This window comes from Heterocephalus glaber, unplaced genomic scaffold (genome assembly GCF_053883595.1).
Source record: "Heterocephalus glaber isolate CG9 unplaced genomic scaffold, H.glaber_assembly_v1.0 deba00001504, whole genome shotgun sequence".
In the NCBI taxonomy this organism is placed as follows: domain Eukaryota; kingdom Metazoa; phylum Chordata; class Mammalia; order Rodentia; family Bathyergidae; genus Heterocephalus; species Heterocephalus glaber.
This window is the reverse complement of record NW_028258324.1, coordinates 65186060-65258148: the sequence shown is the minus strand read 5'-3', so window position 1 is coordinate 65258148 and position 72089 is coordinate 65186060. Positions and strand designations below refer to the sequence as shown.

General features: G+C 37.1%; 1 long non-coding RNA gene across 1 annotated transcript; it reads right to left on the bottom strand.

Moving 5' to 3' along the window:
• Positions 1-44659: 44659 nt before the first annotated feature.
• On the bottom strand, positions 44660-60419 carry LOC110349392 (uncharacterized). Its single transcript, XR_015441030.1, has 2 exons — positions 59924-60419; positions 44660-45027 (listed from the first exon to the last, which is right to left on the bottom strand). It is a non-coding gene; the product is annotated as an uncharacterized LOC110349392 (long non-coding RNA).
• Positions 60420-72089: the final 11670 nt, after the last annotated feature.

Genomic DNA, 72089 nt, shown 5'->3' with positions numbered 1-72089 from the left:
CACTAAGTCAGTAGGAGCTTTTAGGCATATTCTGCTTCTGATTGTTATGATATCTTCCTGCGTGTGAAGTGGTGTGAGAAAAGTAGAAACTATCTATCCATAATTACCTCCAGCATGTGGTCGCTGCTATATAAATGTGAACACTGTTAGTTTATTCTGACTTCGTGGACATGGAGAGATGCCCTGAATTCCCTGAAGTTGAGTTCCAGCCTTGGTTCTTACTTATGTGACCTGGATCTCTTTAGCTTCTATTTGCTCATGTGGAATATGGGGATAATAACACCACTAGGAAATCTTTCTGCAACAAGTATTCAGCATGAAATGTGCTACTATGGAACTGGAAAAAAAAAAAAAGCTCAATGTATAATTAATTGAGTGAATGAATAACATTTTTAATAAATTCCCTTTTTAGATCTGTCAAATTTCAGTACCTAAGGAATTTAAAAATCTTCAGAAAAATGATGCTAAATTTATCCACCCAGTCCCCATCAATTAAATATATGTATTTTGTTTATTCTTTTAAATTAAAAAGTTAACTTTAAAAGATGATTTCAATTCTTGAGAGTTAAAACCCCCTTCTACTCTTTTTTAAAAAACAAATATCTCTATGAGATGCCACGATTTTTTCTGAAAAAAAATCTAAAAACAATTTTGGTTAGATAAACAAGGCATGCTTCAATTAAAAATTTCAATTCAATTAAGAAAATAAAATTTTGGAATGAACAGAAATAAACACTAATTTCTTGGTGAGTTCTATTTTTTAAAGATCAAATACATATTTTTAACATATTACCTAAGACACATATTTCAAAAATGGACAAAACCCCAAATAAATAAAAAATACTTTGGAGGAAATAAACAGCTAATGGAATATCTGCATCCTCCATGAATGCAAAGATTAAATATTTATTAAACTCAAGTACCGGTGAGATTTGGAGGAGCCCCTATAGATTCCACCATGTGATTGCTCGGAGGAGAGGTGCAGTTTCTCATTAATACTTCAAATGTGCCCTTTGATTAGGAGCTAACAATTACATTTTCTTGTCTGTCCATCAGCGCCCCAGAGCCTGAGAACCCAGGGTGGGTAGCATGTGATGCATGTGTGCGGCACAGCTCAGGCCACCCCCAGGGTTCTTCCTAAGTCTCTTGTTGATGTTTAACATGAGAACAAACCATTAACAGATGCTGTGTCTTAGCTTTGCCTGCTGTCTCACTGTCTTCCCTGGTGGGTCCCTCTTGGCCAATAATCATCTGACTGTAACTTTGGAAAGCTGCCTAGTAGAATAAAGAGAGGCAGGGAGGGAGGCAGAGAGAAAGAAAAAGTAGAAGGGGGTAGGGAGGAAGGGAGGGAAGAGACAGAGAAAGGAGGTAGAGAGAGAGAGGGAGAGACAGAGAGAGGGAAAGAAAAATATCTGATGTAATGGTGGGAATTGAGACATTTGGAACTTAGTTCCATAGCAACTACAAACTTGCAGGGGTGATCTGGACAAGTTACTCACTCTGTGCCTCAGTTTGTTCATTGGTACAATGAAGCCATAGGACTACTGGCCCTAAAATCCCTCTAGGACTAACTTTTGTATGGATTCTTAAATTGTAGTTTTTAATTCCAACCCAGCCTGCACAATTATAACCTTAGTGAAACAATAACATCTCTATTAACAAGACCCATCTAAGCATTTGGAAATTTGATTATACCATCAAATGATGTAGAGAAGGAAACTAATAATATGCTTAATACCTGTCACACATTTTTACACAGTTCATATTTTACAAGATGACAGATTACTTAGGTGGTCTGCTCCCATTTTAGAGAAGAGTAAAACTAAGTACCAGAGTGAAATAACTTGACAAGGGTAAGGATATTAATTAGCAAAATCAAGATTTAATTCCTTCAATTTAGTTGTTCCTTCCTTCAATAAATATTTTTGAGCTTCATACCAAGTATTGAATTAGGTATAGGGATTAGTAGCAAAGTGTCCCCAAAGATCATATTTTTCAACTATGTCGAAGGTATATTCTTTCCAGGATATCTTGTGAATGTCAACAACAAGGTTAATTCAATTTTCCACAATACATCAAGTATTTTGGAAAACAGATTCTAGCTCACTGGTAGTTTTCTGAAATCCATGGTTTGATTCTGCCCTGTTTTCATTGGAAGCATGAGCTTCATAATGGGAACAATGGATTTAAATAATTTCTTCTCTATAGAAACAAAACAAATAGATATTTTGTCATTTTTTAAAGGCACAACATCAATCCCTTACAATTTCTACTATAAAATGATAGAAAGTGAACAAAATTTTAAGAAAAATAAATTACATTATGTTTATAAAAGGCGAAGTACTTGAGGATACTATAATAATTAGAGAACATTAAGATCATAAATTTGTCATAGGTAAATAAAAATTGAGTGAAAGTTGCTAGGCAGTTTCCCTTGATGTCTTTAAAATTGTTCCCACTGTTAAAAACAATTGACATGTATTGGATTTCTACTATTTGCTTGACAGGGCCTTAAGCACTTGAAATTATTAAAGCATTAATCTAATGACTGTCAGTATTACTGTAATTGCCATTCTTGTATGAGGTAGTCTGAGAATTGTTAACAGTGAATAATTTGCACAAAAACCCAAAGAGAAATGGTGAAGCTGGTGTTCAAAGTCAGATCATTCCAAAAACAAACTTGATACTCCAACATCTAGGTATTACTCATTTTGAGATTTAAATACTAATCAATAGACAGATGGGGGCAACCAACTTTCCAGTTCCCCTTCTGTCTCTTAGGCAGAAGCTTTCTTTTTCGCAATACATTTTTCCTACTCTTAACCTCTGTTGTTCCTAGAATTCATTCTTCAGTTTTAGAGGACACAAACTTGAGTTGCGGATATCTAATAGGTTTGAGAGTTACATCTCTTCCCCCTATATCATTTTAGAGGTCACGCTGAGATTACTGGTCAGAGGTAAGAGTTTTCTCTCATAGGTTCTAACTTTGGTCTTTTTGCTTCACAGATTCTAATTCTCCTTCATAGGGTCTTGGCATTTGTTTCATAAATTCTGGCCTTTGTTTCAGCTTTTGTTTCAAAAGTGTCTTAATTTTAAGCTGTGTGTTTTACATGCTTGCAAATTTCTTGCTTTTTTATGCATTGTCTTTTGTTAAAATTGTTTTATTCTTGTTTTGTATATGTTACATTTGGACTTAGATGCTTAAAAATGCTGTAAAATGTGTCTCTTATGAAATGGTCTCAGATAAAGATAGTTCAGGCTTTTATCTGTCCCTTATAGAATGCCAAATAGTGGTTATTCAGCTAGCTAGTAATTGCCTTTAGGGCATCTGCCACTCTCAAAGCAGAGGACAGGTTTCTCCAGTTGCCCTCTGGTGAATCCCCACTCCTATTGACACCAATGGTGGGTGGAACGTTGACCAGATAGGCATTGGGTTTCTTTGGGAAACAGATCTCTGATTGCATGGAACTAGCAGAAACTGAGGTGACAACTGAGGGGTCATGTCCAGAGCTACCCTCTGGCAGATACCCAAAGGTCCCTCTGAAGAAACTAGCTCCCAACAGCCCATCTGGGTAATCAGCAGAAAATTACATCTTGTCCCTATCTGGACTCCTCAGTGAGGTGAAAGGGGAACTCTGTCAATGATCGTCAGATAGCCTCTGTCTCAGAGTGATCTGAAATGATGCTGTCAGAGCCCTTTCTTAAGCCTCCATTAAGAGTTGAGCTACAGCTTTGGACTGCTTTCTCTGCTACTAGTAAGACAGATCTCTAGATAAATAAAAACAAAAACTTTGATAGATTAAAAGCCACCTACCCCCACCCCCGCAAGGCATGGTCTTCATCATTTATGTGGGTAAGGGTAAAAAATGTCTTTGCTGATAGGTTATGGACTTTGAAACATTAACTGTGGACTTATAAAATGCTATACGGTGATTGTTGGATGTTTAACCAGGTTGAGCTTTATTTGGACTTTTTCTCTCTGCTAGTGAGTTAAAAACTCCCCCTTAAGCTTTTCTCCGCCTTGTTGGGAGTTCATTTCAGAATCCCTAGTAGTCAGACCAAGACAAATTCACAGTAACTTTTGTCTTACACTGGGGAAAATAACAATCAGTAACTTGTAGTTGTGTTTTACATGCTAAACAGAATATGGGACTATTTGGGTCAGCCTTCCTCTTCCTTCATGCATGTGCTTAGGAAGTTGATAAAGGTGCCTTTACTATATAGATGGTGGCCACTAGAATGACCTGAGTTTTAAATATTTACTGAATTAAAAATAGACCTTAAAGAAGTAGCCTTATCTTGCTAATGAAAATTGCCTAAATGACTGGATAGACAACAGAAATTTCTTAGAAAATTCTCTGCCCTAGAGCCCAGGGCAGAATCTCTGACCTACCATGTCTGGAGGTGATCTCTTTTGCAGGAAAAGTTCCCTAATTTGACCATTGAACTATTTTCTCCTCTCTCTTTCAAGGAACTAGAGAGCAATGGTTTAAATCTCTTGGCTTGCTGGCAATACTACCTTCTCTAAACATGATTGTTGTGGCTGAAGTCAATTGCAACTTGTGCATAGAGAGTACCTACTGGAGTAAGGATAGGAGTTCCCTGAGGAAGATAAGATTGTGCACTGGTAAGGGGTAGATAGTCCAGTCCAGTTTTATTTTCTGGTTCTCTCTCCAGACTGTAGCTACCACCCTGGAGTGGTATAAACCATGGGGGACACCCTGGGGATGCCCTAGGGGGCACAGGAATCAAGCAGAGACTTATGGGATGCCATATTTGTTTCTCTTGTTTCAGTTTAGGAGCTCCATATCTGAACCTCTTACTCCTTTGAAATGTATTAAGAAACAATTTAGTTTTTCTCTACACCCATGCGTGATATGCCTACCTCCTAAAGCCAAGTACAAAGAGAAAAGTGCTATGATGCTATCTCACAATTAGAATTATAATTTTGTTTATTTTTTTGGTATCAAGGATAGAACTCAGGTCCTTGAGTTTACAAGGCAGGTGGCAGAACCACTGAGCTAAATTCCCAGCCCACACAATTAGAATTGTAGCATAAGAGAGAAAAAAATGGTCAAATCATCTTATGTTGAGGTTTCCTTTACATTCAGAAGTAATCCTTACTTGTGTTCAAATGTAAATGTGGGCCACAGAAAAATGAGAGACCCCCTCACCCTTAAGACATTCAGTAACTCTAAGCCTGAGGCTACTCCTCGCCCTAACCACCAGTTACTGAGGGTGGAGTTTCTAGGCCAGTTATAAATAATCTCCATGAGCCTATATCCATCCTTAGCTAAGTTGTTGAGGTCCTTCCAAGACCATATCCCTCACAGGAAATAAATGGCGAATATGGGACTGCCTGTGTTCACGTGTCTTTTTCCCTCAGTAATCTTAGACAGATCAAAGGAGACTTAAAAGTTTTCAGATGACCCTGATATGTACATTGAGGCCTTTGGAGGACTTACTCAGGCCTATGGACTAGATTAGGAAGATGTAATGTTGCTCTTAAATCAAACATTGATTTCTAATGAGAGACAAGTAGTGTTACAAGCTGCTACCACATATAGAGACAGATATTTTAATTTTGGAAGCTCAAAAAGACAGTCAGCCAAGGGAACAACTGGTTTCTACTAGAACACAAGCAGTTCCTATACAAGACCCCCACTGGCCTGCCAATCAGATAGGAGATTAAATAGAAGACATTTTCAGGCATGTATTCTTTTTTTTTTTCCTCAGGCATGTATTCTTGAAGGTCTAAGAAACATGAGAACTAACTCCTTCAATTATTTTAAATTGTCAACTATTTATCAGGAAAAATAGGACATCCCTACATCCTGATTTGATAAAAGAAAGTACTATAGTTTTTCCCAAGTCACAGTCTTGCAATATGTAGATGGTATGCTATTATGTGCCCCCTCAGAAGAGCTTTCTAGCCAAGACATCTGCTCTGCTGAATTTTCTAACAGACAGGGGTTATAATATTTCCAGATCTAAGGCACAACTTTGCATCCTTGAGGTAAAATATTTAGGCCTTATTATATCTAAGGGAACCCAAAGACTAGGGGAAGAAAAAATTAAACCAATTCTTTCCTTTCCACAGCCCAAGACTCTAAAAGAGCTAAGGAGATTCCTGGAAATGACAGGCTTTTGTGGACTTCAGGTAGCAGGATATAGTGAGATTGCATGACCCCTCTGTTAGTTTATAGAAAAACCCAAGAGACAGACACCTGGGGACCTCATTCCCAGACTGCACTCTAGAAGTTCAAACAAGCACTTCTAAGTGCCTAACTACAGGACACTGTTTCAGTTTGTATATTAGTAAAAGGTGAGTCATGGCTTTGGGAGTGTTTCTACAACATCAGGGAGCTACTCAACAGCCTGTAGGGTATTTCAATCATAAATTAGACATTATAGATCAGAGTAATTCATTAAAAGGATAAACCCTAAACAATATAGTTAGAACACTCATTCTCTTTCAAGAGGCAAAAAGCAGCTATTCAGGTTCTTTGATTATTGGTTTGATTTTCTACTTGGCAGTTCAGTTGGAGTCAATCATAGCTTTTGCCTCTGGGAACATGTTTTGCTAAAAATCACAGATCCACTCTGGAAAAGCTCCTGATCTTAATTGTCCTTCTACACCTGAGATGGTTAAGATTTAGTTCTTGTGCCATGCTTAAAGGAACTCTTCTGTCCCTTCTCCACTGTCCTGCTCCTGAAAAATAATGAAGTTTGATTCAAGGTACTTTGCTTTTCTGTGGCTGCTGGATTTCAAGACAAAGCTTCCAGAATGGTGAGTTTCCCCTCCCTGGAATCCTTCCAGAGTAAAGCTGACCTTCAATTATGTCTGGGCCATAAAGAAAACTGGCCTAGGTTTAATCCTGAAACTCAAAAAGTCAATGTAAAAGGTTTAGTCCAGATTTATCAGTCTTTCAGCCCTCAGGCAAAATTAGAAAATGGTAAGAACAGCTAACCTGGCTCTGGCCACTTCCTTGCACCTCTAGTCTGTCGCCACTGGGACTGGATGAGATAGTCTAAGGGACACCTTAGACTGGGCACAGAACAAGAGAGATCGACAGGGATGCCTTATTTTCCCTTCAAAATGGGAAAAACTGACATAGGTAGACATCTGCAGCACAGCAGGTTGGATCCTTGGCAGGCCTTCTTCCCTCACTGCTTGGAATTCATACTTAGCTCCAAAGAGTGTCACCTAGTCTCTTCTACATGCAAACCTGGCCTGAGCAGAGCCCCACTGGAGATAGTTAAAGTTACCTTTAACGGTCTGTCCCTTTACAGGGAACAATTACATGTGGCTATCAAACAACTATGGTTATCAAAGCAACCAGGAGAAGCCTGTGTAGCTGGGTATTCCAGTCAGACAAACTGTCAGCTTAGGGCCCATTTTAAAACTGTATTTGCTTTCACAGGTGTAGAAGATTTTTATTCCTTTTGATTTTTATTGCAAGAGATCTCTGTTAATTGATCTACAAAGTTCTGACTAGTCTCTTTTATAATTATAAACCTAAAAATTATAAAAGTTATAATTCAACTTGGCCAAATACATCTGAGTGCACTCGAGTTTATAAACAAGTTGTCTTATGTGTCTGTCTGTTCAATTTCTTGCAACACATACAGCTGCTATGTTTGAGCTTTTTTCTTTTGGCATTTTGGATTTTTTAAGATGTTTGCCTGTAACTCAAGTTGGCTTACAGATAAATATAATTGAAGACATGTGTCCCCCAGGTTGCCAGATTATCCAAATAATGTCAAATGGTTTTACAAAAACAGTACATATTATTGTCTATATATAATATCTCAGGAATCTTTCATTGGTCAAAATGAATAATGTGTTAACTGCTGTGATCTGGCTCTCATAGGTCATCTAAAGATTTGTTAAGATAATTAAATAGGGCTGGGGATTTAGCTCAGTGGTTCCGCATCCTGCCTCCCAAGTGCAAAGACCTGAGTTCAATCCCCAGTACCAAAAAAAAAAAAAAAAAAAGTTAATTAAATAAAGACTCTTGGTCTTAGGAAAACTACAGGACAGGACTCCCCTTGGTAAATAAATGAGCAGCTGCCTGGAAAAAATTTATTCCAGCCTTTGTTCACAAAGGGGACCCCAATAATTTCCATAGCCTTGTGGGAAATACATTGCTAAACATATTATTGTGTATACATTGGTAATGGTGTAAGTTTTCTGTGGGAAAACAATGTTTTATTTAAAATGTTCTTGGTACCAAACAAAATTAAGGGACTAAGGGTTTCATGTAACTGATACTCATTGTTATTTCATGGTATATATATTCATGCCTTCTGGGTGTACAAGGCTTCTAGGATATTGTTTATAGTAATGATCTTTTTTTGACTCAGGTATCTGCCTCTCTTGCACTCCAGCTACTTGTGGTAAGAGGTACATGTCAAGGCAGCATGAAAAAACCAGTGAAATAATAGTCTTCTTAAAAACTTATGTGATGTATGATATATGTGTCACCACACTTAGGGATGTTCAGTCACCAGACAGTTGAAATAATGTCACACACTAAAATTAGAGGCTAGACATTATAAACTCCTAAGGTACATTTATAGGCAAATATGTATGTTCTCTTTAGATGGCATTCTACTAAAGGATAACAAATAAGAGTTTTCTTTATGTCATTTGATGTCTTGTGATCAGATGAAGGTGTTTGACTGAAAGACTATTCCATACTAAGATGGAGATGTGTTACAAAGAAAATGTCATCATGATTGTCATGCTAAAATATTATGTGTGGCTCTTGACCTTAAGTTTTTCTATATAATGTATAACTGTTGTCTGTTAACATTCTGCAGGGATTCAACCACTAAAATGACCATGGTTGATAAAATATATTTCAAAAGTGCTTGGTGTTTTAACTATTATAATAGTTAAGCTCACTGCTCCTACTGAAATGCTTAGGTCACTGATCTTCCCTTCTGGGTGTTCAACAAGTAAAGTTTGGAGACCAAAACTAGAAAGGTAGTTGGGTTATGAGGACAGCCAATACTTTGGCTCTGGTGCCTCAAGGTCAACAAAGAATCAAGGACATGAGGGAACCTTTTCTACAGGATCCTACATCTTTGGTAAGTAACTCAACCTCCTGAGCAGGGAGATTGCTGATCACCAGAGGACAAAAGTACTGTGTGGCAAAGAGGGTCACAAAAAAGGAAAAATCTCCCATGCTTTCACTAAAAGCAACATGGTCAAGCAAGGCCATGACCCATCCTGATAGCTGACACAGACAAAGGAGCTGAGAGGCTCTATGCATGGTTCCAAAGTAATGCCTGAGGAGACTCAACTGACATTGATAGATAGCAAGAAGTTCATACTGATTGACACAGGTCTCACTTTAACTTGGTCTTAAACACCCAGAAGAAAAGAATAACCAAAAGAGGTATAAAATAATGCCACAGCAATAAAGTTAGATGTAAAAGGGTGCTCCAGTCTCTGACCTCTTTTGGCAGTTTCTAACTGCACCAGTAGCTGACGACAGTCATGTATCATTAGGAGAAAACTATGGCAGAATCTATAAAAGCCAGCAGGTTACAATCACTATTTAAATTTCTAAGTGTGACTTTCTCCCCAACCTGCCCTTTCATTCTAGTGTGCTCATCCTTAGATTATGCTCTAATTTCTTAAAAGTTTTGTTTATTCTTGCCTAACTTGTGCAAGCAGTCATACAAATGGGACCAATGACAAATGTGCTAGTCTTCTTTTACTGGAATTCACCAGATCGACCTTGTGAACAACTCGTAACTGCTAAACTATACAGTACAACTTCTATGTTGGATTCTGAAGACCCCTGGACCTTCTCCTTATGCTCTTTGTGGGAGGCTGTTACTAGTTCCTCCCGGTGGAGACCCTTGTTGGCTCTATTCATAGCAATCCTGCTCACCTTATAATTTGGCCCATGCATTAACTGTCTCTTTGGCTTTGTCTCCTCTAGACTCAAAGCTATACAGCTACCAAGATGGCAGTGACTGGCATCCATCAAAGGCCTTTAGATAGACCCTCTGTAGAGTAACTCTAACTGCTGATCACATCTACGACCCTCTTCAGCAGGAAGTAGCCAGACCTGTCTTTGCCCCTCACAGCAGTTAGGGTTACTTCTTCAGAGCGGGGAATATTGCAGATAAGTAAGTTAATAAGATATCTTGTAAGCAGTTAGACAGGGCTAGCCCACAAGGAGCCAACATGGAGGAGAGTGAAGACACATTCACTGAAGGTGATAAATTAGTACACCCATGTAAGATGAAGAGCAGTGATTGATATTCTAAACAGGTATCAATCACCTGGGTGGGGGCCCAAAGTCTTAACCCAGCCTCTCCAGGAAATAATCCTGACCCACCCTTACTGAAAATCCTTGTATGCTTGCTACGTGACTTGCTTCCCCATTTGATCCCCATTTAATCAATGTTACCTGGGTGACTGTACTTGTAATCTTATTGGTTGGTCATGATTTTCTCCCACCTCATGTCCACCTTGTAAATTTCCATTGGGTCTTACAGTTTTGTTCCACTTTGTACCTGGTTCATCACATGGCCTTGCTGTATAAAACATCTTTGAAAAGTGGGGTGGGTGGGCAACCCACTTTTCCGTCTCCTTTCTGTCTCTCTTAGGCAGAAGCTTTCTTTCTCCCAATAAATTTTTCCTACTCTTAAAAAAAAAGTAGACAGATGATAATATTACTAAAATAAAGATCAAGATCTGAAATGATTTCAGACAAAAAAAGATGAGTTACATTTCAGTGTTCCCTTCTAAGTGACACTAAGACATGTGAGTCGACATCAGTGGGATTTCACTAATTTCATCAGTGAGATTTTACGAAAAGTCAGGGAAAGATATGTCCAGAGCAGTGCTTAGGGGACAATATGCAGGAAACAGGAAGCTAAATATGATAGAAGCAGTGGAAGAATTTGAGACACCTAAACGCCTCTGTAAAGGCTAGTACATCTAAGACCACAGGGAACTTCTAGGTAGACTTTTGGGATCCCAACCCTGGAAGCAGAGAAAGAGCTGATCATTTATGCAAAAACTCAGTGTATGTCATATGCAGCTCCGTGGTGTATTTCAGAAGTGAGTGCTTGTGATCCTCCCTTATACTAGTTGAGAGATTCTAGCAGGTTTCTCCTTTCTTCTTTGAGCTTTTTCAAAACATGATCCACAATAAGACATGTTATTTTTTTTTATCACAAACTGTATACATACTCATATTGATGCTTCTATTTATTTATCTGACCTACATAAATTTAACAGTACTGCATCCTGATACTTTTCTACCACTTCATTTTTCATTTTTTATATCATTGAATGCAACTAACTAAAATGATTTCATGACCCAGTAAAGGAACAAAATTTGCTGTTTGCAAACTATTAGCCAAGAGGATACTGGAGGAGATAAATTCTGGTAATTGATGTGCTCTAGAGGAAGAGAAGGACTCTCCCAGCCTGTAAGACATCTTGGTCTGTTATTAAAAATCTGAGACTTAAGGATAAACATGCATCTAAGGCCATGAATGAAGTTTTGACATCCTGGAGTGGATAAGTTATTTGGAAAGAGAAAAGCAAATTAACAGCATTAATCAGAAGGTTAAAAACCAAAGTCTACAGAATACCCACAGTTCTGCAGAGGAGTAAGGAAGAGGAATTCGAGAAAAAAATGAATAATATATTCATATGAGGAATTTAATGAAATATAATAATTCATGGCAATTGCTTTCTAGTCATGATCATTGATCTGTTTTATATTGATTTTTAAAGACCAATACCACTGCTAATGTATCCTAGTGTGCTGGGAACTATAAAATGATTTGTTTTTCTCAGTGAGGTTATGAATCTATTACTTGTCAAAAATGTTTGTTCAAGACCAGGAAAGGGAACTTATTCTGCCATCTAGTGGTCTATTTTATTATGCTATCAACTTCAAATTAAGGACTCACAGGGCTGGGAAAGAACAAAACCAAAATTCATCCAAAGACAAATTTTTAATTATGGTACATGCTATTCATATATTGGATGCCAAGCAAGACAACTAGGAAAGTTAAATTTTGAAATTTAACTTCTTAAAGTTAATAACTGGTACGTTTTTAATATATTCTTGCTCATTGATTTCTAAGTGAAAAAACAAAACATAAAACTAAGCAGGAATAAGACCACCATGAAAAAAACAAGACATGTATGAAGGAAAATGTAGAATTCTATGAAAGAACTCAAAAGAATAAAAATTCATAGTCTTTTTATTAAAGATTCATTATTTTAAATATATACATACACTTCCCAAATTAAGCTATTAAAAAAAATCTCAGGAAAAACTCCTAAAGATGTTTTTTATGTATTTGAAAAATAAAGATTGGTTCCATAGTTGAAAGAGAAAATATGAAACAATAACTAAAAAGGATAAAGAAATAAAGACATGAAGAATATATACATATAATAAAGTAATAGTCATTCACAGATGTAAAATTTGTAGGAATATACATGTAGGCTAATCAGACAACATAGAGAATTCAGAAAAAACATTTGTGAAAGATACTGAAGCTCAGATGATAATTAAAGTTGATCTTTCAAATTGGTAGAGAAAAAATTTAATGAATATGTTGTGAAAATGTATTATGCATTTGGAAAATACAATTTTCACTTCAAGTCACATATCAATATGAATTGCTTATATTTATAAAGACAAGTGTATAAAAACCAAACTATGAAAGTGTGAAGGAGAAAGTTCAGGATTATAACCGTGGAGATGGAAAAGCTAAAGTAAAATACAACCCTGAAACCATAAAGAAAAGTTTTGATGTGCTTGACTACATAAAAATTTTCATTTTCTTTGTGGTGAAAAACACCATAAATAAAGTTAAGCAACAGTGGTAAAATGGAAATTACTTTCAGAATATAAAAGTGCCTCTACATATTAATAAGAATCCAAGTCAAAAGACAATGGGCAAACGATTTGGACTGGGCTTCCCTGAAGACAGACACACTGTCAATAAGTTTATAAAAAGATGTTCTATCTTAACATTGATAAAAAAGAAACCTAAAATAAACAAGATACTCTCATTTGTTTTTAAATTTTGATATGGCAATGTGGAAGTATGATAATATGGGAAAGTAGGTACAGTACTCTCAAACACTTTTGAAAAGTGATAAATAGCATTTTTGGAAGGTGGTTTGACAAAAGTTATAAAATTTTTAAATGTGCTTATGTTTCGTATAGCAATTCCACTTCTGGAGTCAGTGCTGAGGAAATACATGTGCACAAAGATAAATGTTCATTGTTGTGATGTTTTAAACAATAGTGAAAAATGGGAAGCACATTAAAGTAAAATAACTTTTTTCGCCTGTTTTCCAAAACAGCACCCTCTCCTGGGTTTCTCGCTTCTTCCATATCCACTTAGAATGAGTCTTTTCTTGGTTCCTCTTCATCTCCCCCACCTCTTCCTGTTTCGGTTTCCCAGCACTCAGTTATCTGACGTGTACATACTCACTTCTGTGCTGATCTTCTCCAGTCCTTTGGATCTCTCACTCAACCTCTCTGCTTCCCAATGATTCACCCTATAATAATGCTTCCATTTATAGTTGTTGTGCAGATTTCTCCTTGATTCTCCATCCTCCTCCCCTTACCTCCCGGCCAGACCTCTGCTTTGCCTGATCTGTGATGGATAATCTTTACTGTGAACTTGATCGTGTTAAGAGTCAACTAAAGAAGCGACTGGCTTACAAGAGCACTGAGTTAATCAGTGGAGTAAGCAGCTTTGATTGATTCACATTTGAATGGGCTGTTGGGAGACAGGCCGTGACTGGAGGAAGTAGGTATGCCTTTGAAGGAAATATTTCCCAGGTTCTTTCTCTCTTTGTTTTCTGGTTGTCATGAGTCCAGGAGCTCTTTTCTACCACACTCTTTGGCCAAGATGTTTCCCCCTCTCCACACATCCAACAATGGAGCCCGCTGGCTACAGACTGAAACCACTGAAGTAGAGAAACAAAATAAACCTTTCCTCCTTTAAATTGTTTGTTTCATGCCTTTGACACTGCAGCAGCAAGCCATACAATGTGTACTAAGTATCACAAACTGAAAAATGCTTGCTCTTCTTTTCCAATCGTGCGGCCCTCTAAATCTCCTAGCTCTCAGTGAGTAGAAACATCATCACTCCTTTCGCCCAGTTCAAAATCCTAGCAGCCACATTCAAAGCCACTTTCTCTCATGTGCTCCAATTTGTATAGCCCTCTGACCATTTTCAAGAGCCATGAAAAATGCAGTCATCTCTCACCTTTCTGTTTTTTCATTTCAGATGCGATTGACTGAAACGGCCTTCTGAATGGCCTGTCATCTTCCCTGGTTAGCTCCTGTGGTTGGTTTTCATGCAAGTGGGATTCGCTTGCTGTCTTTCTTATCTTCAGCATTTACTGACTGAGACTGGAAATGGGCTTTATGAACTTCCTGTTCCTTTGGCTGTTTGGTCATTCATGTCCTCACCACTTTCAAGAATTTACTCAAATATGACCTTCATAGTGTGACTTTAAAACTCAGATCCAGCACCATATAACAGCATAGATATTTTATGCTTTATAAATTTATATTTTTGTCTCCCCAACTGGATTATCTGCCAGGTTTTTTGTTTGTTTGCTTGGCTGATTTTGGCTTTATTGATTTATTTATTTATTCTATTGGTACATTTATGGTATACAATATAATGACATTCATCATTGGAAATTTGCACCTTTACATAATCCATCTTGGTTTTTATTTTTTCTCCGTTCCCCTGCCTCCCTTCAACCCCTCCACCCCTCCTTATCTACAAAGACTTTGTTTCCATTTTATTCACTTATGTACTCCTACTCTTAAAATAATTAGTTCACAGTGATTTTTTCAATGGATTAATGAATGAATCAGTATTATTGAATGTATCATGAGTGAATTGATAGTTGGTAGTAAATAGTTTGTCTCTTGTTTTCTTTTTCTCATTGATTTAAAAAATAAACTTTTGCTTAACCATGCATGCCCAATGGGCAATCTATACTTATTAAATAATAAGTTCTAGTCAACACATTTACAGACATTATCTCATTTTTCTTCCCCAGTTTGTGGTGAGAACCACAGGCAGAAAATAGACACAGCTTAAATATAGAGAAGTAGATGTTCACAAACAGAGACAGTCTTTCTTTTTATTTAATTCTCTAATTGAGCATAACATTTGCACATATTTATGGAGTGATAGTAGTATTATTTTCTATGTGTATGCACTGTGTAATGATCAAATCAGGGCAATAAGCATTTTCATCTTCATAAATATTAGTCTATGTGTTGGAAAAAGATGGACTCTCTTTTTCCTGGTTACTTGGAAATACATAAGAAATTGTTGAAGGGTATTGTTACTCTATTGTTCTGTAAAACACAATTTTAACTGTAATTTGCTACCTGTTAGCTAACATCTCTTTATCCCTCCGACTCCCTCCCTTTACCGCCTTCTAGTGGTCTTTCTTCTACTCTTCTTCTATGAGACTGACTTGCAGTTTCCATTTGTGAATGTGAACAAATGATATTGGCTAATTGTCCCTGCATGTCTGGCTAATTTCACTTACCCTGAACTTTAGTTCTATACAGGTATCACAAATGTCAGGATTTTATCCTTTTTGTGGTTGAATAGTATTCTCTTGTGGATCTATACCATATTTTCTTTATAATTATATACATTGATGGAGTACAGTGATATTTGGTAATAATCAAATCAAAACTTCCTACCTAAGATTTTCTGGCTTTTACTGTTAGATCTTTATGTAAGAATACACTTCTGGAAAATTTGCAATTAACTATTATATTTCAATCAAATACTGCAATCTTAAGAGAAAAAGATAAAAGAAAAACTATCCAATTATTCTTGGAGTGCATGGCACCTGTTAGTCTAGGGGTCTCTACACATTACTAAAGGTATAATAATCTATCTTGTATTTTCTTGTATCCCTGAACGTATTGTATAGGAGCAAAATAAATATTATATTTCAATGAAAAGTAAAACAAAACTTTAAAAAGCATGACAAATGATAGCTAGACTTTAGAAATTTAACTAAATGTTGTATACATTAATCAGATCTTCAGATTAGTTGATGAGAAAATATAGTTCCAGTAATCAGTTGGAGATAAAAAATAAGTCAAGGGAAATTCATTCATATTATTTAAATTCTAATGCCAAACCTAGGGGATGTCACTTAAAAAAAAACCCAAAAAAACAAAAAGTAAGAGAATAGAAAAGAAAACAAAATAAAATAAACAATAACATATAAATACATATGTTTATACACATGTACATCTATACACACATATAAATATATACATGTACAGTATATATGTTTAGATATACATATATACACACATACATACGTGTGTGTGGCTGTGTGTGTGTAAAAGAAAAGGATTGTTAGATCAAGTGTGCAGTAATGTTACATGACACAGATAATGGAAATGGTGATGTGACATTTTGTTAAAATGGTTTTAAACATGTATTTCTAATAATTAAAGTTAGGTAATGAGAAGCCTGGAAATAGAACACATTTCTTCCAAACATTAATGAAAAAATGAAAAGGATTTCTACATCATTCTGACTGAAAGGTAAAAAGAAGAAAAAATATAACGAAAGAGATAAAACATGACAATTTGTAGTAGATTTTTTCCAGTTTTACATGTTAATGTAGTCAAATATATCAGTTCTTTATGTGTTGTGATTTGGGGCATAGGAAGTTTCTTTTTCTCTATCCTAGAACTATGATACATCCCTCTACAATTTCTCCTGATAATTTAAATTTTAAAAAACATTGCCATTTGGATATTAGCTCTCTCTGAAATTTTCAATAGTAAACTAAATATATATTTTTCCAGTAAATAAGCATTTTTGAATAATACAACTTTCTCCACTGATTTAAAATATCAATGTGCTAGTCTTCTCTTCTGATCTATTAAGTTTTGCTGATCTACTTGTTTTTTCTTGTGAAAGTGTCATACAAATTTTTTATAACTTTAAGGTATGTCTTTAAAATTGCCTTTACTCAGGGTTTAAAATTACTTTTCCCTTTTATTACAGAATGGAAAAGGACCTACTAAATATGGAAATAACAAATTACATTAGCAAGTAAAATATCACTAGACGAGTAAACAATTAAATACTAAAATGAAGGTTTCACAGATAATATTAAAGGAAAACAACAGTCTGGAAATTGATAATTTTACTGTATATGACAGACAATAAGATAATGTACAAATGCTTTTATATAAGAGATACACTAACTCTCCAAATGAACAATAAGAAAAATATATTAACAAAAAAGAAATAGCTCAATCTCCCCAATAAAGAAGTAAAAATAACAAAAATATGTTTAACTTGAATAGTTGGAAACAAACTACTGAAAATGATCTTGTGGGTATGATCAGAATTATGTACAGTGAATTCTATTTGTTACCACTTAATAGACTTTAAATGGTAAAAATCTCAATAGTTTAAAGATATTGTAAAATATTGGTATAATAGAATATTGTGTTCTTGATTAAACAATGAATGTGAAAAATACTTAATGGTATAATAAAGTTATTAAGACACAATATTAAAAGAAGAAAAAGGTAGATTTAAACGTAAAGTAATATTGTCCCAATTCTGGTCTTAAATTCAGTGATAGTAACTAATAACTTGAGACAAATGCAAGAAGTCTTGCATTATGTTTCTGTACATATGCATCTTTTTCTCCCTCTCTTTTCTCCCCACACTGATTACCCATGTAACCTACTACATACATTTATCTCCTCTAACTGGCACAGTGAAAGCTCGAGAAAAGATAGTTATTCTAAAGTCCTCATGCTAAGTATTTAGGACCATAGTTTCATTGAATATCCCTCTTTTTCAAAATTAATCTGGAATAATCCCTCCATATCTCTTCTGCCTGTTGATTACAACATTAAACTGTTGTCTTGCGATCTGTTTTCTAGAAATATTGGTGAAAACATGTGCCTGTGAATTCCTTGTCCCCTGGACAATGCAGGGGAAATCATTTCTCCTTCCTTCTTCAGAAGTTCCAATTCCTGTCAGGCTCTTACCGGATGGCTGCCTGATCCATGGAGTTCCACGTAGCAGGAATTGGCCCTCATTGCTTGGAAGATTTCACAGGACTTATGATGTAGTTTAAGTAAACTTCTGCTAGTATCGTAGAGTTCCAAGACAGAAAGGAAAAAATCTGGTTGGAGTAAAGTTTGAGGTGAGACACCATCAGGGCAAAGGAATTTGAAAGCCATCCAGAATGATCCTCTGGACTCACAGCTGGACTAAAGGGATGGCTAAGACAATGAGAGGCAGAATACAAGCAGTATCTAAGTGAATTGGGCTTTAACCACTTGGATATTTTGGTACTGTATATTAAAACTAATGTGTCATCCAGTCCTTAAGGTGGTAACTGGCTACATTTCTAGTGGAAGATTTAATAGACAAGAGTCAATGCAACAACATACAATCACTGTTGCAACAATTGTCCCTGGTGTGTAATTATTATTATTCACCTTTTCTCTGATCCACCAATTCTAGATGATTCTCTTCCTCAGCTGGTATTTCAGAAGGCCTAGGTTTAAAGTTAGTCATGGAAACCTAGATCGTCACCTCAGAGATGTCTAAGACTTGAGGTGTTTTGATGTCATTGGTCATGGTGGCTGTATTTGCCTTTTCCTTATTATCCTAGGCTTCAAATAGCCAAGAAAACACACCCAAGAAGCTCATGAGTTTCACATGTACTATTCTCTTCTCACAACTGTGTAGTTTTTCATGATAATCTGGGAATATTTCCCATCCGTTATAACTTTCCTGCTAATACTCCAGCATGAGAAGCCTAAAATGACCAATTGTGCTATGACTTGAATGTTTTTGTTCCCTCCAAATTTTAAGTGCTGCCAATGTGTTAGTACTGAGAAGTCGAGCTTTGAAGGATGATTTAGTCCTTGAGGGCTGCCCCATTGCTAGCAGAATTAAGTTCCACTGAAACAAGCTTTCACAGAGCATTCAGCTAACTCACTTACATTTCTGCCTTCCTCCAAGAGGATACAGTAAGAAGGCTGTCATCACACCAAATGCCTATGCCTTGATTTCCAACTTTCCAGCCTCTAGCACTGAGAAAATAAATTTCTGTTCTTTATAAATTACCTTGTCTTAAGAATCTGTTCAAATGGAATAAGACAAGGTGGAAGTTATACCTGCAATTTAGTAGAACTCTTATAGTAGAAACACTCTTCTCACAGGAAACAAAACTTCTAATCGAGCAGGGCAAAAATTACAATGATGAGAAGCACATTGTGCATCATGATGAAATGGGAAATAGACCAAGCTTATTTCTATTTTTGTTTTGTTTTCTGGACCTGTGCTTTTTAACTATTGAAGATATGACACAGTATATTGATTTTTGGTTTAGAGAATATTTACAACGTACTGGGGAAAATGCTTCAACCAAGCAGGATGTTTTCCCATAGCTAGTCCTTTAATTGAGCATTTAATAGGCCATTCCATCATTCTGCCGGGACAACTGCTTTCCAGGGGTGCAATTTTGGGAAAGATCAATGGATTGTTGGCTCTCTGTCCACTGTTGCAACTCTTTTATTTTAAAATTAGTCCCTTGATCGAACATTATGTTTTGTTTGTATATAAGTATTTTGTGAGATTTTCTTGTTTCTGGAAGATTGCTACATTGGTGAAACTCTGTTGCAATAACAAAATACCATAGACTGTGTGGGTTATAAGTCAGAAATTTAATTTCTTACAGTTCTGGAGACTAAAATTCCCAGATAAAGATCCCATAGTTGGTTTCTGGTGAGAGCTTTTTCTCTAGCATGTAGATAGCCACCTTCCCCTACATATATAGAAGTATAAAGGGAGGGAAGGAGGGAATAATGAAGGGAGGGAAAGGGAGGTAGAGAGGGAGAGAGAGGGAGGGAGGGAGAGAGAGAGAGAGATCATGCTTTTTTTTTTTTTTTCAAAAAGGCCACCAATTCTATCAAATTTGGGCTCCACCCTTATGACCTTATTTAACCTTAATTATACCTAAAAGCCCTGTCACCAAAAACAGTCACATTGGAGTCTATGGTTTTGATATATAAACTGGGACAAGACAACTCAGTCCATAGCAGTCACTGGGGGTCAGGCAGGTAAACCTATAACTAGAAGAGATATATACTCTGACAAGGAAAAAGTGCCATTTCACCTGAGGAAAGAGACATCTGATCTAAAAAAATTTATACCAACTGGCTGTACAAGTTTCTTAAGGGATGACACTATATTAAAAACACAGCAATTATCTCCACTATTGGCAGATAGACCTGCAACACTGGCAGTAACTAGACCCATTGTGTGTGTGTGTGTGTGTGTGAGAGAGAGAGAGAGAGAGAGGGAGACAAGGTCTACACATCACCTCCCATCTGCCACCATGCCCCTCTATTCAGTCAAGCTTTTTCGTGACCAAGTAGAGAGGCCACTTACCACTCACTAAAAGAAGTATCCTGTGTCCTTCGGGATGGGCATCTCCTTTTTGCTAGACTCTGGCAGACATGAGTATGAAACACAAATAACCTCACACTTTGTTTTTTTCCCCCAGTACACGCACTCATATTCCACTTCATCTTACTTTTCCTTATCTCAGGTATTCTAGGCTTAGTTATTTTCTTGTCACTGAGACACAATACCCAGCACCCCGAACTTAAAGAAGATGAGGTTTATTTTGCTTGCAGTTTGTGGAGGTTTCAGTCCATAATCAGCTGTCTCCAAGGCAGGGGAGCATAGCAAAGGGGCGTGGCATGGGAGCAGGAAGCAGAGAGAGAGAGATCCAGGGAGAAGGGAAGAGATTGATCCTTCCAAGCCACAGCCCCAGCAGCCCCTCTCCTCCAACCAGGCTTCACTCCCCAAATCACGTTTAGCTATAAATTTATCAGCGGAGTAACCTACTGATGAGTATCATGACCCATGATCCAATCAGTTCCCCAAAGCCCCACCTATGAGCACATGAAACTGTGGAGGGACAGCTAGATGTAAACCATAGCATAGGCAAAGCTAATTTCCATTGTTTAGGAATCTATACAAATGCTTCCTTTAAGCCAATTCTTTTTCCACTCAAAGTGAATGAAAAACTGTTTTGGTCAATGAATAAAGTTCACTGAGCAAGCATTGTACAGCAGCCCACCATAATCTTGGATCAACAACATATGGAGTCAGAGCAATGTCTCTGGATATTTAATAAGTAAAAGTGCTTCTCAGCTAACAATGGGATTAGTTTCAATAAACATCATAAATTGAAAATATCATAAGCTGCAGATGGCGTGGGATGTATGTAGCCTACCAGACATCACAGGTTAGTAAAAAGTACACTGTACAGACTGGGTCATTCATTCTCATTATGTGATGAACTGAGAACTGTAGCTCTCTGCCTTTATCCAGCATCCCAAGAGTGTGTCATAAAACATGCTGCTAGCAGGGTAGGAAGAGGGGGGATCAACTTTTCAAACATCAAAGTGCAAATTGTACTTAATAGATATCGCTTTCACGCCATTATAAAATCAAAATAATCATAAGTGGTGTGTGCCTGTCATTCCAGCACTATGATGGCTAAGGCACAACAATTGCAAGTTTAAGGCCAACTCAAACAACTTAGACACTTAGCAATAATCTATTTCAAAATAAAAAGTAAAATGTTTGGAATGTTGCTCAGTGTGAAGATACTGGTTCAATCCCCTGTAGCAAAAACAAAACAAAATAAAAAGTAAAAAACAATCTGTATCTCCAAGTTAATAGATCAAAACCAAACTAATAATTTCATATACAGAAAACATGTTTCTCTCCTTTTTTTCTTACCACAGCAAAGAGTATCAACCCAGCTGCTCAAGTTGAAAATCAGTAAGGCCTCTCTTCCTCTTTCTTATTTCTTTCCAAACTAATCAGCAAATTCTGCTTATCCTGTTTCCAAACCCACCTCTGACAAACCACCACCATGTTTTGCCTATCGAGAAATCTAACCAGTGCCTATAATTTTGGGTTGTCTATTTCTGATTTATTTTTAAATAAATCAGTTATCCTTCAAAAATAAATTCAGATTTTCCATTCTCCTTTTCAATCCTCTTCAAAGTTTTCCATGGATATTAGAATAAAATCTGAGCAAGGTGAAGCTGTACATTCCTTGCATAATCTGGCTTTTGCTACCTCTCCAAAATCAAACTTCCATACTATAACTTCCCTACACACTTCACAATGTCTATTTATCTGTCCCTTGAGTATTACAAACCCTTTGCTACCTCAAGATCTTTAAATAGGTGAAATTTTAAATACCTAAATTATCTCCCCCATGAATTGTAAAATTTTGTCTCTTCATTTTCATCTTTCAAGTCTCTAGCCACTTCAAAGTTCTTCAGCACAATCTTTCCCGATCGCTTTTGCTACAAGAGTCTTCTCCATGTAACTACTATCTCATCTCTGTGCTTATTTTGTTCAGAGCCCTTACATGTCATTACTGTATTTATTTGTTTACTGACAGGCTCCTTCATAATGTAAATTCTATTTTAGATACCAGTGCATGGGCTGCTCAATGAGAAGCCACTCAATAAATATATGTTGAATAAGTAGGTACATTTAATGCATGCTTACTATGTGCAAAGCATGTGTTAAATTATGAGCATGCAATAAATCACTCCATTTTAAGTGAATTACATTAGCAATTCTATTTTATAGATCATGGGGTTAGGATTAGAAAGGTGTTCAGTTTGGAAATGAAACACCCTGTGTTCTTAGAGGAGAATTTGTGCTCTCAACTCTCTCCAGGATATCCCCATCAAAACACTCACTGTAGTTATTCACAAGTGCTTATTTTATGGATGGATTTTTACATTCTCTTTCTTCAACATTTCTGTTATTTTACATTTTTATTAAGAAGCATATATTATTGTCAGATTATTAGAAAAGTGAGAGATTATATGGGTTATGTCTAATAATATTTTAAAATGTTATGTCGAGCTTGTTAAGATCTGGAATAAAAATCATATGTAAATATAAATATATAAGGCTAGGGCTAAATTATGCACTGTTTGAGCAAAAGAGCCTGCCTGCCAGCTTCCCAGACTCTCTGCTACATGGCTCAGCAATCCTCTAGTCTTTGCATCAGCCTCAAAACTATTTCTGTCTGGGCTGGGGATTTAGCTCCGTGGTTCCACCACCTGCCACGCAAGCGCAACGTCCAGAGTTTGATCCCCGGTACCAAAATGAAAAAAACCCCCCAAAACAACAAACTATTGCTGTCACATATTCTCACTGTGTTCCTTTCATGTTGCATTCTACTTATTTTATACAACATTATGTTATTTTGACTAATATTCTCTACAAAGGATCTTAAGTTCCTTGTGTTAAAACTTTTCTGAATCTCCTCCCCTATGAGTTTGTTTACTCACTAATCAGCAGCTCCTCAATTCATTATCCAAATCTAATTATTTGTGTTTTTGCCCCAGTTAGTGCTTGTTATTCCAGGCACCAAATATTTTTGCTCATATAGTTAGTAAACTGTACCCATCCATATCTCTGTGAAAATTTGGCGCAGTAAAAATTAAATAAACAAAATGTGTGACTCTTGTCCTGAAATAGGTGACAATCTAGATGTAAATAACATCCTTATAACATGTAAATATTCAAAGGATGATGAGCGATCGAAGTGCAACATGGCAGGAATACAGAAGAGAAAAACCTCACCGCTTAAGTCTGGAAGTCAGGTGGACACTGACGGAAGAGATGTAACTCCTCTGGGCCTTGATGTATTAGGCTGATTTTTCAGAGACAGAACTGGGAAGGACATTCCAGGCCTTCTTATTCAACACTAAAGGGGATGGTTTTAAATTATATGTTGTTTCGCTTCATGTCAATGGGATTCCCTGAACCTCAGCCACTCATTAGCATTCAAATTCATGCAATGGTCTCTCCTTTTTTCTCTTGGTTTTGACATCCGGTCAATAAAGAGGAGAACAATGTTTCAATTCTGCCCTATCAGATGAATTAACTAATAAAATAGTTTCATAAGATTTACATTTTATAAAAGATATTATGCAGTAACTATTTATGATTATTGGTTATTTTCAGCAAGGCTGAAAGTGGATTCTAAAGAAATCATAACAAAAATTGTATTTTAATATGGTCTGTCGTGTGTGCGGTCATGTTAAATTTTTAGTACAATGTCTCAACAATGCACAGTTGTTTAATGTAGCTCTTAAAAATAAAGTAAGCAGCATCTTTATAGATCTTCAATATTTAGGAGCTAGGTATTTCATTTCATTACTCAGCACAGAGAGCAAGACACTGTCCTAGAAGAATACAGCCTCTCAGCCTTGTCCAAGGGCTGGAGCTATCACCAAGAAATCAAATGCAGTTTAAAAAGTCCCAGAGACCAAGGATGAAAAAATGGAAACAAAGTCTTTGTAAATAGGGAGGGATGGAGGGGTTGAAGGGAGGGCAGGGGAGGGGGGAAAAATAAGAACCAAGAGAGATTATGTAAAGGTGCAAATTTCCAATGATGAATGGCATTATATTGTATACCTAAAATGTACCAATAAAAAAAAAAAAAAAAAAAAAGTCCCAGGAACCAAGGATCTTGAAGACAATCTTTCTACCTATAGAGGGAGCCACATGAACACAATTTAAAATTTATTGAGCTATTCATTTAACCCCAAATCATCAATCAGACACAGTCTTTCCTTTCTCTCTCTTTCTCCCTTCCTGGAAAGGTGTATTTTTAAGACAGGATAGGTTTCTCTATTCGGGAAGTCAGACTAGTACTGCTTTCAAATTTGTTCACCACAGACCAGAAATGGGAACACAGTGGGAGTTTGGTTTCTGATATGAATATCTTGCCCACAAAGCAGACAGGAGGTGAGGAAGCATTCAGTGGGAAGTTCTTGTTTCAAGGCACAGCCAAAAATGCAGTTTAAATTTAACTAAAGAAACCAAATATTTCCAAAAATTATTGCTGGCTGGTAACTATGTTTCAGATACTGGAAATTGCCTTAATATTTGACAAGAACTCTGCCAGATTTTTTACTGGATATTTCACCTGTCATTCCATTTGAGTATCACAAAGCCCACTGAAAGAAATTATGGTTGCTCCATTTTACATGTGAGTCAACTGAGGCACAGAGGTGTTACTTCATTTATTCATGATAGCACCAGTGAATGGTAAATCTAGAAATACAAGCCAAATGAGTCTGATTGTCACTAGCATTTATTTCTCCAACAACCAAGAAATTAAACAAAAGAGCAAGTGTTACATCCTACTACCCCAGGACAAAAATTCTGAATGACTTCTAAGAGAGAAGCAATACACTGTGCTATTAGCAGTTTGGGGTGTTCTGATATTCAGAAGATGAAAATGCAATCCAGATAGGAAAACACTTTCTTGGTTGAAACGAAGGTGGACTGGACATAAAATGTTGTGCCTTTTAAAATCCCTATTCCCATTTGACCCAGCTATTCCCCTGCTGGATATTTTCCCAAAAGAATTAAAAGAATCATACCACAGAGATATATGTGCACCCATGTTCATAGCGGCACAGTAATAGCTAAAGCTTGGAAACAGCCCAAGTGCCCATCAGCTGGAAACTGGATAAAGAACATGTGTGTGTGTGTGTATGTGTTTTTTTAATAAAATGGAGTACTACTTATCCATAAAGAATGAGAAACTAGAGTCATTTTTAGCTAAATGGATGCATATTGAGCCTATACTCTTAAGTGAAATAAATAGGACACACATGTGTAAATACCAAATAGTTTCTCTAGTGTGAGAAACTGAGAGTGTAAATAGGATTAAAAGGATTAATAACTAATAATTGATATTTTGAAATAGGAAAACATCCAAAGGGGTAGGGGTGGTGGGAGGAGATGGGGAAAGGAAAGAATGGACAGGAAAAATAAGGAGAAAAGAAAAAAAATGGATACAAAGTCTATGTAAATAGGGATGGGTGGAGGGGTGAAGGGCACACAGGTAATGGGGAAAAAATAAGAACCAAGATACATCATGTACAGACAGGTACAAGCACCCAATGATAAATGTAAATGTATTGTATAACTAAAATGTACCAATAAAAGAATATAAGCAAAAAATAAAATACCTATTGAATGTGAATTTTAAAAATCACTTGATGTTTTGCATTTATATCACCTCAATTTTCTTTTTTAATTTTCTTTTTTATTAGTACATGTCTGAAGTACATGCTGATTATATTTATTGTGGAGAGATGATACATGTGCATAATACACCTTAATTGTTTTTATATACCCACCTCCTCTCTTTATCTCATGGTTCCTTTTCCATTTGCAAAGGACCTACCTCCCTGTTTCCTATTGTCTATCCTTTATTTTGCTTTTTAATTTATTTATACTTTGAGTTTCTCATGTAAGAGAAATCATACAATATTTAAGCTCGTGTCTCTGGTTTATTTGACTTAACATTATGGCTTGAAAGTGCATCCATTTTCCTACAAATTACTCAAATTTATCCTTCTTTATAGAAGAGTAGAACTCCATTGTGTATAAATGCAATATTTTCTTTATTCACGTATCTGTTGATGGACATAAAAACCACTCTCAAGATTTAGCTATTGTGAGTTGTGCTCTTATAAAGAGGTATGTGTGTGTGTCACTGTAAGATGATGTTCTTAACTCTTTGGGGAAGATATCTATAAAGGGAATAGCTGGATCTAATCAAATTTCTACTCTTAGTGTTTTGAGACATCTCCATAAAAATTCCCTTCGTAATTATACTAGTTTACATTCCACCAAGAATATAGAGAGTTTCTTTGCCCCCATAGCCTGGGAAGAATTTGTTATTAATTGATCTTTTGATGATACTTATTCCTTCTGGAGTAAGACAGAATCTCAGGGTTGTTTTCATTTGCATTTGCTTTAATGGCCAGAGATGTTGAATATTTTTTCACATATGGTATTTACTAGTCATTTGTACTCCTTTTTCTGAGGAGTGTCTATTCATTTCAGTTGCCCATTTTAATTGGGTCTTTTGTTTAGGGGATTCTACTATTTTTGAGTTATTTATATATTCTAGATATTAGTACTCTGTCTGAGGAATAGCTGGCCAAAAAATTATTCTTGTTCTGTCAGTTTTCTCCTTGCTCCATTGTTTCCTTTGCTGTGCAGAAGTTTTTAATTTGATATAATCCTACTTGTTGATTCTTGATGTTGTTTCTTAAGCAATTGGGTTCTGTTCAGAGAGTCCCTGTCTAAGACTGTGTCTTACCTATTTTATGTTCCAGAAGATTATGTAGTTTTTAAATATTTAGATCTTCCATTTTGAATTTAGTTTAAAACATAGTGATAGATACAGGTCTAGATTTAACCTTCTGCACGTGGATAGCCAATTTTCTTAGTATCATGTTAAAGAAGCTGTCTTTCCTCCAGTGTATGTTCTTGGCCCCTTTCGCAAATATCAGAAGGCTGAATGTGCATGGCTTGTTTCCACATCCTGTATTCTGTCTGTGTACTAGTATCGTGTTGTTTCATCACCATAGCTTTGCAATATAACTTGCAATCTAAGGTGGTGGTGCCTTCTGCTTTGCTCTTGTTGCCCAAAATTGCATTTGCGAGTCTGGTATTTTCTAGTTCCATATGAATTTTAGGGTTTTTTTTCTAGTTTTATGAGGAATGATGTTGGTATTTGATTGAGATTGCATTCAATCTTCTAGCAATTTTGGAAGTATGACCATTTGACAGTATTTGTTATGCCTAGCCATTTTGTGATGTCCTCTTTGATCTCTCTTTTTTTCATAGTTTATGATAATTTTCATTGTAGAAGTTTTTCACTTCCTTGGTTAGGTTAATCTCTATGTATTTAATTTTCTCTTGAAGCTATTGTAAGTGGTTTACTAATTTCTTCCCTGTTGGGTTCATTATTGGTGTAGAGGAATGCTATTGATGTTTGTGTGCTGCTTTTATATCTTGCCACCTTGCTGAATTTGTTTATTAGTTCTAGGAGTCTTTTGGTGAAATTTTTGGGTCTGTTTTGTGAAAGATTATGTTGTCTACGAATAATAATAGCTTGGCTTCCTTTCCTATTTGTATCCCTTGTATATCTTTCTTTGTATCTGATTGCTCTGGCTAAAGTTTTGAGTACTATATTGAACAGGAGTGATGATAGTGGACATCCTTGTCTTATTTCTGATTTTGGAGGAAAAGGTTTTGGGTTTTTCCTATTTAATACGATGTTGGCAGTAGGTTTATCATAAGTGGTTTTTATCAGATTGAAATAAGCTTCTTCTATACCCATTTTCTTCAGATTTTTAAAAAAGCCATGAAAAGATGTTGGATTTGGTCAAAGGCCTTTTCTCCATCTATTGAAATGACCATGTGACTTTTGCTTTTGTTTCCATTTGTGTGATGTATTACACTTACTGATTTGTATGTGTTGAACCATTCTTGTGTTCCTGAAATGAAGCCTACTTGGTCATAATATGTGCTTTGTTGCAAGCTAATTGCCCTCGTCGTACTGAGGATTCTTGCATCTATGTTCATTAAAGAGATTGGCCTATAGTTTTGTTTTATTTTGTTTTGGTTGTGTCCTCTTCTGGTTCTGTTCATGATATATGCTTTGCTGCAGTCCAATTTCCAGTAACTTACTGAGGATTTTTGCATCTATGTTCATTAAGGAGATTGGCCTGTAATTTTTTGGTGTATGGTGGGGTCCTCATCTGGTTCTTGAATCAAGGTAATGCTAGTGTCCAACAATGAGTTTAGCAGTACTCCATCCCTTTTAACTTTTTGAAGAATTTAAAGAGTATTGTCATTAGATCTCCCTTGAAGTATTTGTAGAAGATAGTGGGGAATCCATTGGATCCCTGACTTTCTTAGTTGTTAGGTTTTAATTACTTCCTCTAATTGATTTTTACTGGATTATTCAAAGTTTTTACATCTTCTTGGTTAAGTTGTATTAGTTCATATATATCTAGGAATCTATCCATTTCTTCTAGGTTCTCAAATTTATTGTTACTAGGTTTTGGGATGCTGGAGTCTCCTTCTAGAAGTGATTTTTAGGTTCTTTCAGTCCTGAGCAAAGAATTGGTCAAGACAAGTGCAAGCAGTAGCAAAGTTTTACATTTATGAAAGATAGGAAAAGAAGCAGGCTCTACAGAGCTAGTTTGGGCCCTGTAAGAGTGGGAAAATAACTAAGCTGTGGAAGAGTGGACTACCATGAAAGACACAGTACAGTTGCCAAAAACCTCAATATGATTGCTCCTTTCATATTTCTCCCTTCTCAGGCTGGAGTCAGATTTTAGGCTGTCTTACGGAGAACCTGCTTGAGTTCTCATGAGAAATCCATGTGCAGGATTTTTGGACTGTCCTGGGACTTTATAATTAACAGTTTCTACCCACTTCCCCACCCAACTATGCCACACCCTAGTCTCCTGCTTCATTTTTCCCTGAGAGACATATATTCCCATAATTTTTATGGGGTGCTGAGGGAGTGGAGGTTTCCATCTTCATAAAGCTACATCCTGCTGAAAGGGGCTGCAGGCCCTATCTCCTGGGGATTATGTGCCCTCCGACTACCTTGGGGTGTTGTAGATCACTGGCTGGGTTGAAAAGAAAAAAACAAATCATCAGAAGACAATGCAAAAAGAGTGTTTATAGTTACCACCTGTTTGATGGAAGGAAGCTTTGTGATTTGTCAGAAGACTAACTTAGGTTGGGAACGTAGAGGCCAAATATGAGAGGAAGCAGGTCAGACATATATGGTTCTCATGGAGAAGAAAGTATGGCAAACAGGGATGTTAGATAAATTACCAAGAGCCTGGGAGCTGTAGTCTTAGCAAGGTTACTGACATTACAGATCTAGTTAAAACAGGACTCTTCATACAGGTGTTCATTTACTCACCTGTACCTGGAGCAGTACAAGAGTCTTGTTTTTTGAAGAGGAACCTCAGGACTTCCACTGGTTTGCAGGAGTAGCTTTTTTCTTTTGGATTATCTTTTTGTTCCAGATAGTGCAGGTGGGGCTGGTTTTATCTTTGAAAGGTGAATCCAGCTACTTATCTGTGCCACCTTTACTGAGGTGGATTTGGAGAGGGTCACTGAGAAGAGGGCCTTTAATTTTGTATTTTTGTTGGTCTGCAGGAGTCCCTTCATTGCAAGTTTTAGCGAGCATGTGGTCTCCAGGTTGAACACTAGGTGGTTCCCCTGGACCAGGAGCTGGCAGGACTCTGTTCTCATTCAGTGGGGTAGCCTGTTGCAGGTGGCTTAGATTAGTAAAATATTATATGAGTCTCATGCCCTCTGTGCCCCCTATATGCCATATCAAAAGGTAGAAAAAGTATCCCATATAACATCTCAAATGAACTCATATTTAGCCCAGTTTTGGGGGTGTTCTGAACCCTTATGAGAGCTACTGGAAATAATTAGATCCAAGACTCAGACGTCACTTGGCAAAGTTTTGCTGGAGCTCTCTTGAGGGTTTGCCTGGCTCTCTCGACCTTTCCAAGAGACATAGGTCACTAGGGAACAGGACTCAGAATGCTGGAGCTGTGTACAGTGGGATAGTTCAGCTCGGGGTTGGGGGGGCTCGTGAAGTACATGGGCGTGGAGGAGACACAAAGAGGGAGGAGAGAAGGTAGCTAAGGCCATGCCACCCTTCTCAGATGGCCTTTCCCTCTCAGTGAGTCTGTTTTCCTATTGTAAGAATGACTTTCTGTGGAGTCTGAATAGTTCTGTGATGCATTTTTTACAGTTGTTTTTTTTTTACAATAGATAATATACAACATGTTGAATATGAATAAACATTTAAAAATTATCCTCTGATTCATAGAAAAGAAACCTCCTTATCTCCTTTGAACTTATTTAGATTGTTAATTAAAACAAAGCTAAATTTTTACAAGCTAATTAATGTAGAGAAAAAAGTTAAAAATCTTAGTTTTGTGTTGGAAGACTACATGAAACATTCCTGAACAAGATATTACGTGTCTGATGAGGACCTATTGAATGACAAGAAAATAAATGATAGGGTGAGTCTGGAAAGGTGGGGAATAAATCCAGAAAAGCTAAGGCCACAATACAGTAAGCCAAGTGCCATGTGCAGGTGCAGTTTCATAGAACTTTCTTTTTGCACAAATGGAAAATCTGAGATCTGGAGAAGAGAACTATAGTTGGGCTCACAGGAGTTGTTTACAGAGCAACAGCTAGAATTTGAGAGCTATCTATCTATCTATCTATCTATTTATTTATTTATTTATTTATTTTACAATCTATTGACTAAGAAATGAAGTCACTCTTTACTCCTTAGACTGAAATCTTTTGGCTGCATAGGAATAACATCATGATTCAGTTCATCTCTCTCTGCACTCTTATTCACATGCTTGTTTAAATATTATTTGTTGTTTTCCATTTAATTAAACATCTGGAGGCTGTTCAAAGTTTTCCTGATTTTATTTGAAACTAGCCTATGGGTAGATACAAATGATTGAAAACAGAGAAACGGTGTGGCTTTGGAGGAAGGCAATGCTGGCTAATGCTAAGAGCAGGACACATCACCCTAGAGATCCAGCTTTAAACCTGGTTCTTCCTTACCCACAGAAGGCCCTTACACAATGTACTTAGATTCTTAGGATCTTGGCATCAATAACACTGGAACAAAAACCACCTTCTTACAAGGTGCATTTGGAGATGACAGATAGCAAAGCTTACCTGTATACTCCTGACTTTCGGTAGTTATTAAATACATGGCAGCCCTTTTATATGGTGGGGGCTGGATGACAGTAAGATAGAGGAGAGGGAATGTATGGAATGTTCTCAGGGCCAGAAAGAGGAAGTATTTGATGTGTACCAACACATAGTGGGTAAGTAGGAAGGGAAGGGTGGATTAGGGTTTTTAGAATCAGTTCCAGTGGACCTGGTAGGTAGGTATGTTTAGCATGTGTCAGGATCCTCATTCTAGAGTGTGAATCATTTTCTTCCCCTTAGAGGTTTTGGTCATTGTGTTATTTCACTTAGTAGTGCTGCAAAAATTCTGAGAACTCAAAAGGGAATTTCCCAGGCTAAAACCTAAATCCTGGAGCCTGGATTCCATGAAAGTACAATGTTGACAGCTCTTAATAAATATTTTCAGCATCTGGATTATGTCAACTTTAACTGAATCAAAGATCTTTTATCTTGTCCATGTTTGCAGAAGAAACATTTTGTAACATTGTTTCCATGTGTCCATCTTTCATATATACATAGCAGCACAGATAATGTAAATCGCTTTTCTGAGAAGTAAAAATATTTGCATGTTTTTTCCAGCAGACTCCTCCTATTTAATCTATGTTTTTCTTAAAGTAAATACAAACACATTCTTTTCATTTGTAGAGTTCTTATGAGCTTGTAAAGTAATTTCATACATGAGATTTCATTTAGTTTTCCTGACAGTACTATGAAGTATGTATCAATACGCTTATTTTCTAGGAGAGACAACAACAGCTATGTTAAATGGGTTCAGGTTCACATAGCAGTGAATATTTGAGCCAGATCATCCGATGCTAAATTGAATATCACTTTCACTCTGTAACTTCTCTTATTTCCATCATTCAACGAAAAATGGTACATAAAGCATGTCTGTTCCTGTCTGCAAAGAATTTCTAATTTCATTTGGAATCAATGCACATGTGGGCATGCAAACACATACGTACACTGGAGTGAAACACAAACAAGAAGAAACACTGAGCTTATTCAAGTGCGAGTGGAGAGGGATGTAGCATAGAGCCGGCAAGGAGAAAGGTAGGAAGAATATTTTGAGAGGGTAGAAAACCAGTCCCCTGCTTTGGCTAGCTGCCCAAGTCACCTCCACCGCCAGGTGCGCTCATCTGTAAACATTCCGAGAGGAACAGGACATTGCATTCTTGGCTGCAAGCAAAACTTGCAAATGAATCATCTGAAAATTTGAGGTTGGAGTAAGTTTTCATCAGATTAGAATGACAGATATTCACATCCACTGGCTTTCTGCTGATGAAGTAGCGCAGTCACCAGATCTATGACATCTGCCACCTTTCTGATTCTGCTACCAGGAGGAGGCCTTCTCCTGACCAGGCATCAACAAACTGAACCTCCACTTCCTGGAGTCAGGCGGATGAATACAGTGGACGGTGGGACGAAGGAATGAACACCGAGTCGGGATTCCGAGTGGATTTTTGTCTTAGTTTTTGTGGCACGGTACAAGTGAGCTCTTTAGAAACTTGTTTTTCTTCCCCACACTCCAGCTTCCTCAGCTGCAGGGTGGAACCCACAATACCTACTCAGCCTAACATTTACGTTAAAAAATAAGTGAGGTGCCATATAAGAAAATGTCCTGAAAATAATTTTGAAATTATATGAATTAACATATAAAGGTACAAATTACATAAATACACATCATATATGCATATATTATATTATATAAGGATTTCAAATGGATTCTTTTTATAAAATCCCCTCCAATTTTCTCTTGCAACTTAGCAAGCTACTCTTTTTAAAATATGTTTTTGACTTTATCCTAATCCCCAAATGTTAGATATACACAGAGATAGTTGTGAAAATATAGCGTGCAAAACGTAACAGATCGTTTTCCTCTCGACCTGCTCTTCAGTGAAGCTGTTGCTTGTCATTTTAAGTGGGGTTCACTAAATTAGGTGGGCATTTGTGTTCCTCCTGCATATGTGGGTTAGTGTGGAGATGTAGTGTGGGAGTCCGTGAGGGAAAAGCAGCAAGTATGGACTGAAGAATATCACTCCCAGAAAACCTGTGAGGGTTACCTGATGATAACCATGTAGTGTGTGACCCTTTAATCTCTACCACCATGTTATTCCAAGTGTGCTCTAGGTACCAGTAGCATGGGACATCACCTGGGATCTTTGTAGGAATGAAGATGCCCAAGGATTTCTGCAGACCTAACAAACTAGCTCCGATTTTAGCAAGATCCCTGGGCTGGTATGCTACAGTTTGTGACTTAATAGCTTTAGAGGCAATTCCAGCTGCATTATGACATTTGATTCTGCTAAGAACAGAATTACTAATACCTTGTCATTCTTTAAGCCCATTTCCCATTTCCATTCACAGGATACTACCTCCTGGCTCAGGAAATGACACAGGAGCTGACAAAGAACTGCTTCCTTCTGTGACACAGTTGAGTCTCTGCCGGAAAGATGACACAGAGACTTCCCATTTCATACTTTTCATTTTTTTATGTGGGTAATTGATGTTTTAAATGATCCCAGACTTTCAGAAATCTTCCTGTGGATTTATCCATGGCTAATCCCATTATCAGAACACCATTGTTACAGGTTGCTGCCCCTGGAATTGCTCAATCTCAGTGGCTGATGGCCTTTTCTTCAGTCTTGAGGCAGCACATGGAGGTCCACTCAGAGCAGCCTCTGCTTACACTGAAGGCTTGCATCATGTGCTCACCAATAGTGCTTGAGATATGCGGCTGAATGTTCTCAGCACTCTCTTTCCTCACAGACTTCTAGAGTCCTCCAGAAGAGATATTTGTCATAGCACTAAGCAGGTTGGTAGAATTGGTAGAATTGAGAATTTGGTAGTGTGGTTAGAGAAGCTTTCTCCTCAGTGATTTATTATTGCTGAGGACTATGAGATTAAGGACACTCCACTGAAAATAAAATGTGTATATGGAGGGAGAAAAAGGAAAAAAAAAGAAGGAATAATGACTAATGAAGATAGTAAAATTGTGCTCTGTAGCTTCTGGTCATATCAACAGTTCCAACATTAGAGCTATTCAGAGATGAGACTTTTATTATGGTCCTTGAAGTCCTCAGGAGTGAGCTCAACTGGGAGATCTGGCTGTACAATGTCTCATCTTCTTTCTGTTTCCCCTACCATGTAGTACAGAGGGCAAGAACTAGAGAGCTGTAAAGGGAGACACCCATGGACAATCCTCAGTACATAGCTTCACTCAGAGTCACTCACAAAATGAGAATGAATCCCCAGATGGTTGTTTCCACTTGATTCATGCCAATGAAAAATGGCTTTTCTTTTTCCCATACTAAATCTTCTATCACGGAAACTCCAGTCACCTTACAGTATACATTTAACTCTTGTGCTGTTACTCTGCCTATACACAGGTGCCTACAGGTTTACTTGCAGTGTACTTCCATCCTCAAAAACTCTCCCACCAACTCTGCCTTTTCAAATACCAGGCATCATCCAATGCAATTCCTTCTGGTGCCTCCCTTGATAAATAAAACAAAACTACATTCCACAGCTCCATGTCTTACTAGACTTATTTGTATAATTGGAAACCTCTCCTACTGGGCACATATCAATCTGTTTTACTAGATTATGTTTTACTTGTTTGTACAATTTTACAACCTCCTATAGTATTGATTTCCTACTCATTCTTAAACATACAGGTGCCATAATAACTCACCACTTGAATGGGAATCTCTCTCAAATTAAGGAACATCAGGCCTGCTTCTGAAGTGTGGAGTTGGCAAGTCATAATTATAACCGTCAAACCCTGTAGGCCTTTGAGGTTGCCTCTGCAGCCCAGGGCTGTAGCCAAACCTGTAGGACTTGTTCTTCAGCCTCCATGAAAGGAACACTTCACTTCAAAAAAGGGACCCGCCCTTTCTCACTTTATAAAGCCCAATGCTTTGCTGGACTTGTCTTGCTGACAACATGGATAGTATGTGAATTTTTGGCACAAGTGATATCAGAAAGAATCATGGAAATTAAAAGAATACATATTTTTTTCCACAATAGACATTTATTAGGAAGCAGACGTAAGAGTGAAACAACAGGGCTGGGGATTTAGTTCAGTGGCCCCGCGCCTCCCTTACAAGAGCAAGGTCCTGAGTTTGATCCCTGGTACAAAAAAAAAAGAAAAATGGCATGGAAGAAATTTGGAAATGGTGTTAGAAAGAGCAAACTATTGTGACTGCAAGCAGAACTATCCTGAAGACTACAGAATCACATTCACACTAGTCACATTCAAGGGAGTTTGAGGTAGGAGGATTACAATTTTGAACCTAGTATGGGTAACAATGATTTAGGGAGACCCTATCTCAAAACTTTCAAAAGTTAAGAAAACACTGGGAATGCAGATCAGTGTAAAGGGCCGAGATTGTATCCTTGATACTAAAAAAAAGGTCACATTCAGAGAAAGGGACACTAAGACCTCTGATTGAGGTGGATGTTGTAAGGGTCAACACCTAAAAATAGATGCATTAGGTTCTTGGGTTGTCTTTGGCTCTAAGTAAATATTTGAAGGGCAGACATACTTTTCAAAACCTAGACTTGGTTGATTTGTGTCCAGAGGCCATAACAGGATTAATTCTTTTAGCAATTAAACAAGTGAAAAGAAACTAGAATGACACAGATTACAAATCAAGTAAAGAATAGTTTAAGGAAGAACATTATGTGGTATAGATTTAGGCTACTGGGAGAAATAGGGGTTCCCTCTACAGAAGCTGTAAACTACTTTTTGACCCCATGGGATGAATCAAGCATAGGCAGTAGAGTTTCGATGCTTAAGCCAGAGTGAGGTCACCTCTCCATGCTAGCTGGCTTTGGGAAGGTTGGTCAGGTTACTTGGCCTACTTGTGCTTCAACTACCCCATTTCAGAAGTCAGGAGGTACTGTATCCATTGGATGAGAGTTGCAAGGACACCCTCCATGAGTTAACAGGAAGTGCAGCCATCCAGTGAGCTAACAGGAAATGCAGCTAAAAGGAAGTGAGCTAAAAGGAAGTGAGCTAAAAGGAAGTTCAGTCATCCAGTGAGCTAACAGGAAGTGCAGCCATCCAGTGAGCTAAAAGGAAATGCAGCTATCCAGTGAGCTAACAGAAAGTGCCATCATCCAGTGATAAGTGCAAGAGCTCCATGAGTTAACATATGTGAAAGGCTTGAAACAGAGCTTGACACAAGGCTCTGTATGCGTAGCTCCCTTTACATTATTATGTCTGCAACTTTCTCCAGTTCAATAATTCCATTTTTAGATATGCTCAGAGATCCAACAGGCATTATTAGAGTGACGACAAATGCATAAAGCAACATTTTTATGGAAAGCATAGCATAGTGTATTCTAAGTCAATTTACACATTATTTTACGTAATGCTAATTTATTTCATGAATATAAACAACATATTTAATATATTATTTTTTATATCCCCTATGAAATGAACACTACATTTTTAATAACATCATCAGTTGAGTATGTGCATCCTGATTTAAGTGGTGTGAGTGTGAGCACATGTATACTTAGGATCAATCACATCCTTAATCTCCTCCTACTACCCTTTATTTTTAAATAAATAGGCAGTAAAGGTTTAAAGAGCCTGTGAAACTTTCTAAATTACATAGCTTGTTTAGAGAACTAGGATTTGACTTCAAAGTGCTGGATATTTCTTACTAACTTCTAAAGCTGTAACAAGAGCAATATAAACAACAAAGGAGAATGACTAATAGAATGTGAATTGTGTGATAATGTAAACATTTAATGTCTACATGTAAGTCACAAACCAAGAAAAATATCTCGCAAAGCATTAATGTACTAAATACTAAACATGTGTGGTTGAACATATTACCCATATACATTGTTTGTGGGCAGATATCAACATTGTTCAGCTTTACTTTTATGTCCTATTTGGAAATAATTTAAAATTTCCAAAAGGTTGCAATAATAGTCCAATAAACCTATTGATTTTTTTCACAATTTTTCAGTCAATCCAAACCGTGCCCCCCCTCACCCCATTACAGTAATGGTCTAGTGTCAATTACTGCATTTAGTTGTCATTCACACTTGCTTGGAATGTTCCCAATTTTAGCACTGAAATTCCTAAGCCTGAAGAAACCCCTCTATCTAGGAAAACTGGTACAATTAGTCACACTGTGTTATCTCTTTGGCTTTCTTAAATCTAGAACTTTCCCACACTCAATTTTTGTATTTTATGACAGTTGACCTTTTTGAAGTTATAGGCTACCCCATCTTACTTGTTTGTTTTAATATAATGTTCTTTCTTTTGAGTTATCTGATGTGTTTTCCCGAGTAGACTGAAATTATACATTCTTGGTCAGAATGCTTTAACTGTGACATTGTCTTTCTTGTGCATTACACAGGAGTACACATGATGCCTAACTTTTTGTCTTAGGTGATAGAAAAGCTTTATGTCTTTTGCTCATTCAGTGATGATATCGATTTCTCAACTGTATAATTAATGTCTACGTTTTTCTCCCTTGTAAATACTCAGCACTGTGCAGGAAAATATTTTAAGATCATGCAAATATCCTATTCTCAAAAATGTTCGGTAGATTTAGCATTCTTTGCGAATTCTTGATTGATTCAGTCTTTACCATGATGGTTGCAAAAACTTGATTCTTATTTAGAAGTTTTGGGAAAATGAATAGAAGAAAAAATATTTAGAAAAGCTATCAACTCATTACATTCTTCAATGAGTATGACATAATTTTGATGTGGTAATTCTCTTGCTTCTCATGAATGTGAACATAATTGGAATCAAATTCTGATGATGTGATGTGATTGTGAAACTTCCACACTCCTTACACCTTTACCATTTAACTTTGTCATTTTGCTCTAAGCAAGAGACCCTGTCATGTTAATTAATGACTATATATATATTAGTATGACTCATAAATGTCATTTTTCATTATTTTGTTACTTATTGCTGTACTTGATTATTTTGGTGTACAACATTGTTTCATATTTGGCTATTGGGATCCTCTTTAGTTTCACTCCTGTGTTATAACAAGATCCATCTTTCTTTCCTCCACTATTCTTTTTTGTCTTCTAAATTTTTCAGTCTTTCTCTTCCTTCCTTCCTTTCTTCCCTTCCTTCCTTCCTTCCTTCCTTCCTTCCTTCCTTCCTTCCTTCCTTCCTTTGGTCCTCTTCTCTACTCTCTCTTTCCCTCCCATCTCCCCCCTTCCCTTCTCCCTCTCCCTCTCCCTCTCTGTTCATCATCTATTTTTCCTTTCTTTCCTTTTCCTCCTAATGCATATCATAGCAAGAAGGTCCAGGCTCATCTCTTAAATTGATCTTCCCCAGCTCTGGAGTCAACCATATCTTTGACTTCTCAGTTCAGGTTGGTGGGAGATCGCATTAGTAATGCACTAGGTATGTGCACTCTCCCTGGTGTATGACCACTACAGCCAGTGCTCTCAAATACAGGGGCAGGGGCAGGGATTTAGCTCAGTGGTTTTGCTGCCTGCTGCGCAAGTGCCAGGATCCAAGTTTGATCCCTGGTACCAAAAAAAAAAAAAAAAAAAAAAAAAAAAATACAAGGGCAAATACAGAGTGCACATGAAAGAATGGTTCTCCAAGTTTAGAGATAGGATAATGTCACATAATGGAAGCCACTTGTGGAGAGACAGGATGTTTAGAGTGGAAATTAAGCTCTTGTGTGAGATGTAATTTAGAAAAATTCATTTATGTGATTGTGTGGCTCCAAGTTTTGTCAGCCCCTCAGATTTCAATCTAAGTGTTCAATGTGCTGTTCATTGTTGACAGTCAGTGAAGGAAGAGAATTACAATTTCAATAAGGAGAAACCTAAGTGATAATTTGTTGTCATATTTTGAGAAACTGTGAATAGGAATTGGCACAGTCATTTGGTTTAGCAATCTCTGGCTTTTTTGATTGCACATACGAAGAGTAAGAAAATGCTTAAATGTGCTTCCGTAGCTCTATACTAAGAATTAAAAAGGGTCAAAGTCACTATCTTTGAAGAGAGTGCAGTTTTGTAAAGTACCGGATCAAGAGTCCAATGATTTTATCATGCATGTCTAATATGCATTTCTCAATCATTGAAAGAATGCATACACAGCATATTTACTTTCAATATGCTTAGTATTTAAATTTCTTCCAAAATATAACAACTATACTATTACCTAGTATCTTAAGAGATTATACACATTCGGCACCATCTGCTTGCTAATGGTCCCAAAACAGTGACAGTAAGTTCATATACCAAGTGCTCTTAAAGGGAATTACTTTTTTAGTGAATGCTTGTCAGTTATGAATAAATCTTGTAAGAAAAGAGAAATGATTTTTTCTTCCCTTTAGTAGTTTTTAGTCAGAATGGACCTCTATAATGAAAGAGATTAAAAACAGAAAAAGAAAATCATCCTTTCTCGTATATTAAAATAACATCTGGGGGTCTACTTTACAGCTATTAATCAGAAATTTCCTAGCAGATAGGAAAAGTGAGAATAAAGTAGAAAATAAGAATTTAAGAGGGGGCAGGGATTTAGCTCAGTGGCACTGCACCTGCCTTGCAAGCGCAAGGTCCTGAGTTCAGTCCCGAGCACCAAAAAAAAAAAAAAAAAAGAATTCAAAGATTTAGGTTTTGGCTCTCATTCTCTTATCTCTTTTCTCTCTCTCTTTCTGCCCCCCATACCAATGACTCCTTTGTATACAGATATATGAATATTTGAGCACTACCAACTGTATAAACCTTTCAGACTTTATGTCACTAAGATCTCAAATTACAGTTTTATGTTTACAGAACAAATTTCTATAGCAATGTTTCTTAGCCCTGGTGGCACATTTAGACCACCTGGGGAACTTTTCAAACCTACCCATGCCAAGTCCCCACCCAAGAACAATGAAACCGGAATCTCTGGGGGTAGAACTTTCATGAGTCTCAGATGGTTCTAACATGGAAAGAGTTTTGAAACCACAGGCCTGGGGGTGGGGGTGGGGATACACTACTCTTTCCACTGATAGCATTCCAATTGTTTTAGTGCTTGTGCTTTTCATTATAAAATATAAAATTAATATTCTTGCTCATATTTCATATTCTTTCCATGTTTCTTAAATCCACTCAAACTCTAGGATTCTCATCAAGCCATAATCATGAGGAGTGCAGCAAAATATCAGAGCATGAAAGGCAGTGGCATAACTGAATAATCTCCACCCCACGCTACCTCCTCGCCTTTCCTCTCTTTACCCTTATGATTGAATGTAACTCATTTAGACTCTAATTTTGGTTAGTTTTGTTGAATTAATTATAATAAAGTGATGGCTACAAATCTCAATCTTCAAAAATAAAAGCACTTTGAGAGTAACCTAATTGAGCTTTTAGATCTAACTTTCAATTCATAATAAATATGAAATGGCAGAGGAACAAAATAAGCATCTATAAAAATTTTAGACTAATTCAGAAGGTGTACATTTCATAGTATAACTAAACTGTCTCCTCAATAAATCATTATTATGAAAACAAAACAATAAACAAAATGAAATATTGTTATGACATTTAAAGAAAGAATGTTTTAAATTAAAAGAAATTTTCCAATGATGAATGTCATTATATTGTATACCTAAAATGTACCAATTATTAGAATGAATAATTGATAATGTAAAATAGGAAGAAAAGGTCCAAAGGGGTAGGCGTAGTGGGAGGGGCAGGGGAAAGGAAAGAAGGGAAAGGAAAAAATGATGAGAAATGGAAAAAATGGAAATAAAGTCTATGTAAGTAGGGAAGGGTGGAGGGCATGAAGGGAGGGCTAGGAATGGGGAAAAAATAAGAACCAAGATGCATTATGTAAAGGTACAATTCCCAATGAGAAATGTAATTGTGTTGTATACCTACAATGTACCAATAAAAGAATTCAATACAAAAAAAAAGAAATTAAAAGAAATTTAAATACATAATAATAAGAAGCAGTACATGGACCTCAGTAAACTCCCAGTTGGACAAAGCAGGTATAACTGAAACTTTTACAACACTATGGAGAATTTGAATATGGTTTGTATATTAAATGATGTTATGGAGAGATTCTGAATTGTGTTAGGTGTGGTAATAGTATTGCGATTGAATAAAGAAATGTTCTTAGTTTTTGGAAAAGCAAAAAAAATACAAAATATCATGTTGTCTATAATTTACTTTAAATTTCTTGAGGCAAAAATAGATTAGGCACAGCAGCTTTGTAGTATAGTTTCAAGTTGGGGGTTGTGATATACCCTGCCTTGTCTCTGTTGGCTAGAATTGCTTTTGGTATTCTAGGTCTGTTCTTGCTCCAAATGAATTTTTGGATTGTTTTCTCAAATTCTGTGAAGTATGTAGCTGGGATTTCAATTGGGATTGCATTAAATCTGTATAGCAGATTTGGAAGTATGGCCATTTTCACTATGTTGATTCTTCTTACCCAGGAGCAGGGGATGTCTGTCCATTTTCTGATATCGTCTTCAATCTCTCTTTTCAGAGTGCCATAGTTTTCAGAGAAGAGGTCTTTGATTTCTGTGATAAAAACAGCATGGTACTGGCAAAGAAACAGACCTGAGGACCAGTGGAACAGAATAGAAGATGCAAAAACAATGCCAGACACTCAGCCACCTCATCTTCAACAAAGGAACCAAACACCCTCACTGGAGGAAAGACAGCCTCTTTCAGAAATGGTGCTGGAAAAATTGAGCTTCAACTTGCCAAAGAATAAAACTAGACCTATATCTCTCACTATGCATTATAGTAATATCAAAGTGGATTAAAGATCTAAATATTCAAATAGAAACGCTGAACAGGCTGGAACACAGGTTAGGTAGAACTCTTGAAGACATTGGTGTAGGGAAAGATTTTATGAACAAAACCTCAGTTGCCCGTGAACTAGCACAGACAATCAACAAGTGGGATCTCTTCTTATGAAAAAGCTTCTGCACACCAAGAGAAACCACCAGTAGTGTGAAGAGACAACCCACAGTGTTGGAAAAAGTTTTCACCTGCTGTTCCTCAGACAAAGGTCTACAATCTAGAATCTATAAAGAACTTTTAAAAATCAGACCTCCCAAATTTAAAGACCCAATCCAAAAATGGGCATCTGAAATGAACAGACATTTCTCAGACAAAGAAGTAAAAATGGCAAATAAACATGAAAAAATGTTCAACATCACTGGTCATTCGAGAGAGGTAAATGAAAACAACACTGAGATTCCACTTCACTCCAGAAAGAATGGCTGCTATCAAGTGCTATCACTCCAGAAAGAATGGCTGCTATCAACAATGGCTGAAATCAACCAATAACACATCCTGGCGGGGCTGTGGGGAAAGAGGAACCCTGCTCCACTGCTGATGGGAATGTAGACTGGTGCAACCACTGTGGAAATCACTATGGAGATACCTCAAAGAACTAGGACTGGAAGTCCCATTTGACCCAGCTATTCCCCTGCTGGGTATCTTCCCCAAAGAATTAAAAGAATCATACCACAATGATATATGTGCACCCATGTTCATAGCAGCACAATTTGTAATAGCTAAAACTTGGAAGCACACCAATTCCCCATCAGCTGGAGACTAGACAAAGAAAATGTGGGGTTTCAAAAAATAAAATGGAGTACTACTCAGCCATAAAAAATGAGAAATTAGAGACATTTATAGCTAAATGGATGCACAATGAGGTGATACTCTTAAGTGAAATAAATAGGACACGTGTGTAAATAGCAAATAGTTTCTCTTGTGTGAGAAACTGAAAGTGTAAATAAGGACTAAAAGGTATAGTAGATAATGTGAAATAGGAAGAAAGGGGCAAAGGGGAAGGGGAAGTGGGAGAGGTAGAGGAAAGGAAAGAAGGGAATGGAATTAATATAAGAAAATGAAAAAAATAGAAACAAAGTCTTTGTACATAGGGAGGGATGGAGGGGTTGAAGGGAGGGCAGGGGAAGGGGGAAAAATAAGAACCAAGAGAGACTATGTAAAGGTGCAAATTTCCAATGATGAATGTCATTATATTGTATACCTAAAATGTACCAATAAAATTAATTTAAAACATAGATTATAGAAATATAGCAAAATGTCATTCAATCTAGTTCATGCACATCAGTATTCATGATACTACTTTGTCTTTTTATTTGCTTGGAAATTGTTCACAGTAAACAAAAAATAGTGAATGAAGAGAAAGAGAGAATATGAAGGAGAGCAGATGGTGGAGAAAGGACAGCAGTGAGAATGAACTCCTTCAGTCTGATGTGGGTTCTGATCGCTGAACCCTCTGGGCTTCATTTGCCTCTAATGCCAAGGCAGAGCTCATACCAATCATTGCTTCTTCTTGTTCTCATCACAATTTTATTAAAATCTAGTGGCGTCACTAGCAATTCTAAGAACAAAATGTTGTGACAAAGGAAGATTTAGGTCACCTTTAAGGTGTAGTAATTGTGCATGGAAAGTATTTTTTGTAATATTTGCTTTTTAACTTGCATTTTTGTTAGTACTTGTTTGGAGTCCATAGTGATTGCATTCCTCATGGAAAACTGGCCCATGTACATAGCACCCCTCAGTTCTGTTTTTCATCACCTTCTCTACACTTTCCTCACCCCTCCCTCCATGTCTTGGTCCATTTCCCTTTTGCAAGAGATCTATCTTCCAGCTTCCTATTACCTCTCTGTAATTCTGTTATCTATATTTTGGGTTTCTCATATGGGAGAAATCACACATTTAAGTGTGCATGGTGTCTGGTTTATTTCACCTAACATATATGTACTATTGCTGATAACTCCATAATGACTATTTTACCTTTTCTCTTTGAAGTTCGCAGAAGATTGTGGTCCTAAAACCAAAAGAAGAAATACTGTAGCTAAGAAGAAGACCTGGGCATGTAATTCTTCAGAGCAGAAAATACTTAGAGAATAATCATGTCTAAAGTGTTAAAAAAAAATCTTGTAACTGTTTTATTCTGAACTAGACTGTATAAAGAAGGATAAAATTATTTGGAACCATTGTGCTGTCTCCGGAGATCAAGTACAGGCTGTTCTAAAGTTCTCAAGGCATAAGCTTCTTCTGCAGGTTGGTAAGCCAGCTATAAAATATGTTAATGCCATTCACTGGAGCAAAATCTCACTAAGCACCTCATTCGTGTCAGCCGTGTTGGGTGTCACGTAAACCCAGTATTTATTGGGCTTGGGCCATGAGTCAGGGATTCTTGTCCACATGGGGCATTTCATATTCAGCATTACGGTGGTGATCAGTAGAATTTCTGTTCTCTCGGAGGGAGCTCTCAGTCTAAGGAGAGATGGTCTATAAAGGGAAAAGAAGCAGGTCAGCCCGCCACTGAAAATGCATTTGCAAAAAAACAAAAACAAAAACAAAAAACCTGGGGAATGTGAAAGAGACTCCAGGAGGTTATTTTAGGGTGGGATGGCCTCTTTTAGAAGTTGATGGGTTTGATGAGATCAAACACGAGGAAGTCTGTTATTGATATGGTGATAATATCATAATATCTGAGTACACAGACCACTTACTGTGCACCAGGCCCGTGACCTTTCTACTGTGCATGTGTGTGTGTGTGTGTGCGCGTGCGTGTGTGTATGTCACTGTGGGTTGAACCCAGGACTTTGGGCTTACATGGAAAGAGCTCTACCACAGTTATCCCTTCAGCCTAATTTCTACTTTAATTCAAGAACTTCAGCTTTACTACAATCTTTTTTTTTTTTTTTTTGGACAGGGGATCAAACTCAGGACCTTGTGCTTGCGAGGCAGGCAGCGGGACCACTGAGCTAATCCCTGGCCCAACTTCCCTACAATCTTGTGAAGATTATTTTCACATGACAGATAGACAGAAGACAACTGTACAGGAGATGGATTGTAAGGGAGCCAAGGTGAAGCCCTGAAAGTAGTCAAGATGTTACAATGACTGAGCAGGCAGGACCCATCACCATGAATTAAGCTTGTCCAGTTACAGTGGACCATAGATGGGTTTGGGTTAGAAGGGGACACAATTGGAACTTTTGATGTGAGAGTTGGACTTGGGATGAGGGAGTAGGGTAGGAAAGAAGTTAACTCGCATGATCTTGTCTCAGCAACAGGGTGGAGGGCGGTGTCCTGTACTGAAATGAAGGAAGAGGCAGCCATGGAGCATGGGGCAGGGAGTTGTTAGTTCTCTTTCAGCTCCACTGTTTGAGTTAATTGTTGGACATCAGAGTCTGGGTTTTGAGTTTAGAAAAAGTTCACTGGGTTTACTTTACATAAAGAGAAAACAACATTTAAAAAATTTTAACTGATAAATAAAATGTACATAAATCAGGATAAAACAATCTTCTCAGATGTTATCATTTCTTCATGATGAAAGTTTCCAAATCTCTGATTGGAATCACCCTACTGTGCATTAGCACACCAGAACTTCTTTCTCTTTCCTATAACTTGGAATTCATGAATAAACTTTTTTCCCATTCTTTTCTCCTCTCGGTCTCCCCAGCCTCTGCTAACTACCGTTCTACTCTTAACTTCTATGAGATCAACTTTGAAAATATAATTTCTGCAGAAATAATTTTAGTCTGGGCAGTAAAAAAAAAAGAAAGAAAACATGCGTGTAAGAATGCATTAGTCTAAATCAAAAGTTGCAAAGAGGTAGTCTCAGAGTATGTTTTGCTTGGATTTCAAAATTTCACATAGAAATATTTCTGGCTTCTCTAAAAACAATAGGAAATGTAAATACTTTTGGCTCAACTTCTCCCCTTTAAGAACTCACTGCTGTTCTAGAGCCCTCACTATTTGCTGTCATGTTGTTTCTGTCTGGCCTTCACAGGCTTTGGGTTTCGCCTCACTTGAACTATACTCTGGGCCCGGGGATTTAGCTCAGTGGTGCCGCCACCTGCCTTGAAAAGCACAAGGTCCTGACTTTGATCCCCGGTACAAAAAAAAAAAAAAAAAAAAGAAGTCACTTGAACTACATTCTGGTCTTCATTCTTCCACTTATGACTGCTGGATAGTTTTTCCATCATTTAGCTTTTCTGAGCCCAAAGTCCTCAATCATAAAATGAAGGCTGTCAGGAGTTCACAAGGTTCTTTTGAGAACCATGTTAAATGATGACTGTGAGTGCATTTCGTCAGTAATGTGTTCTAAAAGTAAAAAAATATTTCCTCTGAAAATCAAAAGCTGAGACTGTCAATGTATCACTGCAGAATAAATGATGGAGATACCTAAATTTAAATTAGATATTTGGACAAGTGTCAGATTACTTTAAAAATATAGCCTATATTAAAATATAATGGAAAGCAATCAGTGCCCCCAAATTGAGTAGGAACTTTTTGAAAGAAAATATAAAACATTGAAAATAAAAAAAACATTTAGTGGGAAGAAGATTAATGGGAAGAATAAATAGAAGAAAAAAAGAGAGGCAGAAATTACAGATTCTTGTCACTCCTTTTCAAATTATCTATGAATTTATAATAATGATGATAATAGGAGCATTTAAGTGGTTTGACGATATTAATCACTTAGCACAATAATCCTAGGAGGTAGGTAGTATCACTATCCCCATTTTATAGGCAAGGAAATTGAGACACAGATTGGTTAAGTAATCTACCCACAGATATGCAGTTAGGATGAGTCATTTCACTTCTTAGTCTTTTTGGAATGAACTGAAACTTTATAAAGATTTTTCTAAAGTGTTATCATCATGGAGGGAACTTAATTTTGACTCTTGTAGACAGAATGCCTGTACCAACCTAGAGACTGTGCCAATGTGATTTTTTAGGTTTTGAAAATTACAAACTAAGTCATCAAGTTTCGAAACCTATGAAAATATATGTCCAGACTCAAGTAACTTACAGTTTATTTCAGCTCTATTAGCATTGCATCTATCTGACACATACATGCCAATATTATTTCTTAGGAACCCTCAATAATCCCCATGTCCACCACAGAGCCATAAAATTTGGTACTTTGTGTCCTTGTCATTGTTCCAGCACAAAATATGTTAGTAAAACTTAGATGCCAACTCTTTAACCTCCCCAACATCCCTTTGATGCTAATATGTCCATTCTCTCATTATTCAATTAAACAGAACCCAGAGTTGGAAGGTAATTTGTCAGAGTTCTAATGCTTGCTCTTCTAGTAACATTAATGAGTGGACTTTGAAAAATCAATATCCCTCTCCACTCTGAAGTCCTCTGTCTATAAAATGAGAGAGTTGGGCCAGATGACCTCTGTCTCCTCCTGCTTTGACATTCTGGAATTTTTTGAAAGCTTCATACCAAGTGAAATAGTGCCCTTTCGTTGTTATTAAGAGATTATTAGTTTAACTCTCCATATTAAAAATAAATGCGCCTCCAGGAGTTTTCTAACAATGGCAGGACAACAATAAAGCATAGGTTATGCATTCTTATTCTGGAAGGTGGCATGGTTTATGCCTGGATGCTGGCCTTATACACTCTGTCGGCTCTCCTGAGCTCCACTCCAGTTGCTGAACTGAATGCTAATCAGCCTCTCTGGCTGTGCAGGGTGAGCTTTGTCTGATTACATCAGCAGGGTGGGCTGGGATGCCTGATTCAGTTCAGAGTAGTCATTCAGCAGTTCAGTGACACAGAGAAGGTCAGGGATTTCAAAGAATGCTGAAAACAGAGATGAAGGTCGGTGCAGAATGGCCCAGTTAATGATCACACTTCATGATTTCATAGCGTGTTGATTCCTCCAGAGATGCTATTCAGCCTGACTCTTACTGGACTGCCTAAGGAATTGGGGGCCTTTGCTGAGTCATCAGCCTGTTTCAGTATCTCTCCTTGTATATATTTTAATGCCACAAAACTTAATAGAATGATTAGCACCATGTTGCAGCATTTTGGTCCATGACTTTCAAAGCACTCTCCATACCCGTTATTCCATTTGTCATCTCCTTGAGCATGTGAGATGTACAGTGCGTACATGGTGACTGAGGCATTAGAGAGGAGGAAACTGTCAGGAACTTAAATCACGTGACCAGTTAGTGCCACATTTACTCCCGACCCGTGTTCTTTTTTCCCTGCCATTATCTAGCAACCAGACAGCCCAGAAAACATTTTTAAGCTTTTGTATTTTTCAAATACTCTGGAGGAAAAGGTGCCAGTTCCACTTGCATTCCTTGGATTTAATAATATTTACTAATGACCATTTGCTACTCCCTGTGCTATGGCATGTAGAGCTCCTCTAGTTCCCCTGTGTGCAGTGTTTCTGGCATTCTGTAGGAGAGTGGACATTTCTCAGAGGCTCTGGAGAGCCCTCAAGTTGATAAGGGTGAGGGGTGTGAATAGGTAATACTATAGTTTCCATCCCTGCTCCAGGAGAATATTTCTGTCTCCACTAGTCTGACAAATTGAGAACTGCAAATTTTTCATATTCTCTTCAAAGCAGGGCATAGTGTCTTCCAGCAAAAGCCTCCAGTGGGACAGCAGGAAAGGGTACAAGACTCTGACATCAGGCAGATCTACGTTAAAGCCCCACATCGTTGGCAATAAACACACAGAGTAACCTCTCTGAGCACAGAGAACCACAATCTGAACACTGGACAACAGAACTTTACTGTATCAGAAGTCCCAAATCAAGGTGTCCACAGAATTAGTTTCTTTGAGGGCTATGAGGGAAAAATCTGCTCCAAGCATCTTTCCTTGGCCTGTCATTGGGCATCTTCTCCCTGAATCATATTACATCACTTTCTTTTTATGTGTTCATTTCTCATAAACCAAATTTCTCCTTTTTATAAGAACACCATATTGATTGAATCTAGCCCAATCCTGTCTAAGATCATCTTCACTAATTACCTTTGGGACAACACTACCTCCAGATAAGGTCACTAAGGATTAGGACTTCCACGAGTGAAGTTTAAAGGAACACAATTCTACGCACCAACACCTTCTTTGTAGAATGAGGATTAGATAAGATTATATATTTAAAGTGTTTGGCAGAGGTCCTAAGACATAGTAGCATGGTTCCACAGGCATGAGCACCCTTTCTATGCAATGCAGTTCCTACTGTTTTTTTTTTTTTCCCAAACATCCCCTTCCGTTCCTCTTGCTATGGTCATTTCAAGCTTAATCTTTCTCCTATGATGATGACTTTTTGGAACAACTCATCCAATTTTACTATTCCAAGGGCAATTTCTGAAACCTGGGCTGAGATTTGGTAGGCCCCAACCCTCAATTTTCATGAGGGATTATCCTAGGAATGAGTAGTAATTTTTGAGATCATTTTTAGTCTCTCCACCTCTTTTTTTTAGAAGAAGAACTAGGCTATGTTGCCCCCAAATACTGTCGTGTCAGAAGGGAGATCTTCTTCCTTAGAAGAGCAGTTGTGAACTAATTAAGATTTGACCACAAGGAAAAGCTTCAGATAAAATGTCCCAGAAAAGGTAATGCCAGAACTTTCTGAGAAAAGATCATAAACATGTGTGAGCATGAGGGGGTGGTTTGAGCAGAAGATGCCAAATTCCAAAGAAAGAACAGTTGTGATGGAACAAAAGTTCACTTGGACAGACAAAGGAAGAGAAAACACAACTGCATTTTTCCTGTGCCAGTGGGTCTATAATCAATGCAACAGAAGTACTTCTTATCAGCCTTTCATTGGTCATCTCTCACTTGAAATGTGGCTAACTCCCACAGTAACCTGGCGTATCTGGGAACTGTGAAATATTATTCACCAAGAGAATGACTTCAAGGTTGTACTTAAATGACTGTAGGATAGTAGCATGTCGCATCTCTTTCCAGAGATCAGCATAGAGCTGTAGACTGAAATATGAAAGCTGGAGTTCAAAGATTGGGCAAATCCCAGGCCCACCCTCTGCTTCACTGAATATACCTGACACCCATCAAATGCCAAGACAGAACCATGTCATTATGGGTGGCAGAACTATGTTCTGTTTTTCATTTTTAAAAGGAGAATCCGGACAGAGAGGCCAAAGCTGATGCTGTTTTCAAGATAAGAAACACATTGAGAAATAAAAATTCCCCGATCCTGTGCTCAGGCTACTGTTTGAGAAAATGAGAGCACTAGATTGTGAGTTCCTTCTGTGAGCCTGTTTTACAATCTTGAAATCTGCATGCCAAGATCTGTGAATGTCAGTGGGTGGATGTGGGTGCTTTGGAAAGACAAGAAAACACTTTTAGATGAAAGGGTTGAGTGGGTGGAGTTGAGACTCAAGGCTAGCTCTATGCAGGTGGTACAAGAATGCATGCATCTGTGTGTGTGTGTGTGTGTGTGTGTGTGCACACGTGTGCACTGTCCTTGGTTTGGTTTGCTCAGCTGTTTTTTTGAAAGCAAAACAACAGTTCTGAATTCCCCAGCTCCCCATCAGCCGGTGTTCCAGCTCCACAATGGAGGTGGTCTAGGGCATCCCAGCAGACCACACACAAAGAATAGAATGAAAATAACATCGAGCCACTTAAGCAGGTTTGCACTTATAATCTCAAAACATTCCAAAGCAGGGAATCTTTTAGTTTAGCATAATGAAATCCTTGGAGCAAGCATGAGCATCTTAGAAGGAGCAAAACTAAATGAACATGAACAGTAATAATAGTAATAGTGTACAGTAATAAAAATGGCAATTGAAATTTTCCATCCACTTTGAAGATTTTTTTTCTCCTATGAAGATTTCTTGAAGAAGAAAATGCCTTTTGTTTGGAGTGACTTAAATTACTATTTTGACTCTGGAATTAGCTCTAATACTTTGTACAGTTACCTTTACTTCTCTGAGCAAAGTTTCTCTCATCAGTAAAAATGAGAATAATGCCTACACCGGAAAACCTCATGACTGCTTAATCACATGTATAAAAGTTTGATAAACTGGAAAATTAGAAAAAAAAAAGTGTGCTATCACTATGTTTATTTTGCAAAAGACATGAAGGATCATTCAGAAATAGGATAGTGTGAATCCCCCTTTTGATTCTATTTTTGAGAATGAAGTCTCTATAGAATCGTTTACCCAAATTGTAATTAAATATTCATAATCAACATTAATGGAGCAACCTATTAGGCATGTTTCATTACACTAGAGTATGGGAAAACCACAAAGGGTTATGGACACAGACACATTAGTCAAGCAGGAAGAAATAGTATTAATGTGCAGACTCACTGTCTTTATATTTAAAATGCCTTATATCTGATAATTGGGCTCAGTTTGGAAATCTGAAGCCACTGGGGACCCTCACGACTATTGCCACAGATGTCATCTTTTATGAATTTCAGAGGAGCTTTGAGGATTACTCCTCTCTACACTGTATCACTTTTCACAGTGAGAATTTTCACCTTGGCATCTCTGTCTTCAGAAAATACTCCTCAGTGACTCCATGAGATTTCCTTTTTCCCTCTGCTCCATTTTTAAAGAAAGTATTATGACCAAAATAAGAGAGGGTGATATTACGTGACCTGCAGAGACACTGTAGCAGGAAGAAAAGACATCATTTAAGAATTTCTATAGCCTTTCTGGAAGACATGAGGTACTGACATTTTATTTTGTGGTTCTGGGGATCAAACCCAGGGTCTTGTGCATGGTAGGCAAGGGGAAGCACTGTACCGCTGTGCTCCATGCCCTGCTCAAAGTTCTGAGATTTTAAGTCTTCACGTATTGGCAGTGTTTCTTACCATTAAAAATGAAAGATAGGGCCCTTTCTGCGGTGTCCCGGCTGAGAGTGCTGCTGCCCATGCTGACCCTGACGGGTCCTACCCTGAATGATGTAACAGAGAAATTGAAGTCATGGGAATTGGAAAGGAAGAAATAAAATCTTGCACATAATAAAATTGTTTGCACAGAACCCCCATAACATGTTTTAGAAGCAGTAGCAGAGTTTATTAAAATGGATGGCTAGATCAGTTTATTGCATTTTCTGTGCCGGTAGCAAGTAATTTAAAATGTTATCAAAGAAGAAATTTATAATAGCGACAGAACATGCCTAATCAGCCTGCTGCAGACAGGCAGGTCTGCCCATGCCCTACCGAGGACCTGAGTCACACAGAACATGCTGAATCAGCCCGCGGCACACAGGAAGGTCTGTGCACGCCCTACCGAGGTCCTGAGTCACACGGAAGACACTGAATCACCCTGCGGCAGACAGGCAGCCACCGGGTTCCACACTACAAAGACGCAGAGGACACCAGACCACCAGACCAAGGTACTGAGTCCCGCTGTTCCCGGCCCAGAGGTAGGGGCTTCTGAGCTGCTGTCCCACTGCTCTTGGGCCAGAGGAAGGGGCTTCCCGGTCACCATCCCTCCCGCTGCTCCCAGCCCAGAGGAAAGGGCTTTTGGGTCACCATCCCTACTGCTGCTCGAGGCCCCTGGCCCACCTCACCCAGCTCAGAGGAGGTAATCCGTCCAGGCGCTAATAGCCCCCCACCCCAGTCGAAATGAGAAAACACATAAATAAGTCTCAAAACCAGACTTCCAGATCACCTACAGCAACCCCAAAGGGAAATGAGGTGGAACACTCTGATACTCAACCACCTGGACCCACTGAACTGGAAACAAAAGGGGATCTGGGAAAAAAGAAATCAGAAATAATTTCTCAGATAACAGGAGAAATTGTGCCCCTAGTGCAAGACATGATTAATAAATCTAGAGAGGAGCTCAGGAACATGAAGGAATCCCAACATAAGAAACAAATGGAATCCATAAAACAGATGCAAATAGATTTCCAGGACATGAAAAACTCCATTAAAAGTCTACAGAGCAGAATGAGCCAATGTGAGGACAGAATTTCAGATATAGAAGATAAGATTGGAATTAGTGACCAGGAAAAGAAAAATTGCTTCAAAATTATAAGGGAACATGAGAAATCAATCCAGCAGCTGCTAGATGATGCAAAAAAGAATAACATAAGACTGATTGGGCTCAATGAAGAAACAGGAGAGAGTGCAGATGACATAAAAAAATCTCTTCACAGAAATAATGTCAGAAAACTTCCCAAGCAGGGGAAAAGAGCTTGACATACAGATAAGTGAGGCATATAGGACTCCAAATAGCCTTGATCAAAAAAAATCTACACATAGGCATATAATTGTTAAGATTCCAGAAACACAACAGAAGAACAAAGTTCTACAAGCAGTCAGAGAAAAGAAACAAATCACATACAAAGGAAAGCCCATCAGAATCACAGAAGACTTCTCAACACAAACCATCAAGGCAAGAAGAGCTTGGAGTGACATATTCCAAGCCCTAAAAGAAAACAGCCTCCAACCCAGATTGATGTACCCTGCAAAACTATCTTTCAAAATTGATGGAGAAATAAGATACTTTCATGACAAAGAGCACCTTAGGAACTTCGTGAATACCAAACCAGCACTCAAAGAATTTTACACAATATCCTAGGAAAAGACATTGAGGATCACAACCCCAGGAAGCAAAGCAGAATGAACCCATCTGGCATGACAAGAAATTAAATGTAAAGGGGGAGAACCCAACAAAAAGAAAAAGTTATGGCAATGACAAGTCAATAAGTTTCAGTTATAACCATCAACGTTAATGATCTCAGTTCACCAATCAAAAGAAATAGACTGGCAGAATGGGTCAAGAAGCAAAATCCAACAATATGCTGGATATAAGAAACACACTTAATACAAAAGGAAACTCGTAGACTGAAAGTTAAAGGGTAGAAAACAATACTGCATGCAACAGGAACTGGAAAAAAAGCAGGAGTAGCTATCCTCTTTGCACATCAAGTAGATTTCAAACCAACACTGATTAAGAGAGATGAAGAAGGACACTACATCCTTGTAAAGGGAACAATCCAAGAGGAAGAGATGACAATCATAAATATCTATGCACCAAACACTAGTGCACCCAACTATATAAAACAAATACTAAGGGACATGAAAAGTCATATATGCACTAATATAATTGTAGTGGGGGACCTTAACACCCCACTGTCACAAACAGAGGGATCAACTAGACAAAAAATAAGTAATGAAATACTACAACTCAATCGAACTCTTGAACAAATGAACTTAACAGATGTTTACAGAGTGCTCCACCCCACAAAATCAGAATACACATTCTTCTCAGCTGCACATGGGTCATTCTCCAAAATAGACCACATACTCACACATAGAACATGTTTAAGTAAGTGCAAAGGAATTGAAGTTATCCCCTGTACATTATCAGACCATAGTGCGATGAAATTGGAGATCCAGAGCAAAAGAAACTCAAAAAATTTCATAAACACGTGGAAATTGAACAACACACTTCTGAATAACCAATGGGTCACAGAGGATATTAAAGAAGAAATCAGACAGTTCCTTCAATTAAATGACAATGACAATACAACAAATCGGAATCTGTGGGACACAATGAAAGCAGTCTTATGAGGGAAATTCATAGCAGTGAATATGCATATTAGGAAAACAGAACAAGCCCAATTAAACAACCTGATGCTGAACCTCAAGCTTCTAGAAAAAGAAGAACAGGACAACCCCAGAGCTCATACAAGGGAGGAAATTATAAAGATCAGAGGAGAAATCAATGCAATGGAGACTAAGAGAACAATACAAAAAACCAATGAAGCCAAGTGTTGGCTCTTCGAAAGAATCAACAAAATTGACAAACTCTTAGACAACCTTGTCAGAAAAAGGAAAGAAAAGGCCCAAATCCATGCAATTAGGAATGAAAAGGGTGAAGTCAAAACAGACGCAGCAGAAATCCAGAGGATCATCAATACCTACTTCCAGAACCTATACACCAATAAGATGGACAACACAGAAGAAATGGACAGATTCCTAGGTGCATATGAATTACCAAAGTTGAACGAAGAAGACCTAAAAATTCTGAACAACCCAATATCAACCAATGAAATTGAAAAGGTAATTAAAAACTTATCAACTAAGAAAAGCCCAGGCCCTGATGGCTTCACTGCTGAACTCTACAAGACATTTAGAGAGGAACTGTTGCCACTACTGTTTAAACACTTCAGTGAAACTGAAAGGGAAGCAATACTCCCAAATTCATTCCTGGAAGCAAGCATCACCTTGATCCCCAAAGCAAAGAAAGACCCAACTGAAAAAGAGAACTATAGGCCAATCTCACTAAGGAACATAGATGCAAAAATCCTTAATAAGATACTCGCAAATAGTATGCAGAAGATCATCAAGAAGATCATACACCCTGATCAAGTGGGATTCATCCTAGGGATGCAGGGATGGTTCAATATATGAAAATCAATCAATGTAATACACTATATCAATATAGCCAAGGACAAAACCATATGATTATCTCCATAGATGCATAAAAGCATTTGACAAAATCCAACATGCATTTATGATAAAAACCCTACAAAAAATTGGAATAGATGGTCTCTACTTCAAACTGATAGAAGCCATCTATGAAAAACCAACAGCCAATATCATACTAAATGGTCAAAAACTGAAATCCTTCATACTAAAATGAAGAACAAGACAAGGATGTCCACTATCACCACTCTTATTCCATATAGTTCTGGAAACATTAGCCACGACAATTAGACAAGAGAAAGAAATAAAAGGAATAAAGATAGGTAATGAAGAAGTCAAATTGTCATTATTTGCAGATGACATGATACTCTATATAGAAGACCCCAAGAACTCCACCAAAAGCCTTCTAGACTTAATAACCAAATTCAGTCAAGTAGCTGGTTACAAGGTCAACACACAAAAATCAATAGCTTTCCTCTACACCAATGACAGACTCACTGAGAGAGAAATAGGGCAAATAATTCCTTTCACAATAACATCCAAAAAACTGAAATACCTAGGAATCAACCTAATGAAAGAAATCAAAGACCGCTTCTCTGATTACTATGGCACTCTGAAAAGAGAGATTGAAGATGATATCAGAAAATGGACAGACATCCCCTGCTCCTGGGTAGGAAGGATTAATAGAGTGAAAATGGCCATACTTCCAAAACTGCTATATAGATTTAATGCAATTCCAATTGAGATCCCAGAAGCATACTTCATAGACCTTGAGAAAACAATCCAAAAATTCATTTGGAACAAGAAGAGACCCAGAATAGCAAAAGCAATTCTAGGTAACAGAGACATGGCAGGGGGTATCACAATCCCCAACCTCCAACTATACTACAAAGCTACTGTGATAAAACAGCATGGGACTGGCAAAGAAACAGACCTGAGGACCAGTGGAACAGATTAGAAGATGCAGAAACAACGCCAGACACACTCAGCCACCTCATCTTCAACAAAGGAGCCAAACACTCTCACTGGAGGAAAGATAGTCTCTTTAATAAATGGTGCTGGAAAAATTGGGCTTCAACTTGCCAAAGATTAAAACTAGACCTGTATCTCTCACCATGCACTAAACTAAAATTGAAATGGATTAAAGATCTAAATATTAAAATAGAAACTCTGAACCAGTTGGAACAGAGGTTAGGTAGAAACACCGGTAGGAAAAGATTTTATGAACAAAACCTTAGTTGCCCGTGAACTAGCACAAACAATCAAGAAATGGGATCTCTTCTTATTAAAAGGCTTCTGCACAGCAAGAGAAACCACCAGCAGTGTGAAGAGACAACACACAATGTGGGAAAAAATCTTCACCTGCCCCTCCTCAGACAAAGGTCTACTATCTGGAATCTATAAAGAACTTAAAAAGATCAGACCTCCCAAATTTAAAGACCCAATCGAAAAATAGGCAGCTGAAATGAACAGACATTTCTCAGACAAAAAAGTAGAAGTAGCAAATAAATACATGAAAAAATGTTCAACATCACTGGTCATTCAAGAGATGCAAATGAAAACAATGCTGAGATTCCACTTCACTCCAGAAAGAATGGCTGCTATCATGAAATCAACCAATAACAAATGCTGGTGAGGCTGTGGGGAAAGAGGAACCCTGCTCCACTGCTGGTGGGAGTGTAGACTGGTACAAGCACTGTGGAAATCAGTATGGAAATACCTCAAAGAACTAGGACTGGAAGTCCCATTTGACCCAGCTATTCCCCTGCTAGGTTTCTTCCCCAAAGAATTAAAAGAATCATGCCACAGTGATATATGTGTGCCCATGTTCATAGTAGCCCAGTTTGTAATAGCTAAAACTTGGAAACAGCCCAAATGCCCATCAACTGGAGACTGGATAAAGAAAATGTGGTTTTTTAATAAAATGGAGTACTACTCAGCCATAAAAAATGAGAAATTAGAGACATTTGTAGCTAAGTGGATGCACATTGAGGTGATACTCTTAAGTGAAATAAATAGGACACACATGTGTAAATACTGAATAGTTTCCCTGGTGTGAGAAACTGAAAGTGTAAATAAGGACTAAATGTATAATAGGTCATGTGAAATAGGAAGAAAAGGGGCAAAGGGGAAGGAAGTGGGAGGGCTAGGGGAAAGGATAGAAGGGAATGGGATTAATATGAGAAAATGGAAAAATAGGAACAAAATCTTTGTAAATAGGGAGGACTGAAGGGGTTGAAGGGAGGGCTGGGCAAGAGTGAAAAATAAGAACCAAGAGAGACTATGTAAAGGTGCAAATTTCCAATGATGAATGTCATTATATTGTATACCTAAAATGTACCAATGATTAGAATGAATAATCGATAATGTAAAATAGGAAGAAAAGGTCCAAAGGGGTAGGGGTGGTGGGAGTGGCAGGGGAAAGGAAAGAAGGGAAAGGAAAAATGATGAGAAGTGGAAAAAATGGAAATAAAGTCTTTGTAAATAGGGCAGGGTGGAGGGCGTGAAGGGAGGGCTAGGAATGGGGAAAAAATAAGAACCAAGATGCATTATGTAAAGGTACAATTCCCGATGAGAAATGTAATTGTGTTGTATACCCATAATGTACCAATAAAAGAATTTAATACAAAAATGAAAGATAATGAAACCATTCATATTACACTTCTGCACTAAACTTGGTCCAAGCCTTTCTATGCAGTGTTAAAATAGCCCCGTACAATCCCCTTGTTAGCTGTAAGCCCCAGTAAGCACTGATGACAGTCATTACCCTATAGCTTTACCAGCAGCACACAACAAAGTCCAAAGCTTTCCCATCCTCTTCTCTCACTATTGAGGGGAACCAAGAAATGGGGAAATGAAGGGACACAAAAAAATTAAGATGTGTTCTGTGCATGCACCAACTCCCTACAATGATTGTAATCATTATGCACTGCAAACATGTACTAATAAAAATAAAAAAATAGAAAATAAAAGAAAAATATTATTTATCCAGGATAAAAAGAAATATTTGAAAGGGACAGTGGCAGGTTGGTGGTTCTCAAATTATTGTGGTTCAAAGGAATACTTATGGAGATGCTGTGACTTATCTCCATAAATTCTAATTCCATAGTCCTGAGGAAATGTTTAGGAACCAGATTGATTGGTATGTTTCACAGGTAAATCTAATGCAGGTGTTCTAGACATCATCCTTTTAGAAATCCTAACATGGAATGTAAGAGGTGAAGATTTCAAGTCAAAATGGTCTAATTCCGGAGCCTGAAATTCTCTGCCATTTACCATTGGGTAAATTGTTCAGCCTACTTAAGACTTATTTTTCTCAACTATAAAATGGGAACAGTGACACCACAGAGTGGCATTCTGAGTTTTAAGGGAGATAAAGTGCACAGAACTTGGTTTGGTGACGACCACATATTAGTCACCAAATCAACAATGGCTGTCAGTTTATATGTTTCCCCAATGACTCTTAAAAGACTGGACATTTTAGAAGTTTCAAAATTATCCCTGAGCAGAAAAATTAATTATGTTCTTTTCCTTTCATTCATGGTGAAGCACAGTCATGAATATACCACTGTTACTTTTCAAAAGTCAGCTCCAAGGAGCCATATAGAAGAATAGTGGTCAGGACACTGGGACATAACACTTTTGTCCTTCAAGAATCTGTAGTGTCATAAGCAGTGTGCCATTGAAGATTTCTGAGACAAAAATACAAGAGCATTGAACATATTTCTGACTGTCACCAAAGACTGAGTTGGTGAATACAACCCAGTTATCAGTGTGGCTCTTCTGCTATGGTGACAACACCAGTTCTGTCTTCTTCATGGGAATGCAAGAACACCATGAGGAAATGCAAGTGAAAGCAATTAGGAGATTATGCAAAATTCTACAGATGATAAGCTGTTTCAATGAAGACTTTGCTCTCAAGGCTGGAAACGATAACACACAGAAAAATTAACAGGCTGTTTCATAAAAATTCAAATGCATAGATTGATCATAAGTAAAGCAAAATCCTACCTTCTGCTGAGTCCCTGGGCAACCGGGTGTCCACAGGGAGGAGGAATGAAAAGTCTGACTCAGGGACAAGAGAGAAGGTCCAGATCAGGTCATTTTGAAGGTTTCCTTCTGAGCACATATTAGAGTATGAGAAACACAGCAAATGAGCCAGTTAAGAAAACAGCAAAAGCAAAATACTTACAGGTTTAATTGAACTGGTGTCCTTTCTATTAACAAATTTAAAGGAAAACATGTATTTCTACAAACCTACGTTTTAGGCAACAGCTCAATCAAGTAACAAAACTACCAAAATTATGGGCCAAGTTGTTTACTAAGTGAAAATTCTAGCCTTCACCGTGGCTGTGGGATTCGGATCTCCCGGAGTCATCGCACCTGGCCTGTTGAGCAATAAATACCCCTGGCATCGTGAGTCACCGGGCGCATTATCTGGTCATCAAGAGCATCAGAGCAGTCCTAAGGTGACGTCTTTCCATCTGCCTGGGAACAACACTGTACCCACAGACTAATTAGGCTTGAGGTTGACAGGAAAAGGGAAGGAGGGCAGACCAGGAGCTTCTCTGAGGAAAGTATCATCTCAGTTGGGAAATCTTCAGGTGATTAGGCTCCGCTTTCTGTGGGTTTTCAATAATTTTGTCTGTATCTGTACAACTCATAGTTACGTACCTTTTCCTCAAGAGGCAGAGGATATGCCTTATTTAATTTCGGCACATGATGCCATTTGGTGTCGCACAGAGCTCAGCAAAAGGCTATTGACTGAGTACAATTGCATAGATTAAGAACTATCCCTGATCCAGGAAATGTTGCCAATAGGTGGTAGGAAATTTGTGTCCTGGCAGCAACCATCAAGGAAAGGAACGCACAACTTTAGGCATAATAATCAGGGATCTTTTAAAATAAAAACACCGTGAAATCCGGTGGGCAGAGCTCAGAGCCACATCAATCCCTACCAAAGCAATGCTCTTCCCTTGAGCTGAAGAAGATTCATTACACACTGGCAACAAGACAAAGACGCTGCCCCAGTCCCGCTGGTTACTTCGCCCGAAGACGTGGTGTGCGTTCCTTCCTAAAGGCAACACTTAATCCACAATTTCGCACACTTATTTCTTCTACTCTCCTGGAACTGCTTCAAAAATTTTATTAGGGGTTTCATTTGATCAATTTTCATCAGCAGTCTCCCTGGCCCATCCAGATGATTGGAATTTGCTGACCATTGCTTTGTTGAAGCCCTTTATGTTCTATGAGAATATTCCCTCCTGGTATTCTTCCGCTATAGGTGATTTTTTTTTTCCTTTTGACTGTTATGCCAGTTTCTCTCACCAAGCTGTGATCGTTTTTCATATGACTCTGTCTTTCGCTTCCATTGCTGCTCTCCAAACAATTCTCCCTTTAGTGGATCAATTCATCCTTAGGATGTAACTACATTTGCTTAAGAGCTACCTCCAAAATATCCACATACTGCCCTGATCTCTAGTTTCAGATTTCCAAATGCTTGCATGATGTCTTTTCAAAGATGCATTGTCACCAGTTCACTGTCTCTTATTCTTCCTACGTACTGCCTGCACAAGTCTGGAAAGTCTAACTTTTGGTCTAGATCTTCCTTCCTTCCTTCCTCCTTCCTCCCTTTCTTTCTTTGTACTGAAAATTGAATCCAGGTTCTTTACACTGAGCTATATCTCCAGGCTTGTTAAATTGTTTTGTTTTGAGATGGTCACTAAGTAGCCCAGTCTAGGTTTAATTTTTAATGACCTAGCTTGTGTGATAAAAGAAAATATTCCAGAGCTCAGTGGAGACTTTATATTCAGGTTAAGTGTTTCTGCCAAATATGAAATTCCTAATTTTTCTAATACTCTTGGTAACTACATAGTTTCAATAATTTTTGTTGTGGTGTTTCTAATGTTCCAAGGCTAAAAATAATATTCAAATTTAAAATTGAATTGCCAATATTTAAATTATCAAACAAATACTGTTATCTTTACCAATACTCCATGATTTGCAATAGATTAAGAGAAGTGAAGACTAGAAGTCTCAGAAGAAAACTAATCTAGGGCCCAATAGTAATAAATATTGTTTCAAACTCTGCTTTATATTTTATTTATTCATATGTGACTGTCTTTCCAACTGGATTTGAGGTCCTAGTAAGAAAGACTGGTGTTTGAATCACTTTTAATTTTACCTTCAACAAAATGTCTGATCTTTTCTGTATGGTCATTAAGTATTTGTTGAATTATTTAATTTTAAGATCTAGGCTTTTTTACATCAATTATTCAAAGGATATTGATAAATCTGGACATGGAAAATCTATACTTTTCTAGGGCTTGGATCAAACTTGGACAGAGTGTCCAAGAAACCTGAATGAGAAACAAAGGGCCAGACCCTCCTCAGACTCTAAGAAAGCCACAGACTGAAGACACCAGTCCTGTGGCCACTGCTGATAGGGTCCTTCCTTTCTGCTGTCTTGACTTTATGACCATTACCAGGAGGAGCAACCTACAGTCATTGGTCAAAGCCAGAGGGAATTTGAGGCAAAGAACAAGTCTTTCACTGATGTTCTGTCACATCCCATGAAATGTCTTTCTGAGCTTCTTCTTGTTTAACTGTTTAAGGGAAGGCTGGGAATCTGCAAGGCAGAAATACTGCAAAGGCAGAAGTTGAGTTGTATATGAAAGGAAACTAGATGGCTTTAAATATTTACCTATGTATCAAACACTTTTCAACTATGAAAATCTAAAGCTATAAGCCTCATCATATATTGGGCACTGTGTTGGGCAGTGACCAAATGCTATATACACACAGTGTAGACAAATTTACATAGCATTTTATTTGGTCTAGACTCCATTTGCACTGAACAAAGTTCTTCTTGTAACTGTAATCACCAGACCTGAGCACAAGCCTATGAAGTAGATAGCACTTCATGTTCCAGTCTACAGATAAGGAAATTGAGACACAGTATAAAAGGTTCAGGAACTTGCTCATGAATATTCAATCTAGTAAGTATCAGAGTTGTGGTTCAAACTCACAAAATCTGACTTCAGACTATCTACTCAGAATGATTATTCTACACGACAACTTTGGCCTTTTTGATAACTATTTGACAATAGTACCACTACTCTTTTCTATAAATGAAGAGCTGAGGTGTAGAGGTATATGTCATGTGACCTGAATCAATGTGGAGTCCTCCCCATTTCCCTGTTGCAGCCACTTGGTTTTGGTCTTTCTCATTCCTGGGATGAGGTCCTGTAAAGCCTTTTAATCTGTATCTTCAACTTTCCCCCTTTCCACTCACCTTTCACGTTGCTACACGATGCCATTCAAGACTCTCCCTTGGTTTCTTGTCTGTGTCATTATATTCAAATATGTGCCTTTTTATAGTAAACCTCCTTCTAGTTTTCAAACTTATCTCTCATTCTCCCATTCAGCTTATTTCCTTATTGTTCCACTTATATATTTTCAATTTTTCTTCTTATAAACAACATTTTAAATGTGTCCACACTAGGGAATGTATTCAGCTTATGTAGTCTTCCACTATAAGTTTCTTTCTCTATCCCCAGTGTTAGTGTTGACCCCATTTACCTCTCTTTGTTTCCTATGTACACTTATGCTGCTGGACACCATTGTGACCTTACACTGTTGTAAAATATTTGGCTATTTCTTTTTTCTTTTCTTTTTTCTTTTTTTTGGCACCGGGGATCAAACTCAGGACCTTGAGCTTGCGAGGCAAATGGCAGAACGTCTGAGCTAAATCCCTGGCCCACTTGTGTATTTCTTGATGCCTTTGGCATCAGGATTATTTGCCTTAAATCTCTTCACAACAATACTACTATAAAGCCTTTTATTTGTGCTAACTTCCTAGGGAACAAAAGTCAAAATATTTGGACTGGTGGGCCTTGAATAGCAGACTACATATTTGGGTTCAGAAAAATTTTGTATGGTGTATGATAATATTAAGAAAACTTAGTTTTACCATATTCTAAATGGAATGACTTAGAGTTGTGACCAAACCATGTGTAGGATAGCAACGGTGCTCCAAGAGTGCCAAGGAAAATATTTGCTGTTACAGCTTCTTTTGTACTTCATCCTGCTGTGCCTCTGTGATTGGAGAAATCTGACAGGAAAAAGTCAATGGGAAAAGAGGAGGATAATGTATGGAGCACAATAGTGACAGAAACAGAGCCACAAAGCTATGCCCAAACCTGGCTAAAGTAACCGCCAAAAGTCACATGATTGAATACAATGTAATGTGCTCTGGTGGAAAGTGAGAAGTGTACATGGTACTTCAGCTTCATTTGGGCTGGTTACCTTTCACTGTTGTTTTTGGAATTCTGGTATCACTCTGTGAAGACTGCATTCAGCAGATTTTGATGTTGTTTTGATATTGTTATTCTCATATTTCTTTATCATCTTTAGAATAGAATATTCAGTTTCTAAAAGTTGTCCTACAAAACTTTAAAGATGCAGGTAATTTGTTTCTTATTTGATGTTATTAAATGGACAAGGGAGTGAACCAAACAATAACAATAGAAATACATAAATAACAGTCATCATGAGAGCCTCTAAACTTTTTAAATGTAGAAATCTCCTACAGCTACCCATTCACAAGAATGAGTTAAAATAGAAGAAATTTGGTAATGTCTTTTAATCCCATTTCTAATATCTGGTTAAATCTTGTTTGTGTTTAATCAGTTCTCTACATATGTGGCTTCCAAGCCAGGTGTGGTGGTGAATATCTGTAATCCCAGCACTCAGGAGGCTGAGGCAAGAGGATCACCATGAGTTCGAGGCCAGTCTGGACTCCATAGCAAGATCTTGTCTCAAAATAACATAAAAGGTTAATACATATGCATCTTTCCCCATATTCACAAGTGGATCTTGGCATACTTCCCTAGACAAAAACTACCCACTGTGATCCTTCATTTCCATTCTCTCTTCTTCTGCAAGGATTGTAATTACACATCAATTGTACCTTTTGAAATTGTCCCACAGTTTGTGGATTTTCTGGGGTAGTTATTGTTATTTTATTCTTTTCGTTTTCAATTTGGGAAGATTTTATTGGTCTACCTTCCAGTTCACTGATTCTTTCCTCAGCCATGTCCAATATACTGATTTATTTATCAAAAGCATTCTTCACACCTGGTACAGGATTTTTTAAATTTTTAATACACTTTTGATTCTTTTTTAGTTTTTTTCCATGTGTGTACCTTCATTATTCATTTGCTCTTTTATATTGTCTATTTTAATGAAAGCCCTGGTGACTTATTAATCCTCATTTTAGTATCATTTTATAGCTGTATTGACTCCTGCTTCCAGTTAGTGGATCTCAGCTGCATCTTCCTGAAGTTATCTTTCTCTTCCAGGTATATTTGTCCTGCAATCTTATTGTTTTAATGGGTCTCATAAAGTCTCTAATTTTCAATTTCTTCAGCTTTTTCTTGCATAGGGACAGGAGCAATAACTTGCAAGCTCTTTCCATTATTGAAGCTGAAACCAAAAGTACTTTAAGAACCTCTTGATTAGTCTGAAATCATTAGATGTCAAATGGCATAAAAAATGTATGTGCTGCACCTTATTAAACTGTACATTCATCTCTGTGTGCAATGGAATACATACATGGCTCAACAGGCATCAAAGTATTAGTGTTGCATCAACAGAAAGGAACAAAATGATAAACTTAAGTCAACCAGCAGAATCAGCGAATATTACAAATTATAATAATTGCATTAATCATATAAGGCACTTGCACAATGCAAACACATGGCTTTTTGCAGTACTGTGTATCTATCTGCATGCTTAAATAAAACTAAGACCTTCATCATTCACATTTATAAATCTGAAAAGTAGAAAATTTCACCCAACACTCACCTAACTCATATATCTGGTCATTCACCAAGTGGAAGATTTCCAGATTTTACACAGTTGTTGGAATTTTACCAGAGACTATACCAGATTCTGCCAAGACCATGGGAGAGGAAATGTATCTTAACCCAGGCCATTAAAAATTTAGCTATTCAAGAGCATCCATTTCTAGGTTTGGGGGAAACAGATTTTATTGGTAAATGAGTTAGGAGAATAAAATTTCAACACGACTGAAAGTAAATTCCTTGGTATAATTTCAAAGATATTTTTTTCTGATTTCTGATGGAGGGTTTGAGACACAAGATAGATAATGTAGAACAGAAAGAGATGGCTTGCTTCACCCACTGCTATGTCAATGTTGTAATGACAGACATATTAACAAGAGCAACTCATAGATCCATTTAATATTAGTTTGTGTTGGTGTTTGTTTCAAATCAAGGGTCTCACTGCTCTTAAATTCATGGGTTCAAGTGATCTTCTTGCCTTAGCCATCCAGATTTCTGGGACTGCCAGTGTGAGCCACTGTGCCCAGCTAAAATGTTAGCTTCATGTGACATGAAAGTCTTCAGAAATACAGAGCAAAAGACAAAGTAAAACCTGTGTACTTTCACAGGTTTGATGAAGGGTAAACAGTAAGGTAGAAGTGTGTTTCAGAGGCCGTATGATGTGATGATAATCAGTGGGTGGAAGCTCTGTGTGTTTAAATGCTTTTCTTGTCCCTGTGTCCTTAGAGATATGAATATGCATTTCCTCTGGTGTAGGAGAGTACCACTTAGATGAGGGTCTCTCCAGGCCTATTTCAGAGGTCAGAGAATTCTTTTAAAACCTGCTCCAGGGAAAAACATGGGAGAAGGTAACACAGACTGTGATGCCCCTATTATTTTTCCAAATGTCAGAGTGCCATATGTTGGGTTAGCACATCCTAATCCCAATCAATAGGAAGAAGATAGTTTGATAAAGTCTAAGAAATGACTCTTCTTCCCATCCCTGTTGTATTTGTGGGTAAAATTTTGTTAGAGATTCAGTAGAGGCTCAGAGCAATATGCTAGGTAGTCATTCTTTCTCAGTGGCTCTGGAGTGGAAATATCTGGCTGGAGTTGCAGGAGACCTACAAACTTGGTATGAGGCAGGGATTAAGGGCACATTTTAAAGGGAGCTCATGCTTCTAGATGAGAATTGTTTTTGAGGATAAACCCCCAGACACAGCAACTAGAAGTTTCTCACACCTTGCACCTTCAGTCTTCAAGTTCAAGAAATAACTGTGACCTTTGGCCTAGGAAAGGAACATGCTGGAGCGAGAGACTAGATTGAGAATCATGGACCTGTGCAACCTCCAGCCAGGTAAATGAGGATCAGATATTAGCACGATCCAAGTCCCCTGTAGGCTCCTTTCTAATCACAAATACTGTTTTCCGAAAAGGAAATTCTTGACTTTTATAATTTTAGCACATAAATATGTTTCCTTAAAATGTATAGTTTTGTTATTAATCTTTAAAAATTGATTAAAACTATATATTTTCTTTTATATTGCTTCTTTTATTTAATAAACATTTTAGTGGATAAGATAGTTTTGTTCAGGGCTGGGGATTTAGCTCAGTAGTTATCCTGTCTGTCTCGAAAGTGCAAGGACCTGAGTTCGATCCCCGGTACGAAAAAAAAGATAGTTTTGTTCAGTCTGTGCTGTGAGATTTTCCATTGTGTTACTATACCACAATGCATCTATCTGTGTTTTATTGATGAACATTTATCATAAATTGTATAATAATGAAATCAGTAAGCTTCTTGTACACGAAGTCTACTGTATACTCATAATGGTCCCTTAAATCTTAATTCTTTATTTTTTTTAAATAAATAAATAAATACCAAATAAAAAAAGCAAAAGCCATTTTCTTGGAGCTTATTATAACAGGAGAGGCAGAGACTGTAAGGTGGGCAGGGGGATGAGAAACTTGGTAGTTGGAAGAGGAAGGCTGTGGAGACTCCTTAGGGAAGGGTTTCATCCAAGGGAGAATAGTCATAGGGCCAACTAGAAGCAAGCATTGCAGGTAATGGGTTGGGGGTTATGTCGAGTTTCCTCTGCTTGGTACTAAACTAGGAACTATTTAATAAAAATTAGGGAAACTGTCAGTTATTCAGTCATGTCTATTGAGACTGTTGGTTACAAAACTTATTGTTTTGCTATTTGGATTGTTAATGCAAGCAGCAATCTTTCTTCTAGGAGGCTAGTTTCCCAGTCCATTTATTGTACATAATAGGGTAGTTTTCTGGGAAGATGCTGCAGGCTCTGATTGAAGATTTTATTTTTATGGATGGCCTAGCCATTGTCATTTGTATATTTACTCTTTCACTTTTGTGATTTTTGTCAACTCAATCTAGCTTTCCTGGGGCCGAGGACATGATAATAAAATCTATTTCATACCATTTTAGGAAAGTTGGGTAAGATCATTTTAATACCTTTCTGTTTGACACTTTTAAATGTTCTCTCTTCTTTACATCTCTTCAATTTGATAGGTGCTTGACAGTATCTATCTGTGAATTTGAAGCTGCAGCTTGAAGTGTAAAAAAATTCAAACTTCAAAGTATTTGAGTAGCTTTCTCGATGCCCTCTACACTGAGAATCCATGGTGGTGCTACTAGCAAGAACCTCCCTGTATTCCTGGCAAAGATTAAGGTGCTTAGATAAATTTACAAATTTGCTCAAGGTTGTATAGCTAGGAAGGAGAAGAAAGAGAAAAACAAAGGAAAAATGAGGGTATAAGAAGTGTTCTTGACATTCGTGGAACTGGATTGGAGGCTTAGTTCTTCTTACACAAATATGTTCAGTTCTGCACTAAGTACCAGTTTTTCCTTTAATATAATTGGAAAATAGAGGCTGTTCTGCATATTCAGAAGATTTTAGAAAGAATAAAATTCAGTGCAATGTTACACAGATGCAGTGAATACAAAATATGTAACATTTTACTGGATACTATCTATATAATAATATAATAGATATACACACATAGTAAATTATAAATTATCCTATAACTATACAGAAAAATTATTACATATAGAATAGTACCTATATATCAAATAAAGTAGCCCTTTCCATTTTGAAAGAAGCAAGTGACATTATAGAACTCACTGCTTTCTAAAAATTAATTGGTAATGTCATTATGCATAGATCATGTGTTAGTCATCTTCCCATTGCTATAATAAGTGTCTGAAATAATCAAGTTGTAAAGAGCAAAGGTTTATTTTGGCTTATGGTTTTGGGCGCTTCAGTCGTTGATCATTGATTGGAATGCTTTGGGCCTGTGGTAGCACATCATTCTGGGAGCACACAGTGGAGCCAAACTGCTCATCCCGTGGCAGTGAACCAAAGGAAAGAAGCAGAAGATAACTGAGGTCCCACTGGCTATGACAAGGGCATGGCCCCAGACACCTGAAGACTTCTTAGTTTGCCCTACCCCTCAATGTTTCCACAAACACTGCACTCTGGAAATCCAGTCTTTAATCATGCAGGCCCTTGAGGGCCATTTAAGATCCAAACTACAGCAGATAATGTGTCATTGCAAGGATGAAAAATGTAAGTGGAGCAGAAGCCATATTTTTGAAAAATTATAAAACAAAATCTGAATACAGGAGTCTAACTCAAAGTTTGATATAAAGAAGTTAAAAATAAAAGCAAGAACATTATACACAAACAAATGCAAACAAGAGGGCTGAGGTCATAATAAAAAATTCAGGAGAAAAGAGTTACAGGATCAAAAATTATCATTTTATATTAAAACATATTTAATACATAATTACCAGACAAAATCTTTGTGACTGGACTATCATTAGAATAGCCCATAAGCAAAAATTTATAGAATTATATAAAATTGTATTATTCTATTAGAAGACAATCCTTACAGATTAGATAATCCTTTGACAGATATAATAGGTAAAAATAGGAATAAAGATAATATTAATGATGTAAAGTATCAGAACACAAGCTACTACACACAGTATTTGCATTATCAGGTAGTGCCCATTATTTTAAAATAACCATTCAATATTTACAAAAATTAATTAAACATGAGACCATTAAAGCAAAATATCGCAAAGTTGAAATAAGCTGTTATTTATTCACAATGAAGTAAAATTAGGCATCAGTTTCAAAAGTTTATCAAGAAAAAATTTAGCCACTTAGAATTTGAAAGCAAAAGTTAGCAACAGATAAGTCTATTAAGTTACTTTAGAAAATAATAAATTTAAATGATCAAAGCTAATTAAGGAGAAGAAAGCAGAAATAATCAGACAATAAAACAATTTTAAAAGGAGCCAGAGAAAGAAGATCATTCACAAAGTTATTAATAACTGACTTTTGAATAATAATTACAGGATGTCTCCAATGTTTTATTTTAGCAAGGCCAGTTAGAATTATCTTCCTATTCTTTAAGAATAATGATAAAATTCAAGACATTTTGAGAAAAACAAAACTAAAACATTTAAAAAACAGTAGATATTCATAAGGGAAAATATAAAATAATGTTCCTTTAGGGAGAAAATTATAGCAAAAGAAAGACAGTGATCACTTGTTGAAAAATCACAAATAAATTGGATGACAGAATAAATATTAATTAATATTTATTAATTACATGAATAGCAGTCTTTAATTGAGTTTATAGTTGAGAGAAGATTAAAAATATATTATAGAAATCATATCTAAGTCGATAAAGGGACAAATGGAGTTAAAGTGTTGCTTGTTTGTTGACCAATACAGAAATTAAAAGTTCATTAATGTCCACTTAATAAATCAAGGAATGATGGTTTAGTTTCTAAAATAATATTGAAATCTCTCAAAGGAGAGTAAGAGGGTGTGTAATTTTCAAGTTAATGTAGGTAGGAAATGCAGTAAAAAATAAAGTGAAATAAAATAAAAAAGAAAGCAAAATTTTAAAACAGAAAACTGTAAGATATAGATTTAAATAAAATATATCAATAATTACATTAATTGTAAGTTGTCATTTAAGTCTAACCAGGTTTAAATATTCCAGGTGGAGAAAGTGTTGCAAAGATGAAGTTTTATACACGTATTAAACTATAAAAATAGAGAAAAATTAAACCAGATGGATAACAAAAGATAGTTTTTTTAAGTATTACCAAACGAAAGCCAGTATACCTATCATAATAACAAGTAAATAGATTTTCATGACAAAAAGGAGTTAAAGGTATAAAAAAGGGTGCTTTGCAATTATTAAATATTTAATCCATGAGGAAACTTAAAAATTCTAATTTATATGCAAATAGGCCAAAATGAACTAATCACAGACTGAAACTCTATGAAAATATTTGACAAAACCATAAAATAAGTTTCTGTGACTATTTGATAAGTAAAAATAAAAGCTTGATCCAGGTGGCATATATAAAATAGTATATCCCAAATTTAAGAATACATATTGTTTTCAGTCACTGAAGGAACATTGAGAATAATTTCTCATATTTTATACCATAAAGAAATAACAGCAAATTTCAATGGGCTGATGGAACAGTGTGTATTCATTCACTGATCAAAATGCAATTAATATGGAAATTAATAATTGCTTGAAAGGCTAGCACAAAAATCATTTCATATTTTTGAAATCAAGTAATGAATTTCCAAGTAACCGATCAATGAAATAAAAATGGAATTTCAAATATATTTAACTGAACAAAAATACTGTATTTTAAAACTCAGTGGATACAGCTAACTCTGTATTTAGAGAGAAATGTTCATCTTTGACTTAATGTGTTAGAAAAAAAGTAAGGCAGAAAATCAAGGAATTATGCATCTATCTCAAGAAGGTTTTTTGTTTTGTTTTACCTTTTTTTTGTTGTTTGGTCCTGAAGTGAAGCTAGGAACTTATACATGCTAAGTATAAATGCTACCACTGAGCTAAACCTCCACTCCATTTTCTTTTGAAAGAATAGCCAGTTAAATATAAGTAACACAGAAGAAAGACACAAAGGTACAACTATCAATGAAATAAAAAAATATTGTAGGACTGATCAAATTCAGGTGAGGTGTTGATTGTTAGAAAAGACTAAACTTTGGCCACACTATCAAGGAAAAGGTAAGTGAGAAGAAAACAAATTTGTTTCAGTTTGGTGATCCCAAAGAGAGTGTAGTTAACAAGGAAAACAAGAATTGCTACCATGGGTAGTGCCTCAGCAAATTCAGATTAGCAGAAGTTGTATGTTTCTGCAAAGCAGTTGTTTATAAATGACCCATTCTTTCTCTTCAGGTTTAATACACCAGCAAGATTTACCCATGAGGCAAAATTATCCATGGCAGATAAATGTACTTTAAGAG